Raw genomic sequence first — 72,089 nt, 5'->3', positions numbered from 1 at the left:
AACTGCGTTCAATATGCCCGAAGGCCATTTTGAATACCTTGTGATGCCGTTCGGGCTCACTAATGCTCCATCTGTTTTTCAATCTTTCATGCATGATATCTTCCGGACTTATATTGATAAATTCTTGATTGTATATTTGGACGATATTTTGTTTTTTTCTGATGATTGGGAGTCTCATGTGGAACAGGTCAGGATGGTATTTCAGATCCTTCGTGACAATGCTTTGTTTGTGAAGGGGTCTAAGTGTCTCTTTGGGGTGCAGAAGGTTTCTTTTTTGGGTTTTATTTTTTCTCCTTCATCTATTGAGATGGATCCGGTTAAGGTTCAGGCCATTCATGATTGGATTCAACCCACGTCCATAAAGAGCCTTCAGAAATTTTTGGGTTTTGCAAATTTTTATCGCCGTTTCATTGCTAACTTTTCCAGCGTGGTTAAACCCTTGACCGATTTGACGAAAAAAGGCGCTGATGTGGCGAACTGGTCCTCTGCGGCTGTTTCTGCCTTTCAGGAGCTTAAATGTCGATTTACTTCTGCTCCGGTATTGCGCCAACCGGATGTTTCCCTTCCGTTTCAGGTTGAGACTGACGCTTCTGAGATTGGCACAGGGGCCGTTTTGTCCCAGAGGGATCATGTTGGTTCCTTGACGAAACCGTGTGCATTCTTTTCCCATAAATTTTCGCCTGCTGAACGCAATTATGATGTTGGCAATCGGGAGTTGTTGGCTATGAAGTGGGCATTTGAGGAGTGGCAACATTGGCTTGAGGGAGCTAAGCATCGTATTGTGGTCTTGACCGATCATAAGAATTTGATTTACCTCGAGTCTGCCAAGCGGCTGAATCCTAGACAGGCTCGATGGTCCTTGTTTTTTTCCTGTTTTGATTTTGTGGTCTCGTATCTTCCGGGTTCCAAGAATATTAAGGCTGATGCCCTTTTTAGGAGTTTTTTGCCTGATTCTCCTGAGGTCCTTGAACCGGTCGGCATTTTGAAAGAAGGGGTGGTTCTTTCTGCTATTTCCCCTGATTTACGACGGGTTCTTCAGGAATTTCAGGCTGACAGACGACCTGATCGTTGTCCAGTGGGGAAACTGTTTGTTCCTGACAGATGGACTAGTAGAGTGATTTCTGAGGTTCACTGTTCTGTGTTGGCTGGTCATCCTGGTATTTTTGATACCAGAGACTTGGTTGGTAGGTCCTTTTGGTGGCCTTCTTTATCACGTGATGTGCGTTCTTTTGTGCAGTCCTGTGGGACTTGTGCGCGGGCCAAGCCTTGTTGTTCCCGTGCTAGTGGGTTGCTTTTGCCATTGCCGGTCCCTGAGAGGCCCTGGACGCATATTTCTATGGATTTTATTTCTGATCTTCCGGTTTCCCAGAGGATGTCGGTTATCTGGGTTGTTTGTGACCGGTTTTCTAAGATGGTTCATTTGGTGCCTTTGACTACATTGCCTTCCTCTTCAGATTTAGTTTAGTTGTTTTTTCAGCATGTGGTTCGTTTGCATGGTATTCCGGAGAATATTGTGTCTGACAGAGGTTCCCAGTTTGTTTCTAGGTTTTGGCGGGCCTTTTGTGCTAGGCTGGGCATTGATTTATCTTTTTCCTCTGCATTTCATCCTCAGACAAATGGCCAAACCGAGCGAACTAACCAGACCTTGAAGACTTATTTGAGATGCTTTGCGTCTGCTGATCAGGATGATTGGGTGGCCTTTTTGCCATTGGCCGAGTTTGCCCTTAATAATCGGGCTAGTTCGGCTACTTTGGTTTCGCCTTTTTTTTGTAATTTTGGTCTGCATCCTCGTTTTTCTTCTGGGCAGGTTGAGCCTTCTGACTGTCCTGGTGTGGATTCGGTGGTTGACAGGTTGCAGCAGATTTGGGCTCATGTGGTGGACAATTTGGTGTTGTCTCAGGAGGAGGCTCAACGTTTTGCTAACCGTCGTCGGTGTGTTGGTCTTCAGGTTGGGGATCTGGTCTGGTTGTCTTCCCGTCATGTTCCTATGAAGGTTTCTTCTCCTAAGTTTAAGCCTCGGTTTATTGGTCCTTATAGGATTTCTGGGATTATTAATCCGGTGTCTTTTCGATTGGCACTTCCGGCCTCTTTTGCTATCCATAATGTCTTCCATAGATCTTTATTGCGGAAATATCTGGTACCGGTTGTTCCCTCTGTTGATCCTAACGAGATTAGTCTAGCAATGTGGGCGTTCAAACCCTGTGTACGCGGATGCGAGGATGAGTACTTCCTTTTTCTAACGAGAGTCTCATGTAGGGTGAGCTGGACTGGAGAGCTGCATACGGTGGAACTAGCGGGGGTGCCGGTGGACATGGGTGACTGAGAGAGGGTTGGGTATTCTTGCTGTTGCCCTACATAGTTTTTCCTACCACGAACCTGGTGATTCCCTGACTGCTTTGGCGTTGCGACGAAACCGCCACATTACCTGCAGGTGGTGTGGTAAACGGTGGGCTTACAGTGAGGGAAGGGATGTCGCGTTGCTGACTAGCTTCATTGTGAGAGGGTGCTACAACGTTAAGGGACGTTTGGTAGTTTGTCCAGGCTTGCAAGTGCATGGTGGTTAAATGTCTACGCATGCAACTTGTATTTAGATTTTTAACATTCTGACCTCTGCTGAAGGTCCTTGAGCATTTCTTACAGATGACTTTGCACTGATCATTGGGATCTTGGTTAAAAAAATTCCAGACTGCACTCTTCCTACTATCGGATACCTTTTCAGGTATTGCACACTGAGCTACTTTAACCGGATGGCCACGCTGTCCTACAACTGGTTTTGCCACACGTTTTGGGCCAGATACGGGCCTGCCAGATGGAACCTGTTGTGATGTTGATGCCTGCTGCGGCTCCTCCTCCTCCGCTTCAGAGCTACTGCCGCCTGCACCCTGTTCCCCCAATGGCTGCCAATCGGGGTCAACAACTGGGTCATCTCTGACCTCCTCTTCTATGTCCTGTGCACCTTCCTCTGGGTCACCGTGTAAGCCGGTGCTATAGCGTTCGTGGCGGGGCTTCATAGTCTCATCGGGGTCAGATTCTGGATCAGTACACTGCGAGGGCAATGTTCTGATCTGAGTGAAAGGAACAGCATAATAATCTGGCTGTGGCTGTGCATCTGTGCACTCCATGTCCGATTCATCTTGTAATGGGCATGGCTTGTTAACAATTTCCCTTTCTAACCCAGGCACGGTATGTGTAAAGAGCTCCATGGAGTAACCTGTTGTGTCGCCTGACGCATCCTTCACTGTTGTTCTGGGTGAAGGACACAAGGAAGCGACTTGTTCCTGAACGGGAGCATCCACTGACGACGCACTGCTCTGACATTTGGCACTTTCCGAGGAGGAGGCGAAAGAGCTAGAGGCAGAGTCAGCAATGAAAGCCAATACTTGTTCCTGCTGCTCCAGCTTCAAAAGCAGTTTTCCTACTCCCAGAAAACGAAGCCTTCGAGGCCTTGTGTAGCCAGACGATGACGCTGGCTCAACAACTCGAGACTTAGGGGCTATATTGCTTTTCCCACGACCACCTGATGCTCCACGACCACCACCACTACCATCATTACCAGCTGGCAATGACCGCCCACGGCCACGACCTCTTCCACCAGACTTCCTCATTCTTGGAAAAATGTAACCAAACTAACAACCGTTATGTGGTCCTGTAAAACCAGGTAGAAGGTGTACGTGAACTTGTTGTGAATTTAAATCTCACTTTTTTATGTGTGGGAGAATGCAAGAAAAAATCAGGCCCACTGTATTACACTACACAGTTTGATTGGCAGAAAGAGGCTGGCAGATATGACACTAACAGGACTGACGCAGATGCACACACTGGCAATAGAAATGTCCCTCTTTATGTGTGGGAGAATGCAGGAAAAAATCAGGCACACTGTATTACACTACACTGTTTGATTGGCAGAAAGAGGCTGGCAGATATGACACTAACAGGACAGACGCAGATGCACACAATAAATCAGGCCCACTGTATTACACTACACTGTTTGATTGGCAGAAAGAGGCTGGCAGATATGACACTAACAGGACAGACGCAGATGCACACACTAAATCAGGCCCACTGTATTACACTACACTGTTTGATTGGCAGAAAGAGGCTGGCAGATATGGCACTAACAGGACTGACGCAGATGCACACACTGGCAATAGAAATGTCCCTCTTTATGTGTGGGAGAATGCAGGGAAAAATCAGGCCCACTGTATTACACTACACTGTTTGATTGGCAGAAAGAGGCTGGCAGATATGGCACTAACAGGACTGACGCAGATGCACACACTGGCAATAGAAATGTCCCTCTTTATGTGTGGGAGAATGCAGGGAAAAATCAGGCCCACTGTATTACACTACACAGTTTGATTGGCAGAAAGAGGCTGGCAGATATGGCACTAACAGGACTGACGCAGATGCACACACTGGCAATAGAAATGTCCCTCTTTATGTGTGGGAGAATGCAGGGAAAAATCAGGCCCACTGTATTACACTACACAGTTTGATTGGCAGAAAGAGGCTGGCAGATATGGCACTAACAGGACTGACGCAGATGCACACACTGGCAATAGAAATGTGTTATGGACTGGTGATTTAGGAAAGACATGCGACTAGCTCTGAGCAGGTGGTAACTATACGGACTGCAGTTCCTGATCTTAACACAACATTAGAAGTAGCCGTGGGATGTTCCTGTCACTCCCTGGACACCTCGTCACAGCCGGAGAACTAGCTACCCCTAAAGGTAGAAACAGGAAAGCTATCTTGCCTCAGAGAGAATCCCCAAAGGATAGACAGCCCCCCCACAAATAATGACTGAGTGGAGAAGGAAATGACATACATAGAATGAAACAAGATTTAGCAAAGGAGGCCACTTCTAGCTAGATAGATAGTACAGGATAGAACACTGTGCGGTCAGTAATAAAAACTAGAAAAAGTCCACCGCAGAGAAATGCAAAAATCTCCACACCTGACTAAAGGTGTGGAGGGCAAAATCTGCTGCCCAGAACTTCCAGCTTAGCTGAATAGATCCATACTGATAAGCTGGACAAATGAGCAAAACATAGAATGTGCTGAACAATAAAGTCCACAACAAGAGGACTGCAAAAGGACAAGCAAGGACTTATCTTTGCTGAACAGGTCAGAGTGTCAGGGAAATCCAAAAGAGCCGTGACTCCAAGCAGGAACAATTGACAATTGGCATTGATTGAGGGATAAGGCCAGACTAAAATAGCCGAGCCAGAAAGACGATCAGTGGAAGCAGCTGCTGATGCTAAATCCAAGAAGCAGCCATACCACTCAAAACCACCGGAGGGAGCCCAAGAGCAGAACTCACAAAAGTGCTACTTACAACCACCGGAGGGAGCCCAAGAGCGGAATTCACAACAGTACCCCCCCTTGAGGAGGGGTCACCGAACCCTCACCAGAGCCCCCAGGCCGATCAGGACAAGCCAAGTGAAAAGCACGAACCAAATCAGCGGCATGACCATCGGAGGCAACCACCCAAGAATTATCCTCCTGGCCATAACCCTTCCACTTGACAAGATACTGAAGCCTCCGCCTCGAAAAATGAGAATCCAATATTTTCTCAACCACATATTCCAACTCCCCCTCAACCAACACCGGGGCAGGATGATCAACAGAGGGAACAACGGGTACCACATATCTCCGCAACAAAGATCTATGGAAAACATTGTGGATGGCAAAAGAGGCTGGAAGGGCCAAACGAAAAGACACTGGATTGATAATCTCAGAAATCTTATAAGGACCAATAAACCGAGGCTTGAACTTAGGGGAAGAAACCTTCATAGGAACATGACGAGAAGATAACCAAACTAAATCCCCCACCCGAAGCCGAGGACCAACACACCGACGGCGGTTAGCAAAACGCTGAGCCTTTTCCTGAGACAACGTCAAATTGTCTACCACATGAGTCCAAATCTGCTGTAACCTGTCCATCACAGAATCTACACCAGGACAATCAGAAGGCTCAACCTGCCCTGAAGAAAAACGAGGATGCAAACCAAAATTACAAAAAAAAGGCGAAACCAAAGTAGCCGAACTGGCCCGATTATTAAGGGCAAACTCGGCCAACGGCAAGAAAGCCACCCAATCATCCTGATCAGCAGACACAAAGCATCTCAAATAGGTTTCCAAGGTTTGATTAGTTCGCTCAGTTTGGCCATTTGTCTGAGGATGGAACACCGAAGAAAAAGACAAATTAATGCCCATCCTAGCACAAAAGGCCCGCCAAAACCTGGAAACAAACTGGGAACCTCTGTCAGACACAATATTTTCCGGAATGCCATGCAAACGAACCACATGCTGAAAGAACAATGGAACCAAATCAGAGGAGGAAGGCAATTTAGGCAAAGGTACCAAATGGAGCATTTTAGAGAACCGGTCACAAACCACCCAGATAACAGACATCCTCTGGGACACAGGAAGATCCGAAATAAAATGCGTCCAGGGCCTCTCAGGGACAGGCAAAAGCAACCCACTAGCGCAGGAACAGCAAGGCTTAGCCCGGGCACAAGTCCCACAGGACTGCACAAAAGAACGCACATCCCGCGACAAGGAAGGCCACCAAAAGGACCTAGCAACCAAATCTCTGGTACCAAAAATCCCAGGATGACCGGCCAACACCGAACAATGGACCTCAGAAATTACCTTACTTGTCCATCTATCAGGAACAAACAGCTTCCCCATAGGACAGCGGTCAGGTTTATCAGCCTGAAATTTCTGAAGCACCCACCGTAAATCAGGGGAGATGACAGAAAGAACCACCCCTTCCCTAAGAATGCCAACCGGCTCAAGAACTCCAGGAGAATCAGGCAAAAAACTCCTAGACAGGGCATCCGCCTTAACATTCTTAGATCCTGGAAGATATGAGACCACAAAATCAAAACGGGAGAAAAACAGGGACCATCGAGCCTGTCTAGGGTTCAGCCGCTTGGCCGACTCGAGGTAAATCAGATTCTTATGATTGGTCAAGACCACAACGCGGTGCCTGGCTCCCTCAAGCCAATGTCGCCACTCCTCAAATGCCCACTTCATAGCCAGCAACTCCCAATTACCGACATCATAATTGCGTTCCGCAGGCGAAAACTTTCGGGAAAACAAGGCACATGGTTTCATCAAGGAACCATCAGAATTCCTCTGTGACAAAACGACCCCTGCCCCAATCTCAGAAGCGTCAACCTCAACCTGAAAAGGAAGAGAAACATCCGGCTGACGCAACACAGGGGCAGAAGTAAATCGGCGTTTAAGCTCCTGAAAGGCCTCAACAGCCGCAGAGGACCAATTCGTCACCTCAGCGCCTTTCTTCGTCACATCAGTCAGGGGTTTAACCACACTGGAGAAGTTGGCAATGAAACGGCGATAAAAATTAGCAAAGCCCAGAAATTTCTGAAGGCTCTTCACAGATGTGGGCTGAATCCAGTCATGAATGGCTTGGACCTTAACAGGATCCATTTCTATAGACGAAGGAGAAAAAATAAACCCCAAAAAAGAGACCTTCTGAACTCCAAATAGGCACTTAGACCCCTTCACAAATAGGGCATTATCACGAAGGATCTGGAATACCATCCTGACCTGCTTCACATGAGACTCCCAATCATCAGAAAAAATCAAAATATCATCCAAATACACAATCAAGAATTTATCAAGATAATTGCGGAAAATATCATGCATGAAGGACTGAAATACAGAAGGAGCATTAGAAAGCCCGAAAGGCATCACAAGGTATTCAAAATGGCCTTCGGGCGTATTAAATGCAGTTTTCCATTCGTCACCCTGTTTAATACGAACAAGATTATATGCCCCTCGAAGGTCAATCTTGGTAAACCAACTAGCCCCCTTAATCCGAGCAAACAAATCTGAAAGCAAAGGTAAAGGGTATTGGAATTTGACCGTGATCTTATTAAGAAGGCGATAATCAATACAGGGTCTCAAGGAGCCATCCTGCTTGGCAACAAAAAAGAATCCCGCTCCCAATGGTGACGAAGACGGACGAATATGCCCCTTCTCCAAAGACTCCTTCACATAGCTCCGCATGGCAGCATGCTCTGGCACAGATAGATTGAAAAGTCGGCCCTTAGGGAACTTACAGCCAGGAATCAATTCAATAGCACAATCACAGTCCCTATGTGGAGGAAGGGAACTGGACTTGGGCTCATCGAATACATCCTGGAAATCTGACAAAAATTCAGGAACATCAGAAGAGGGGGAAGAGGAAATTGACATCAAAGGAACGTCACTATGTACCCCTTGACAACCCCAACTAGTCACAGACATAGATTTCCAATCCAGCACTGGATTGTGTACTTGTAACCATGGAAAACCCAATACAACAACATCATGTAAATTATGCAACACCAGAAAACGGCAATCTTCCTGATGTGCTGGAGCCATGCACATAGTCAGCAGAGTCCAATACTGAGGTTTATTCTTGGCCAACGGTGTAGCATCAATACCCCTCAAAGAAATGGGGCTCTGCAAAGGCTGATATACAAAAGCAGAACAAAGACTGTAGGGTGTATCAAATTCAGATACCCCAAAGAATCCTCTGATAGATATTATCAAAATAGCCAAGAGAATCTCCTATATACAATATAAAACATAACCTTTAATGGTAATAATATAAAACCGTTTTATGGACGATAAACGTGATAAAGTGCAAACAGTGCTCAAAATACCAGTGCTGAATAAAAAAATGGTTTTATCTCACCAAATTAGTCGCTTTTCCGTAGCAGGAGCTTTCTATGGCATGAAGGGGGAGGGGGGAGAAATGGTTACTATCCTACCCCAGTCGTGCCCCTGTGTTGCTCCTGCCCTGACAAGGGCAGTCCCCAAGTCAGGCTAAATAATTGTACCCACCACAAAATAGGTAAACTTCCCTACGCGTTTCCTCTCCCATAAGGGAGACTCCTCAGGGGAACATATAGATATAAATTGTGGGATATTCTAATCTAGAAAAAGAACCCCTCCGTCGGGAGGTGGCTCCTATGTGTCCAGGGCACCTGATTTTGGGTATGGACTATGGTAAGGTGAGATGACGAACGGAAATAAACCCCCTTAAATAGTTTCCTACTCTTTCGATTTAATTGTACAGCGTCCTACCTCATTTCCGTTAGACACATGTTCTGTGTGCATACCGGCGCCATTATTTGGCATCATAGATTACATACCGCCATTCTCCCTGCGTGTATGCTTCCGGTTTCCAGATCACCCATCTGCTGCGCATGCCCAATCCAGCGCAAACACAAGAGGCCGCCGGAACATGCTTCTGCTTCAGGCCACCTCTGTTGCCCGCTACTGCGCATGCGGTGCTTCAGGAGCCGGTATACGCCTACCCGCTGGTGGCGTAACTGTATCTCTAGTAGCCGCCAGGCTTTCAGAGCTGAATGTTACTGCGCACGCGTCATTTAGGAGCCGGTATACACCTACCAACTGGTGGTATCACTGTATCTCTGATAACCACCAGGCTTTCGAGACTTCATGTTACTGCGCACGCGTCATTTAGATAAGCACGCCGGTTAGTTAGCTTATCCTATCATCTGCAACCTAAATCAAATTCATACGTATTCCCAGAATCGATGTCAATTATTTCTGCGGATACATCATATTTGGATAACGAGAGTAGGAAACCATATTATGCGACCCCAATCAAAAACAGTTAAATCCTTCATGAGGGATATTAGAAATGCTATGAGGGGAATAAAAAGACCGTCCGAACATAAACATCCACAAAACAAAATTCTCAGTTTTAAGCCTCATATGTCGGGGCCCGAGATCCGGATAAATAAAATACAGCAATGGCTAATACTCTATTCTTGAATCATAATAGATAATGTAAACTCCGTCTTGTTGACTCAGTATTCCTAGGGGGCGGACCCTAAACTACAACATATCAAATATACAGCAGTAGAACCTCCCATATCTTTAGGTTCATTTAACTTTAAATCACAAAAAGCAACTATAACTTAATTGTTCATTCAGGCCAAACGGATGACAGGTGTTAAGGCGAAATATCCACCTCGATTCTCTTTGGAGCAAGACCTTATCAAAATCCCCACCTCTTCTCGGTGGTTTAACTTTCTCAATACCCATAAACTGTATGGTCTTGAGATCCCCGTTGTGTAGTCCATTTACATGTCTAGCTACAGATGTATCTCTCTTGTTACGGATGTCACCTAGATGTTCACCTATCCTCCTTCTAAACTCTCTCACGGTTTTACCTATATAAGACTTGCCACATCTGCAAATAATACAGTAGACTATGCCCTTGGTTTTGCAATTAATAAAGTCTCTAATTTCAAAGGACTCACTGGTGCCATCGAATTTTTTTCCCACACATATGTGCTCACAGGCTATACATTCACCACAACGGTAACATCCCTTGATTTTAGGTGGTAACCAGGTTTCTTTAGCCGCCGGTGTGACAAAGTGGCTGTGGACCAGACGGTTTCCTATTGTCCGGCTTCTTCTGTAGGTGATGTGTGGTCTTTCACCTACAAAGTCTTTTATGTCCTCATCCATCTGGAGAATACCCCAGTGTTTTTGAATTACTTCCCTCACCATCTGAGCTCCATTGTCAAAGGTACAAATTAGTCGAGCTTTCCCCTCCGGGTTCTCGGTTTTCCTTCTGGGTACCATAAGTCCCCTCCTGTCTTGTTCGTTTGCATGTCTAAATGCCTCCCTGAGTATAGAGTCGGGGTAACCCTTATGTTGTGAATTCTGTTCTCGAGCTCCCTCCTGTGGTTATGAATGGTACTTCGGCGAGTTCTGTTCATGGACTCCCTCTGGTGGCTGTGAGTGGAGCTGCTGGTTCTGAGATTCATTCTCCAGCTGATCTCGTTGAGGCCTTGGTTGGCTGCTCTATTTAACTCCACTCAGATCGTTACTTGATGCCAGCTGCCAATGTCCTAGTACTGGTTCAGTTCTCTTGGATCTTTCAGATGACCTGTCTACTTCAGCAAAAAGCTAAGTTTCTGCTAGCTTATTTGTTATCATTGTTTTTTTGTCCAGCTTGCTATCATGATTTTGTTCTGTTAGCTGGAAGCTCTGGGATGCAGAGTGGCACCACCGCGCCGTGAGTCGGTGCGGTGGTTTCTTTTGCACACTCTGCGTGGTTTTTTGTTAGTGTTTTTTGCTGACCGCAAAGATACCTTTTCTATCCTCAGTCTGTTTAGTTAAGCCTGGCCTCCTATGCTGAAACCTGTTTCATTTCTGTGTTTGTGACTTCCATCTTAACTCACAGTCAATATATGTGGGGGCTGCCTATTTCTTTGGGGGATTTCTCTGAGGCAAGGTAGGCTGTATTTTCTATCTTTAGGGGTAGTTAGCTCTTAGGCTGTGAAGAGGCGTCTAGGCAGAGTCAGGAACGCTCCACGGCTATTTCTAGTTGTTGTGATAGGATTAGGGCTTGCGGTCAGCAGAGCTCCCACTTCCCAGAGCTCGTCCTGTATTACTAGTTTGCTCATCTGGTCATTTCTAGTGCTCCTAACCACCAGTTCAATCATAACACCCTTAATAAGGAATCTTTGGCGCAAATCATCCGCCTTGCTTTTGAAATCTTTTGCATTCGAGCAATTCCTTTTTAACCTCAAATACTGACCCTTAGGTATACCTTTTTTTAAGGAATAGGGGTGGTGACTCTCCCACTTCAATAAAGAGTTAGTGGAGGTGGGTTTGCGGAAGATAGTAGTTTCTAAAGCGTCCCCGTTTTTTTATTTTGTGATTAGGACGTCGAGGAAGGCCAGCCTTCTAGGGTCACTCATATGTGAACCTCAGACCCATCTCGTTGTGGTTCAGTGAGTCAATAAATTCCTAAAACTCAGCCACAGTACCCCGCCATAAAATGAAAACATCATCTATGAACCTGACCCAGAGGTCAACTTTACTAGTCAGGTGCATAGACTTCTCAGGGAACACGATGGTGTCCTCCCACCAGCCCAGGAACAGGTTGGCATAGCTTGGCGCACAGGGATTGCCCATGGCCGTGCCCCTGAGCTGATGGAGGACCTTACCATCAAAAGTAAAAAAGTTATTATGCAAAACGAACTCGAGGAGGGAGATTACCAGCTCGTTGTGAGGGACACACTGACGGCCCCTTGTAGCCAAAAAATGTTTGACACCTCCAATCCCAAAATTGTGTGGGATAGATGAATAAAGTGCCTCAATGTCAATGCTAGCTAGGAGTGTTTCTGGTTCCACATTAATATTATCAAGCTTACTTAAAAGGTCGGCTGTGTCCCTGACATACGATGGCAAGGAACTCACAAAGGGTCTCAATATCTCATCAAGGTATGTACCCACATTGTGGCTTATACTACCGATGCCTGATACGATAGGTCTGCCCTTGAGGGGACAAACCCCCTTATGTAATTTCGGGAGTGCATAAAACGTCGCCACCACCGGATGTTTGAGGAGGAGATAATCATATTCCTCCTGGCTAATTAGTTCCTTACCCTTAGCTCCATCAAGGATAGTTTTCAATTCATTTTTTGTCCTTTCTACCGGGTTATTTGAGACTCGGCCATAAGTTGTTGGATCATTCAACAATGAAAGGCACATCTCTCTGTATCCATCTACATTCATTATAACTATATTTCCCCCTTTATCAGAGGGTTTTACCACTATAGACGTGTCCCTTTCCAAACTATGGAGTGCTTCCATCTGTTCCTTTGTCAGGTTATATCTAATATGTGTCCCCTCCTTTTGTTTGATCTCATCGGTTGTTAGATTAAGGAACACATCTATAGCAGAAACATCGCCACCAGCTGGCGGCATTTTAGTACTTGTTTTTTTCAGAAATGTAAATGGGCATACACGCAGGGAGAATGGCGGTATGTAATCTATGATGCCAAATAATGGCGCCGGTATGCACACAGAACATGTGTCTAACGGAAATGAGGTAGGACGCTGTACAATTACATCGAAAGAGTAGGAAACTATTTAAGGGGGTTTATTTCCGTTCGTCATCTCACCTTACCATAGTCCATACCCAAAATCAGGTGCACTGGACACATAGGAGCCACCATTCTTGTTCTAGAATAGAATATCCCACAATTTATATCTATATGTTCCCCTGATGAGTCTCCCTTATGGGAGAGAAAACGCGTAGGGAAGTTTACCTACTTTGTGGTGGGTACAATTATTTAGCCTGACTTGGGGACTGCCCTTATCAGGGCAGGAGCAACACAGGGGCACGACTGGGGTAGGATAGTAACCATTTCTCCCCCCTCCCCCTTCATGCAATAGAAAGCTCCTGCTACGGAAAAGCGACTAATTTGGTGAGATAAAACCATTTTTTTATTCAGCACTGGTATTTTGAGCACTGTTTGCACTTTATCACGTTTATCGTCCATAAAACGGTTTTATATTATTACCATTAAAGGTTATGTTTTATATTGTATATAGGAGATTCTCTTGGCTATTTTGATACTCTGCAAAGGCTGCAAAGAAAAACTACAGCGCCTGGTGAATTCTAAGTCCATTAACCCCTTTCTGACATCGGACGTACTATCCCGTCGAGGTGGGGTGGGCCCGTAAGACCACCGACGGGATAGTACGTCCAGCGCGATCGGCGGCGCTCACGGGGGGAGCGCGGCCGATCGCGGCCGGGTGTCAGCTGCCTATCGCAGCTGACATCCGGCACTATGTGCCAGGAGCGGTCACGGACCGCTCCCGGCACATTAACCCCCGGCACACCGCGATCAAACATGATCGCGATGTGCCGGCGGTGCAGGGAAGCATCGCGCAGGGAGGGGGCTCCCTGCGGGCTTCCCTGAGCCCCCCGCAGCAACGCGATGTGATCGCGTTGCTGCGAGGGTCTTACCTCCCTCCCTGCCTGCTCCAGACCCGGATCCAAGATGGCCACGGATCCGGGTCCTGCAGGGAGGGAGGTGGCTTCACAGAAGCCTGCTCAGAGCAGGCACTGTGAAGCAGCCTGCACTTCTCTCAGATCGGTGATCTGTCAGAGTGCTATGCAAACTGGCAGATCACCGATCTGTATTGTCCCCCCCGGGGCAAAGTAAAAAAGTAAAAAAAATTTTTTCCAAATGTTTAAAAAAAAATAAAAAAAAATATTCCAAAATAATGGAAAAAAAAAATATTATTCCCATAAATACATTTCTTTATCTAAATAATAAAAAAAAAACAATAAAAGTACACATATTTAGTATCGCCGCGTCCGTAACGACCCGACCTATAAAACTGGCCCACTAGTTAACCCCTTCAGTAAACACCGTAAGAAAAAAAAAAAACGAGGCAAAAAACAACGCTTTATTATCATACCGCCGAACAAAAAGTGGAATAACACGCGATCAAAAAGACAGATATAAATAACCATGGTACCGCTGAAAGCGTCATCTTGTCCCGCAAATAACGAGCCGCCATACAGCATGATCAGCAAAAAAATAAAAAAGTTATAGTCCTGAGAATAAAGCGATGCAAAAATAATTATTTTTTCCATAAAATAGTTTTTATCGTATAAAAGCGCCAAAACATAAAAAAATAATATAAATGAGGTATCGCTGTAATCGTACTGACCCGAAGAATAAAACTGCTTTATCAATTTTACCAAACGCGGAACGGTATAAACGCCTCTCCCAAAAGAAATTCATGAATAGCTGGTTTTTGGTCACTCTGCCTCACAAAAATCGGAATAAAAAGCGATCAAAAAATGTGACGTGCCCAAAAAGTTAACAATAAAAACGTCAACTCGTCCCGCAAAAAACAAGACCTCACATGACTCTGTGGACCAAAATATGGAAAATTTATAGCTCTCAAAATGTGGTAACGCAAAAAATATTTTTTGCAATAAAAAGCGTCTTTCAGTGTGTGACGGCTGCCAATCATAAAAATCCGCTAAAAAACTCGCTATAAAAGTAAATCAAACCCCCCTTCATCACCCCCTTAGTTAGGGAAAAATAAAAAAAATGTATTTATTTCCATTTTCCCATTAGGGTTAGGGTTAGGGCTAGGGTTGGGGCTAGGGTTAAGGCTACAGTTAGGGTTGGGGCTAAAGTTAGGGTTAGGGTTGGGGCTAAAGTTACGGTTAGGGTTTAGATTACATTTACGGTTGGGAATAGGGTTGGGATTAGGGGTGTGTCAGGGTTAGAGGTGTGGTTAGGGTTACTGTTGGGATTAGGGTTAGGGGTGTGTTTGGATTAGGGTTTCAGTTATAATTGGGGGGTTTCCACTGTTTCGGCACATCAGGGGCTCTCCAAACGCGACATGGCGTCCGATCTCAATTCCAGCCAATTCTGCGTTGAAAAAGTAAAACAGTGCTCCTTCCCTTCCGAGCTCTCCCGTGTGCCCAAACAGGGGTTTACCCCAACATATGGGGTATCAGCGTACTCAGGACAAATAGGACAACAACCTTTGGGGTCCAATTTCTCCTGTTACCCCTGGGAAAATACAAAACTGGGGGCTAAAAAATAATTTTTGTGGGAAAAAAAAAGATTTTTTATTTTCACGGCTCTGCGTTATAAACTGTAGTGAAACACTTGGGGGTTCAAAGTTCTTACAACACATCTAGATAAGTTCCTTGGGGGGTCTAGTTTCCAAAATGGGGTCACTTGTGCGGGGCTTCTACTGTTTAGGTACATTAGGGGCTCTGCAAACGCAATGTGACGCCTGCAGACCATTCCATCTAAGTCTGCATTCCAAATGGCGCTCCTTCCCTTCCGAGCCCTCCCATGCATCCAAACGGTGGTTCCCCCCACATATGGGGTATCAGCACACTCAGGACAAATTGGACAACAACTTTTGGGGTCCAATTTCTCCTGTTACCCTCGGGAAAATACAAAACTGGGGGCTGAAAAATAATTTTTGTGGGAAAAAATTTTTGTTTTATTTTTACGGCTCTGCATTATAAACTTCTGTGAAGCCCTTGGTGGGTCAAAGCACTCACCACACATCTAAATAAGTTCCTTAGGGGGTCTACTTTCCAACATGGTGTCACTTGTGGGGGGTTTCTACTGTTTAGGTACATTAGGGGCTCTGCAAACGCAATGTGATGCCTGCAGACCATTCCATCTAAGTCTGCATTCCAAATGGCGCTCCTTCACTTCCGAGCCCTTCCATGCGTCCAAACGGTGGTTCCCCCCCACATATGGGGTATCAGCGCACTCAGGACAAATTGGACAACAAATTTTGGGGTCCAATTTCTCCTGCTACCCTCGGGAAAATACAAAACTGGGGGCTAAAAAAATAATTTTTGTGAGAAAAAATTTTTGTTTTATTTTTACGGCTCTGCATTATTAACTTGTTGTGAATTAGACTTTTTTGGCTCCCTCTAGTGGTTACTAGTGATATGACTCTGGGATTTCCTTCCCTCTGTTTGCACCCAGCTGGGTCGTTACTTCAGGGGTGTTGCTATATAAACCTCCTGGAACCTTAGTCCAGTGCCTGGCATCGGTGTTATCAGACACATTCTGTTTGCTCCTGTTTGCTGGTCCTGGTTCGTGCTAAATTAAGCTAAGTCTTGCTTCTTTGTTTTTTGGGTTATTTGTTTGCTATCATTTTTGTCCAGCTTGTACTAAATGTGATTCCTGACCTTGCTGGAAGCTCTAGGGGGCTGGTGTTCTCCCCCCGGGCCGTTAGACGGTTCGGGGGTTCTTGAATTTCCAGTGTGGATATTTTTTATAGGATTTTTTGCTGACCATATAAGTTATCTTTCTATATTCTGCTATTAGCTAGTGGGCCTCTCTTTGCTAAATTCCTAGCTCATTCTTATGTTTGTCTTTTCCTCTTACCTCACCGTTATTATTTGTGGGGGGCTTCTATCCAACTTTTTGGGGTATTTCCTCTGGAGGCAAGAAAGGTCTTTCTTTTCCCTTCTAGGGGTAGTTAGCTCTCCGGCTGGCGCGAGACGTCTAGGATCAACGTAGGAACGTTCCCCGGCTGCTGGTATTTGTGGTGCTAGGATTAGTTATATGGTCAGCCCAGTTACCACTGCCCTATGAGCTGGTTTTCTGTATTTACTGACTTAGCATTATTCCTGAGACCCTCTGCCATTGGGGTCATAACAGTATGCCAGGCCAATATTGAATGTTTAAAGCATTGCAGAAGTGGGATAATAAGAAAGGAAATTCTGAGGTTTTTTTTTTTTTCCTTCCTTCTCTTCCTCCCCTTTACCTTTGAGTGGCGTGTGCTTGCTGCAGACATGAATGTGCAGACCTTGATTACAAGTGTTGACCAGCTGGCAGCTCGTGTGCAGGGTATACAAGATTTTGTTACCAGTAGTCCTATGTCTGAACCTAAAATACCTATTCCGGAATTGTTTTCTGGAGATCGATTTAGGTTTAGGAATTTCAAGAATAATTGTAAATTGTTTCTTTCTCTGAGACCCCGTTCATCTGGAGATTCTGCTCAGCAAGTTAAAATTGTTATTTCTTTTTTGCGGGGCGACCCTCAGGATTGGGCTTTCTCGCTAGCGCCAGGAGATCCGGCATTGGCGAATATTGATGCGTTTTTTCTGGCGCTCGGATTGCTTTACGAGGAACCCAATCTTGAAATTCAGGCAGAAAAAGCCTTGCTGGCTATTTCTCAGGGTCAGGATGAAGCTGAAGTGTATTGCCAAAAATTTCGGAAATGGTCCGTGCTTACTCAGTGGAATGAGTGTGCTCTGGCCGCAAATTTCAGAAATGGCCTTTCTGAAGCCATTAAGAATGTGATGCTGGGTTTCCCCATTCCTACAAGTCTGAATGATTCTATGGCGCTTGCTATTCAAATTGACCGGTGTTTGCGGGAGCGCAAAACCGCTAATCCTCTGGTGGTGTTGTCTGAACAAACACCTGATTTAATGCAATGTGATAGAATTCAGACTAAAAATGAACGGAAAAATCATAGACGTCAGAATGGGTTGTGTTTTTACTGTGGTGATTCTACACATGTTATATCAGCATGCTCTAAACGCCTAACAAGGGTTGTTAGTCCTGTCGCCATTGGTAATTTGCAACCTAAATTTATTTTGTCTGTGACTTTAATTTGCTCTTTGTCTTCTTACCCTGTTATGGCGTTTGTGGATTCAGGTGCCGCCCTGAGTCTTATGGATCTGTCATTTGCCAAGCGCTGTAGTTTTGTTCTTGAACCGTTAGTAAATCCTATTCCTCTTAGAGGTATTGATGCTACGCCATTGGCGGAAAATAAACCGCAGTTTTGGACGCAGGTGACCATGTGCATGACTCCTGAACATCGGGAGGTGATTCGTTTTCTTGTTCTGCATAAAATGCATGATTTGGTCGTTTTGGGTCTGCCATGGTTACAGACCCACAATCCAGTCCTGGATTGGAAGGCAATGTCTGTGTCAAGTTGGGGCTGTCAGGGAATTCATGCTGATTCCCCGCCGGTGTCTATTGCTTCCTCTACTCCTTCGGAAGTTCCTGAGTATTTGTCTGATTATCAGGATGTATTCAGTGAGTCCAGATCCAGTGCTCTGCCTCCTCATAGGGACTGTGACTGCGCCATAGATTTGATTCCAGGTAGTAAATTTCCTAAGGGAAGATTATTTAATCTGTCAGTACCTGAGCATGCCGCAATGCGTTCATATATCAAGGAGTCTCTGGAGAAGGGGCATATCCGTCCATCCTCTTCCCCTCTTGGTGCGGGATTCTTTTTTGTGGCTAAGAAGGACGGATCTTTGAGACCTTGTATTGACTATCGGCTACTGAATAAAATCACTGTTAACTTTCAGTATCCTTTGCCTCTCTTGTCGGACTTGTTTGCCCGGATTAAGGGTGCCAAGTGGTTCACCAAGATAGATCTTCGTGGTGCATACAACCATGTGCGCATTAAGCAAGGTGATGAATGGAAGACTGCATTTAATACGCCCGTAGGTCATTTTGAGTACTTGGTGATGCCTTTTGGGCTTTCTAATGCTCCCTCAGTATTTCAGTCCTTTATGCATGATATTTTCCGGAAGTATCTGGATAAATTTATGATTGTTTATCTGGACGATATTCTGGTTTTCTCTGAAGATTGGGACTCACATGTGGAGCAGGTCAGGATGGTGTTTCAGGTTTTGCGTGAGAATGCCTTGTTTGTTAAAGGCTCAAAGTGTCTCTTTAGAGTACAGAAAGTTCCCTTTTTGGGGTTTATTTTTTCCCCTTCTGCTGTGGAGATGGACCCAGTCAAGGTCCGAGCTATTCATGAGTGGAATCAACCCACGTCAGTTAAGAGTCTTCAGAAGTTCTTGGGTTTTGCTAACTTCTACCGTCGTTTTATCGCTAATTTTTCTAGCGTTGTTAAACCTTTGACGGATATGACCAAGAAAGGTTCTGATGTTGCTAACTGGGCTCCTGCAGCCGTGGAGGCGTTCCAGGAGTTGAAGCGCCGGTTTACTTCGGCGCCTGTTTTGTGCCAGCCTGATGTCTCACTTCCCTTTCAGGTCGAGGTGGATGCTTCTGAGATTGGGGCAGGGGCCGTTTTGTCACAGAGAGGCCCTGGTTGCTCGGTAATGAGACCATGTGCTTTCTTCTATAGGAAGTTTTCGCCTGCTGAGCGGAATTATGATGTGGGCAATCGGGAATTACTGGCCATGAAGTGGGCATTTGAGGAGTGGCGTCATTGGCTCGAGGGTGCTAAGCATCGTGTGGTGGTCTTGACTGATCACAAAAATTTGATGTATCTCGAGTCTGCTAAACGCTTGAATCCTAGACAGGCCCGCTGGTCATTGTTTTTCTCCCGTTTTGACTTTGTGGTCTCGTATTTACCAGGTTCAAAGAATGTGAAAGCTGATGCTCTTTCAAGGAGCTTTGTGCCTGACACTCCTGGAGTCACAGAACCTGTTGGTATTCTTAAAGAAGGAGTTATTTTGTCAGCCATTTCTCCTGATTTGCGACGTGTGTTGCAGAGATTTCAAGCTGGTAGACCTGACTCTTGTCCACCTGACAGACTGTTTGTTCCTGATAAGTGGACCAGCAGAGTCATTTCCGAGGTTCATTCCTCGGTGTTGGCAGGTCATCCGGGAACTTTTGGCACCAGAGATCTGGTGGCTAGGTCATTTTGGTGGCCTTCCTTGTCACGGGATGTACGGTCATTTGTGCAGTCCTGTGGGACTTGTGCTCGAGCTAAGCCTTGCTGTTCCCGTGCCAGCGGGTTGCTCTTGCCCTTGCCTGTCCCGAAGAGGCTTTGGACACATATTTCCATGGATTTCATTTCTGATCTCCCGGTGTCTCGGGGTATGTCTGTCATCTGGGTGGTATGTGATCGCTTTTCAAAAATGGTCCATTTGGTGCCTTTGCCTAAGCTGCCTTCCTCTTCCGATCTGGTTCCTGTGTTCCTTCAGAATGTGGTTCGTTTACACGGCATTCCTGAGAATATTGTGTCTGACAGAGGATCCCAGTTTGTTTCCAGGTTCTGGCGATCCTTTTGTGCTAGGATGGGCATTGATTTATCGTTCTCGTCTGCCTTTCATCCTCAGACTAATGGACAAACTGAGCGAACTAATCAGACTCTGGAAGCTTACTTGAGGTGTTTTGTTTCGGCAGATCAGGATGATTGGGTGACCTTCTTGCCGTTGGCTGAGTTTGCCCTAAATAATCGGGCTAGTTCCGCTACTTTGGTTTCGCCATTTTTCTGCAACTCTGGTTTCCATCCTCGTTTTTCCTCGGGACATGTGGAGCCTTCTGACTGTCCTGGAGTAGATTCTGTGGTGGATAGGTTGCAGCAGATCTGGAATCATGTGGTGGACAACTTGAAGTTGTCACAGGAGAAGGCTCAGCGTTTTGCCAACCGCCGCCGCGGTGTGGGTCCCCGACTTCGTGTTGGGGATTTGGTGTGGCTGTCTTCTCGATTTGTTCCTATGAAGGTCTCCTCTCCTAAATTTAAGCCTCGCTTCATCGGACCTTACAAGATATTGGAAATCCTTAATCCTGTGTCCTTTCGCTTGGATCTTCCGGTTTCGTTTGCCATTCACGTGTTCCATAGGTCTTTGTTACGACGCTACGTTGTGCCTGTGGTTCCTTCTGCTGAGCCTCCTGCTCCAGTGTTGGTTGAGGGCGAGTTGGAGTACGTGGTGGAGAAGATCTTGGATTCTCGTCTCTCCAGGCGGAGGCTTCAGTATTTGGTCAAGTGGAAGGGTTATGGTCAGGAGGATAATTCCTGGGTGGTTGCCTCTGATGTGCATGCGGCCGATTTGGTTCGTGCCTTTCACGCTGCTCATCCTGATCGCCCTGGTGGTCTTGGTGAGGGTTCAGTGACCCCTCCTTAAGGGGGGGTACTGTTGTGAATTAGACTTTTTTGGCTCCCTCTAGTGGTTACTAGTGATATGACTCTGGGATTTCCTTCCCTCTGTTTGCACCCAGCTGGGTCGTTACTTCAGGGGTGTTGCTATATAAACCTCCTGGAACCTTAGTCCAGTGCCTGGCATCGGTGTTATCAGACACATTCTGTTTGCTCCTGTTTGCTGGTCCTGGTTCGTGCTAAATTAAGCTAAGTCTTGCTTCTTTGTTTTTTGGGTTATTTGTTTGCTATCATTTTTGTCCAGCTTGTACTAAATGTGATTCCTGACCTTGCTGGAAGCTCTAGGGGGCTGGTGTTCTCCCCCCGGGCCGTTAGACGGTTCGGGGGTTCTTGAATTTCCAGTGTGGATATTTTTTATAGGATTTTTTGCTGACCATATAAGTTATCTTTCTATATTCTGCTATTAGCTAGTGGGCCTCTCTTTGCTAAATTCCTAGCTCATTCTTATGTTTGTCTTTTCCTCTTACCTCACCGTTATTATTTGTGGGGGGCTTCTATCCAACTTTTTGGGGTATTTCCTCTGGAGGCAAGAAAGGTCTTTCTTTTCCCTTCTAGGGGTAGTTAGCTCTCCGGCTGGCGCGAGACGTCTAGGATCAACGTAGGAACGTTCCCCGGCTGCTGGTATTTGTGGTGCTAGGATTAGTTATATGGTCAGCCCAGTTACCACTGCCCTATGAGCTGGTTTTCTGTATTTACTGACTTAGCATTATTCCTGAGACCCTCTGCCATTGGGGTCATAACATAACTTCTGTGAAGCCCTTGGTGGGTCAAAGCGCTCAAAACACATCTAGATAAGTTCCTTAGGGGGTCTACTTTCCAATATGGTGTCACTTGTGGGGGGTTTCAATGTTTAGGCACATCAGTGGCTCTCCAAACGCAACATGGCGTCCCATCTCAATTCCTGTCAATTTTGCATTGAAAAGTCAAACGGTGCTACTTCCCTTCCGAGCTCTCCCATGCGCCCAAACAGTGGTTTACCCCCACATATGGGGTATCAGCGTACTCAGGACAAATTGTACAACAACTTTTGGGGTCCAATTTCTTCTCTTACCCTTGGAAAAATATAAAATTGGGGGTGAAAAGATAATTTTTGTGAAAAAATATGATTTTTTATTTTTACGGTTCTGCATTATAAACTTCTGTGAAGCACTTGGTGGGTCAAAGTGCTCACCACACCTCTAGATAAGTTCCTTAGGGGGTCTACTTTCCAAAATGGTGTCACTTGTGGGGGGTTTCAATGTTTAGGCACATCAGGGGCTCCCCAAACGCAACATGGCGTCCCATCTCAATTCCAGTCAATTTTGCATTGAAAAGTCAAATGGCGCTCCTTCGCTTCCGAGCTCTGTCATGCGCCCAAACAGTGGTTTACCCCCACATATGGGGTATCGGCGTACTCAGGACAAATTGTACAACAACTTTTGGGGTCCATTTTCTCCTGTTACCCTTGGTAAAATAAAACAAATTGGAGCTGAAGTAAATTTTTTGTGAAAAAAAGTTAAATGTTCATTTTTATTTAAACATTCCAAAAATTCCTGTGAAGCACCAGAAGGGTTAATAAACTTCTTGAATATGGTTTTGAGCACCTTGAGTGGTGCAGTTTTTAGAATGGTGTCACACTTGGGTATTTTCTATCATATAGACCCCTCAAAATGACTTCAAATGAGATGTGGTCCCTAAAAAAATATGGTGTTGTAAAAATGAGAAATTTCTGGTCAACTTTTAACCCTTATAACTCGCTAACAAAAAAAAATTTTGGTTCCAAAATTGTGCTGATGTAAAGTAGACATGTGGGAAATGTTACTTATTAAGTATTTTGTGTGACATATCTCTGTGATTTAAGGGCATAAAAATTCAAAGTTGGAAAATTGCAAAATTTTCAAAATTTTCGCCAAATTTCCTTTTTTTTGCAAATAAACGCAGGTAATATCAAAGAAATTTTACCACTATCATGAAGTACAATATGTCACGAGAAAACAATGTCAGAATCGCCAAGATCCATTGAAGCGTTCCAGAGTTATAACCTCATAAAGGGACAGTGGTCAGAATTGTAAAAATTGGCCCGGTCATTAACGTGCAAACCACCCTTGGGGGTGAAGGGGTTAAGTTCAGGGCAGCACCTGAATCCACAAATGCCATGACAGAAAAGGATGACAATGAGCAAATCAGGGTCACAGACAGGAGAAATTTAGGCTGTACAGTACTGATGGTAACAGATCTAGCTACCCTCTTAATACGCTTAGGGCAAACAGAAATAGCATGAGCAGAATCACCAGAGTAAAAACACAGCCCATTCTGACGTCTGTATCCCCTCTGTTCTGCTCTAGTCAAAATCCTATCACATTGCATAGGCTCAGGACTCTGTTCAGAGGACGCTGCCATATGGTGCACCACTTTGCGCTCGCGCAGGCGCCGATCAATCTGAATGGCTAGAGACATAGATTCGCTCAAACCAACCGGCGTGGGGAACCCCACCATAACATCTTTAAGGGCTTCAGAAAGACCCTTTCTGAAAATTGCTGCCAGAGCATCCTCATTCCATTTAGTGAGCACAGACCATTTTCTAAATTTCTGGCAGTATAATTCTGCCGCTTCCTGACCCTGACACAGGGCCAACAAGGTTTTTTCCGCATGATCCACAGAGTTAGGTTCGTCATACAATAATCCGAGCGATTTAAAAAATGCATCTACATTAAGCAATGCCGGATCCCCTGACTCAAGGGAGAATGCCCAGTCCTGAGGGTCACCACGCAGCAAAGAAATAACTATTTTAACTTGCTGAATGGGGTCACCAGAGGAACGGTGTTTCAGAGCAAAAAACAATTTGCAGTTATTTTTAAAGTTCAAAAACTTGGATCTATCCCCATAAAACAAATCTGGAGTAGGAATTCTAGGCTCTAAAACCGGAGTCTGAACAACATAATCTTGGATACTCTGTACTCTTGCAGCAAGCTGATCCACACGAGAAAACAAACCCTGAACATCCATGCCCGCGCCCAAATCCTGAACCACCCAGAGATTAAAAGGAAGGAAAAAGACAAAACAGACTAAAGAAAAAAAAATGGCTCAGAACTCTTTTTCTTCTTTTGAGATGCATTCAACTCATTTTTGGCCAGTTGTACTGTTATGGACTGGTGATTTAGGAACGACATGCGACTAGCTCTGAGCAGGTGGTAACTATACGGACCGCAGTTCCTGATCTTAACACAACACTAGAAGTAGCCGTGGGATGTTCCTGTCACTCCCTGGACACCTCGTCACAGCCGGAGAACTAGCTACCCCTAAAGGTAGAAACAGGAAAGCTATCTTGCCTCAGAGAGAATCCCCAAAGGATAGACAGCCCCCCCACAAATAATGACTGTGAGTGGAGAAGGAAATGACATACATAGAATGAAACAAGATTTAGCAAAGGAGGCCACTTCTAGCTAGATAGATAGTACAGGATAGAACACTGTGCGGCCAGTAATAAAAACTAGAAAAAGTCCACTGCAGAGAAATGCAAAAATCTCCACACCTGACTAAAGGTGTGGAGGGCAAAATCTGCTGCCCAGAGCTTCCAGCTTAGCTGAATAGATCCATACCTTTGCGCCCACTTATGCAAATCTTTTCTTGGGGCTGTGGGAGAGGGACCTCTTGATGTCTGAGCTTGGATCATCAATGGACCGCATCCCAATGTGGGTGCGGTTCATTGATGATATATTCCTGATTTGGCAGGGCTCGGTGGAATCTCTTCATGAGTTTATGGTGAGGTTAAATCAGAATTCTTTGAATTTGAAGATAACCTACAAGTATGATCGGGATGTGATGGAATTTTTAGATGTAAGCGTGCAGAGGACTAAAGATAATTGTCTACAAACTAAAGTCTTTAGAAAAACTACAGCAGTTAATTCACTGCTGCACGCCACATCATCACACCCCCAGACCATGATAAACTCAATCCCGACAGGCCAGTTCTTGAGGTTACGAAGGATATGTTCGGAAGACGCTATATTTGAAGAACAGGCCCTTGAACTCAGGAAGAGATTTCTTGAAAGGGGATATAGCCGTAGATCGGTAAAGAAAGGATATAACCGGGCCAAAAATATCTCCAGGCACCAAGCACTTTATGGGAACAAGCCAGACAAGACAAATCAAATTGTCCGATATATAACGCAATATCACGGACAAAGTGAGATGGTAAGGCTCCAACTTAACAAATTTTGGGGTATTTTAAAAACTGATCCTGTACTGTCCAAGTACATAGGTGAGAGACCGAGTATAACTTACAGAAGGTCCAAAAACCTGAGGGATCACTTGGTAGAAAGTCATTATAAGCATAATCCGGTTCTTCCCTCTTTCTTGGATAGATGTAAACCCACCTTGGGTTGCCGTCCGTGTGGTAAATGTGTGGCATGCCCAAATATAATGAGGGGGTACAAATTTTGCACGTCAAATGGTACTAAGAGTTTTGAGATTAAGAGTAACATAACGTGCACAACAAAGGCAGTAGTATACTAGGGGTACGCAGACACAGGACACAGCCACTCATAGGTAAATCTCTGACAAACCCTCTCGTTATATATAACCTTTTTACACCTAGTGTGATATTGATATCGGCTATTGCCGTAGCACTTTGCACTTTTATAGTGCACTTTTATAGGTCACTTTGCACATAAATTCCATTGCACACTTGCACTTTTAGCGTTTTATCGCTGAAATATTGGGGCATGAAATAGGGTCTCATATTATCAACCTTTATTGTGTTTTCTGCTATTTATAATTTTTATCACGTTTGCACTTTTTGTTCTTTGGAGTGTTTCATATAGAAATCTTGAGGTGTAGGGATCCCTTATGTAATTGTGGCTGGCATATGTTATGCGATATGTAATTATCTTCTTGTCCTGTGTTTTATACATATTTTCAAAGTATTTTTAATTGATTTTAATAAGTACTGAGTTATTTTTTCATAAATTAAATAAAGTATCAAACTTTTATATACTCTCTTGTCTTGGTACTCTCTGGTGATCCATTTTAAGGTGTCTGGGTTTTTAGTCTTTAACAAGAGGACTGCAAAAGGACAAGCAAGGACTTATCTTTGCTGAACAGGTCAGAGTGTCAGGGAAATCCAAAAGAGCCGTGACTCCAAGCAGGAACAATTGACAATTGGCATTGATTGAGGGATAAGGCCAGACTAAAATAGCCGAGCCAGAAAGACGATCAGTGGAAGCAGCTGCTGATGCTAAATCCAAGAAGCAGCCATACCACTCAAAACCACCGGATGGAGCCCAAGAGCAGAACTCACAAAAGTGCTACTTACAACCACCGGAGGGAGCCCAAGAGCGGAATTCACAACAGAAATGTCCCTCTTTATGTGTGGTAGAATGCAGGGAAAAATCAGGTCCACTGTATTACACTACACAGTTTGATTGGCAGAAAGAGGCTGCCAGATATGGCACTAACAGGACTGACGCAGATGCACACACTGGCAATAGAAATGTCCCTCTTTATGTGTGGGAGAATGCAGGGAAAATCAGGCTCACTGTATTACACTACACTGTTTGATTGGCAGAAAGATGCTGGCAGATATGACACTAACAGGACTGACGCAGATGCACACACTGGCAATAGAAATGTCCCTCTTTTTTTCATATGGGAGACAAGGGATTTAATCAGGCCCACTATATCACAGTATAGTTCCTGTGGCACAAAATGACTGACAGATACCACAGACAGCACTGGCACAGATGCACAGATTTGGCAAGATTATTCTCCCTTTATTTTAATTTTTTTTTTGGATATGGGAGACAAGTGATTTAATCAGGCCCACTGTTATACAGTAGGTTTTCTGTGGCAGAAAATGAAAGACAGATGCCACACACAGGACTGGCACTGATGCAGATTTGCCAATCTTAATCTCCCACTTGTTTTATTTTTTCTGGGAGAATTGTGAAGAAATCAGGCCCACTGTTATACTGTAGGTTTTCTGTGGCAGAAAAAGAAAGACAGATGCCACACACAGGACTGGCACTGATGCAGATTTGCCAAACTTAAATCTCCCACTTGTTTTATTTTTTTGGGGAGAATTGTGAAGAAATCAGGCCCACTGTTATACAGGTTTTCTGTGGCAGAAAAAGAAAGACAGATGCCACACACAGGACTGGCACTGATGCAGATTTGCCAATCTTAATCTCCCACTTGTTTTTTTTTCTGGGAGAATTGTGAAGAAATCAGGCCCACTGTTATACAGGTTTTGTGTGGCAGAAAAAGAAAGACAGATGCAACACACAGGACTGGCACTGATGCAGATTTGCCAATCTTAATCTCCCACTTGTTTTTTTTTCTGGGAGAATTGTGAAGAAATCAGGCCCACTGTTATACAGTAGGTTTTCTGTGGCAGAAAATGAAAGACAGATGCCACACACAGGACTGGCACTGATGCAGATTTGCCAATCTTAATCTCCCACTTGTTTTATTTTTTCTGGGAGAATTGTGAAGAAATCAGGCCTACTGTTATACAGTAGGTTTTCTGTGGCAGAAAAAGAAAGACAGATGCCACACACAGGACTGGCACTGATGCAGATTTGCCAATCTTAATCTCCCACTTGTTTTTTTTTTTCTGGGAGAATTGTGAAGAAATCAGGCCCACTGTTATACAGTAGGTTTTCTGTGGCAGAAAAAGAAAGATGCCACACAGAGGACTGGCACCGATGCAGATTTGCCAATCTTAATCTCCCACTTGTTTTATTTTTTCTGGGAGAATTGTGAAGAAATCAGGCCTACTGTTATACAGTAGGTTTTCTGTGGCAGAAAAAGAAAGACAGATGCCACACACAGGACTGGCACTGATGCAGATTTGCCAATCTTAATCTCCCACTTGTTTTTTTTTTTCTGGGAGAATTGTGAAGAAATCAGGCCCACTGTTATACAGTAGGTTTTCTGTGGCAGAAAAAGAAAGATGCCACACAGAGGACTGGCACCGATGCAGATTTGCCAATCTTAATCTCCCACTTGTTTTATTTTTTCTGGGAGAATTGTGAAGAAATCAGGCCTACTGTTATACAGTAGGTTTTCTGTGGCAGAAAAAGAAAGACAGATGCCACACACAGGACTGGCACTGATGCAGATTTGCCAATCTTAATCTCCCACTTGTTTTTTTTTTTCTGGGAGAATTGTGAAGAAATCAGGCCCACTGTTATACAGTAGGTTTTCTGTGGCAGAAAAAGAAAGACAGGTGCCACACACAGGACTGGCACTGATGCAGATTTGCCAATCTTAATCTCCCACTTGTTTTTTTTTCTGGGAGAATTGTGAAGAAATCAGGCCCACTGTTATACAGGTTTTCTGTGGCAGAAAAAGAAAGACAGATGCCACACACAGGACTGGCACTGATGCAGATTTGCCAATCTTAATCTCCCACTTGTTTTATTTTTTATGGGAGAATTGTGAAGAAATCAGGCCCACTGTTATACAGTAGGTTTTCTGTGGCAGAAAATGAAAGACAGATGCCACACACAGGACTGGCACTGATGCAGATTTGCCAATCTTAATCTCCCACTTGTTTTATTTTTTATGGGAGAATTGTGAGGAAATCAGGCCCACTGTTATACAGTAGGTTTTCTGTGGCAGAAAATGAAAGACAGATGCCACACACAGGACTGGCACTGATGCAGATTTGCCAATCTTAATCTCCCACTTGTTTTATTTTTTCTGGGAGAATTGTGAAGAAATCAGGCCCACTGTTATACAGTAGGTTTTCTGTGGCAGAAAAAGAAAGACAGATGCCACACACAGGACTGGCACTGATGCAGATTTGCCAATCTTAATCTCCCACTTGTTTTTTTTTTTCTGGGAGAATTGTGAAGAAATCAGGCCCACTGTTATACAGTATGTTTTCTGTGGCAGAAAAACAAAGACAGATGCCACACACAGGACTGGCAGTGATGCAGATTTGCCAATCTTAATCTCCCACTTGTTTTATTTTTTATGGGAGAATTGTGAAGAAATCAGGCCCACTGTTATACAGTAGGTTTTCTGTGGCAGAAAAACAAAGACAGATGCCACACACAGGACTGGCACTGATGCAGATTTGCCAATCTTAATCTCCCACTTGTTTTTTTTTTCTGGGAGAATTGTGAAGAAATCAGGCCCACTGTTATACAGTAGGTTTTCTGTGGCAGAAAAAGAAAGACAGATGCCACACACAGGACTGGCACTGATGCAGATTTGCCAATCTTAATCTCCCACTTGTTTTTTTTTTCTGGGAGAATTGTGAAGAAATCAGGCCCACTGTTATACAGTAGGTTTTCTGTGGCAGAAAAACAAAGACAGATGCCACACACAGGACTGGCACTGATGCAGATTTGCCAATCTTAATCTCCCACTTGTTTTATTTTTTCTGGGAGAATTGTGAAGAAATCAGGCCTACTGTTATACAGTAGGTTTTCTGTGGCAGAAAAAGAAAGACAGATGCCACACACAGGAGTGGCACTGATACAGATTTGCCAATCTTAATCTCCCACTTGTTTTTTTTTCTGGGAGAATTGTGAAGAAATCAGGCCCACTGTTATACAGGTTTTCTGTGGCAGAAAAAGAAAGACAGATGCCACACACAGGACTGGCACTGATGCAGATTTGCCAATCTTAATCTCCCACTTGTTTTATTTTTTATGGGAGAATTGTGAAGAAATCAGGCCCACTGTTATACAGTAGGTTTTCTGTGGCAGAAAATGAAAGACAGATGCCACACACAGGACTGGCACTGATGCAGATTTGCCAATCTTAATCTCCCACTTGTTTTATTTTTTCTGGGAGAATTGTGAAGAAATCAGGCCCACTGTTAAACAGCAGGTTTTCTGTGGCAGAAAAAGAAAGACAGATGCCACACACAGGACTGGCACTGATGCAGATTTGCCAATCTTAATCTCCCACTTGTTTTTTTTTTCTGGGAGAATTGTGAAGAAATCAGGCCCACTGTTATACGGTAGGTTTTCTGTGGCAGAAAATGAAAGACAGATGCCACACACAGGACTGGCACTGATGCAGATTTGCCAATCTTAATCTCCCACTTGTTTTATTTTTTATGGGAGAATTGTGAAGAAATCAGGCCCACTGTTATACAGTAGGTTTTCTGTGGCAGAAAATGAAAGACAGATGCCACACACAGGACTGGCACTGATGCAGATTTGCCAATCTTAATCTCCCACTTGTTTTATTTTTTCTGGGAGAATTGTGAAGAAATCAGGCCCACTGTTAAACAGCAGGTTTTCTGTGGCAGAAAAAGAAAGACAGATGCCACACACAGGACTGGCACTGATGCAGATTTGCCAATCTTAATCTCCCACTTGTTTTTTTTTTCTGGGAGAATTGTGAAGAAATCAGGCCCACTGTTATACGGTATGTTTTCTGTGGCAGAAAAACAAAGACAGATGCCACACACAGGACTGGCACTGATGCAGATTTGCCAATCTTAATCTCCCACTTGTTTTATTTTTTATGGGAGAATTGTGAAGAAATCAGGCCCACTGTTATACAGTAGGTTTTCTGTGGCAGAAAAACAAAGACAGATGCCACACACAGGATTGGCACTGATGCAGATTTGCCAATCTTAATCTCCCACTTGTTTTTTTTTCTGGGAGAATTGTGAAGAAATCAGGCCCACTGTTATACAGTAGGTTTTCTGTGGCAGAAAAAGAAAGACAGATGCCACACACAGGACTGGCACTGATGCAGATTTGCCAATCTTAATCTCCCACTTGTTTTTTTTTCCTGGGAGAATTGTGAACAAATCAGGCCCACTGTTATACAATAATTACTGCAGTGATGTATTTATTTTATTTTTTGAGTACACTGTTTTAAATGGAGGGTGTTATGACCCCAATGGCAGAGGGTCTCAGAGGTTATTACCAAGTCTGCACACACAAAAAACCAGCTCATAGGGCAGTGGTAACTAGGCTGACCGTATAACTGATCCTAACACAACAAATAGCAGTAGCCGGGGAACGTACCTACGTTGGTTCTAGACGTCTCGCGCCAGCCGGAGAACTAACTAACCCTAAAGGGAAACAATAGACCTTTCTTGCCTCCAGAGAAAAGACCCCAAAAGTTGGATAAAAGCCCCCAACAAATAATAACGGTGAGGTAAGAAGACAAACGTAAGAATGAACTAGGTTTTAGCAAAGAGAGGCCCACTGACTAATAGCAGAATATAGGAAGATGACTTATACGGTCAGCAAAAACCCTATCAAAATTTCCACGCCGAACATTCAAGAACCCCCGAACCGCCCAACGGCACGGGGGGAGAACATCAGCCCCCCAGAGCTTCCAGCAACATCAGGAATCACATCCAGCACAAGCTGGACAAAAATAAGAGCAATGCAAACAACCAAAAAATAAGGAAGCAGGACTTAGCTTATTTTGCAAAGAACCAGGACCAGCAGACAGGAGCAAACAGAAAGGAACTGATTACAACGATGCCAGGCACCAGACTGAGAATCCAGGGAGTTTAAATAGCAACACCCCTGGACTAACGAACCAGGTGGGTACCAAGCTGGGGAAAGAAAATCAAAGTGTCATGTCGCCAGTGACCACAAGAGGGAGCCAAAAAGTCCAATTCACAACAGGAGGGGCGGTCCTATTACTGTGTAGAGTGATACTATGTCGCCTTCTTAATGTGGTGTAATGTAGAAGTTGGGAAAATTAAGTAATGTGTTCTGCAAGTGGAACTCGAGATAACGGTGTTATTTCCTGCAGAGACGAGTCCTGGCTGGATGAAGTGATGGCGGTCTGTGCGGGATGAAAGATGAAGGACTTCACCTAGAGACGTCACTGGTGAGTCAGTGTGTTACCTATACACTGACACTATACACTGTAATACTATATACAGAGGTCCTGTGTATAATGTCACCGGTGATCACTGGATTACCTATACACTATATACAGAGCTCCTGTGTATAATGTCACTGGTGATCACTGTATTACCTGTACACAGACACTGCATACTAAGTACAGATCTCCTGTGTATAATGGCACTTATGGTGATAGTATTGTGGGTTTTTTTTTTATTATTGATCAGTATTGTAGTATTCAGTCACTATGTGGTGGTAATATGTCATCTGGTCATGGTGTGGCGGTATTTGTGCCTTGTAGATAGTATTATAGATCACTGTGGTGGTAATATGGTGTCTAGTCATGGTGCTGTGGTATTTGCTCCTAGTATGTGGTATTATGGGTCATATTATTATTATTATTATTATTATTTATTGTTATAAATAAATAATATTTTAAAATTTTTAAAATAAATTTTAAAAATTGAAAAATAAATAAAAATATACCTAAATTGTATTGCATATTTTAACACATATTTAATAGGTTACAGCAGAGTAGGGCCTGGCCAAAAGTGTCTACCTTGTCATTTTGGTTGCTTAAAAAATCTTTTGGCCAAAACAAAAGCTGCCGGCTTTATGTGTGATCTGGTGAGAAGTGGAGATTTTCCAAGAGAGAGCGGTGGGACTGTGGACAGTTTGAGGGGTGGAGCGTGGAGGCGGGGCTGGGGTGGAGCCTGGGCAGAGTCTCAAGGGGGCCCCGGAAATTTTGCCAGTATGGGGCCCCGAAATTTCTAGTGGCAGCCCTGGAATTGACTGAAGGGGATGTTACAGTTACACTTAGGGTAATGAGCACTATAAAAATCCAGATATCTTTTCGTATCCACCGGATTAAAGTGGGTTTTACTGATAACGGTGCGATTATTTTTTGATAGCTCTAAATCCAGAAACACTATCTTTTCCTTCGAGATATCCAAAATAAAGGAGAGTGCTCAAATATTTAGGTTTAGTTCTTGTACAAATCAGACTGCCTCTTGCATATTGCCGCTCCATATGATTAACAGGTTATCTATGTAGCAGCGATAATGGAAATGGCTATTAAATTTTGGAGATGTCAAGGGAGACTGGGACTCGAATCGACCCATGAATAAATTTGCAAAACTTGGGGTGACCCGAGTCCCCAACGCAGTGCCAAACTGCTGTATATAAGGATCCTCCTAACAGGAAAATAGATTGTGCTCTAATATGGATTTCACACCCCTCAGGTGCCTTCTGTCTTCTCACCGAAACACAGTTTTACCCTAAATGATTTCAATTAGCGAATACGGCCTCCTGGCTGAACCCCAATATTGGGCCGAACGATTTTTATGATGCAGTGTGGCCTTCTGATTCCTCACTGCAACAGTTATAGCCCAAATGATTTGGATTCGCAAATACGGCTTTTTGGCTGAACAGATATATTAGGCCTAATGATTTTTCACGGCAACAGTTTTTTAACCCAAACGATTCTCATTAGCTAATACGGCCTGCTGGCTGAACCCCTAGATTAGGCCTAACGATTCTTAAAAGGAAATGTTTCCTCCTGATTCCTCACTGCAGCAGTTTTATACTGAACAATTTGTATTAATTAGTACGGCCTTCTGACTGAACCCCTCTATTAGGCCTAACGATTTTTGAGAGGAAATGGGGCCTCCTGGCTGCAACACTGTTTTAGCACTATCTAGCTAGATGCTGGAAGATCGATGTCACACAGAACAGCCTCCTATCTCGCTGACAGGCTCACTTTCTGCAGCAGGAGGAGAGCAGCCTCCCTGAGTCCCTGTACTGCTGCACTGACAAAATTGTGGCACCACAAGAAAACAAGCTGTCAAGTGCTAGATGGACAGGGACATGTGACTTCCGCAGCCAATCACAGAAGACCTTGCATCACTATGTCGTAGGTGGTTTCTGAGCACTGATTGGCTGCTGGAAAAAAAATGACACGGAGCAGCTCCTCTGACACACCCACTCGCCCTCATTAAGCACGCACCACCCCCTCTTATTAAACACGCCCCCTTCCCTGCCCCTCATTAAACACGCACCACCCCCTCTGCGTATTAAACACGCCCCCTCCGCCACCAACAACCCCCCCCCCCTCATTAAACACGCCCCCTCAACCCCCCGCCCCTCATTGAACACGCCCCCTGCTCATTATAATCAGGAAAAAAGCTGAATCTTGCGCTGTCGCTTCCCCATTCGGCTGTCTACACTGCAGCTGCTGGAAGGCGTCTCACAGGAGCCTCCAATCTAGACGCACCGTAACTGGTAATGCGGGGCCAGGCTGACAGCTCTCCCCTCCGCTATAGGCCGCAGTGCCGCGGTTGCCTGGTAACAGGCAGCACCGGAAGTGAGTGCGGCAGGGACTTCCGGACACGTTTTGTTGATGGTTGCATCAGAATCTGAGCAGAGCTCCGGATGGCGGCGGCAGTCGGTGATCAGGGTGAGTGTGTGTGTGCGCTGTCACCCGGGTATACGGAGGATGCGGGGCGCTGTCACCCGGGTATACGGAGGATGCGGGCGCTGTCACCCGGGTATACGGAGGATGCGGGGCGCTGTCACCCGGGTATACGGAGGATGTGTGGGGCGCTGTCACCCGGGTATACGGAGGATGCGCGTGCGCTGTCACCCGGGTATACGGAGGGTGCGGGGCGCTGTCACCCGGGTATACGGAGGGTGTGTGGGGCGCTGTCACCCGGGTATACGGAGGATGCGGGGCGCTGTCACCCGGGTATACGGAGGATGCGGGGCGCTGTCACCCGGGTATACGGAGGATGCGTGTGCGCTGTCACCCGGGTATACGGAGGATGTGTGGGGCGCTGTCACCCGGGTATACGGAGGATGCGTGTGCGCTGTCACCCGGGTATACGGAGGATGCGTGTGCGCTGTCACCCGGGTATACGGAGGATGTGTGGGGCGCTGTCACCCGGGTATACGGAGGATGCGCGTGCGCTGTCACCCGGGTATACGGAGGATGCGGGTGCGCTGTCACCCGGGTATACGGAGGATGCGTGTGCGCTGTCACCCGGGTATACGGAGGATGCGTGTGCGCTGTCACCCGGGTATACGGAGGATGCGTGTGCGCTGTCACCCGGGTATACGGAGGATGCGTGTGCGCTGTCACCCGGGTATACGGAGGATGCGTGTGCGCTGTCACCCGGGTATACGGAGGATGCGTGTGCGCTGTCACCCGGGTATACGGAGGATGCGTGTGCGCTGTCACCCGGGTATACGGAGGATGCGTGTGCGCTGTCACCCGGGTATACGGAGGATGCGTGTGCGCTGTCACCCGGGTATACGGAGGATGCGTGTGCGCTGTCACCCGGGTATACGGAGGATGCGTGTGCGCTGTCACCCGGGTATACGGAGGATGCGTGTGCGCTGTCACCCGGGTATACGGAGGATGCGTGTGCGCTGTCACCCGGGTATACGGAGGATGCGTGTGCGCTGTCACCCGGGTATACGGAGGATGCGTGTGCGCTGTCACCCGGGTATACGGAGGATGCGTGTGCGCTGTCACCCGGGTATACGGAGGATGCGTGTGCGCTGTCACCCGGGTATACGGAGGATGCGTGTGCGCTGTCACCCGGGTATACGGAGGATGCGTGTGCGCTGTCACCCGGGTATACGGAGGATGCGTGTGCGCTGTCACCCGGGTATACGGAGGATGCGTGTGCGCTGTCACCCGGGTATACGGAGGATGCGTGTGCGCTGTCACCCGGGTATACGGAGGATGCGTGTGCGCTGTCACCCGGGTATACGGAGGATGCGTGTGCGCTGTCACCCGGGTATACGGAGGATGCGTGTGCGCTGTCACCCGGGTATACGGAGGATGCGTGTGCGCTGTCACCCGGGTATACGGAGGATGCGTGTGCGCTGTCACCCGGGTATACGGAGGATGCGTGTGCGCTGTCACCCGGGTATACGGAGGATGCGTGTGCGCTGTCACCCGGGTATACGGAGGATGCGTGTGCGCTGTCACCCGGGTATACGGAGGATGCGTGTGCGCTGTCACCCGGGTATACGGAGGATGCGTGTGCGCTGTCACCCGGGTATACGGAGGATGCGTGTGCGCTGTCACCCGGGTATACGGAGGATGCGTGTGCGCTGTCACCCGGGTATACGGAGGATGCGTGTGCGCTGTCACCCGGGTATACGGAGGATGCGTGTGCGCTGTCACCCGGGTATACGGAGGATGCGTGTGCGCTGTCACCCGGGTATACGGAGGATGCGTGTGCGCTGTCACCCGGGTATACGGAGGATGCGTGTGCGCTGTCACCCGGGTATACGGAGGATGCGTGTGCGCTGTCACCCGGGTATACGGAGGATGCGTGTGCGCTGTCACCCGGGTATACGGAGGATGCGTGTGCGCTGTCACCCGGGTATACGGAGGATGCGTGTGCGCTGTCACCCGGGTATACGGAGGATGCGTGTGCGCTGTCACCCGGGTATACGGAGGATGCGTGTGCGCTGTCACCCGGGTATACGGAGGATGCGTGTGCGCTGTCACCCGGGTATACGGAGGATGCGTGTGCGCTGTCACCCGGGTATACGGAGGATGCGTGTGCGCTGTCACCCGGGTATACGGAGGATGCGTGTGCGCTGTCACCCGGGTATACGGAGGATGCGTGTGCGCTGTCACCCGGGTATACGGAGGATGCGTGTGCGCTGTCACCCGGGTATACGGAGGATGCGTGTGCGCTGTCACCCGGGTATACGGAGGATGCGTGTGCGCTGTCACCCGGGTATACGGAGGATGCGTGTGCGCTGTCACCCGGGTATACGGAGGATGCGTGTGCGCTGTCACCCGGGTATACGGAGGATGCGTGTGCGCTGTCACCCGGGTATACGGAGGATGCGTGTGCGCTGTCACCCGGGTATACGGAGGATGCGTGTGCGCTGTCACCCGGGTATACGGAGGATGCGTGTGCGCTGTCACCCGGGTATACGGAGGATGCGTGTGCGCTGTCACCCGGGTATACGGAGGATGCGTGTGCGCTGTCACCCGGGTATACGGAGGATGCGTGTGCGCTGTCACCCGGGTATACGGAGGATGCGTGTGCGCTGTCACCCGGGTATACGGAGGATGCGTGTGCGCTGTCACCCGGGTATACGGAGGATGCGTGTGCGCTGTCACCCGGGTATACGGAGGATGCGTGTGCGCTGTCACCCGGGTATACGGAGGATGCGTGTGCGCTGTCACCCGGGTATACGGAGGATGCGTGTGCGCTGTCACCCGGGTATACGGAGGATGCGTGTGCGCTGTCACCCGGGTATACGGAGGATGCGTGTGCGCTGTCACCCGGGTATACGGAGGATGCGTGTGCGCTGTCACCCGGGTATACGGAGGATGCGTGTGCGCTGTCACCCGGGTATACGGAGGATGCGTGTGCGCTGTCACCCGGGTATACGGAGGATGCGTGTGCGCTGTCACCCGGGTATACGGAGGATGCGTGTGCGCTGTCACCCGGGTATACGGAGGATGCGTGTGCGCTGTCACCCGGGTATACGGAGGATGCGTGTGCGCTGTCACCCGGGTATACGGAGGATGCGTGTGCGCTGTCACCCGGGTATACGGAGGATGCGTGTGCGCTGTCACCCGGGTATACGGAGGATGCGTGTGCGCTGTCACCCGGGTATACGGAGGATGCGTGTGCGCTGTCACCCGGGTATACGGAGGATGCGTGTGCGCTGTCACCCGGGTATACGGAGGATGCGTGTGCGCTGTCACCCGGGTATACGGAGGATGCGTGTGCGCTGTCACCCGGGTATACGGAGGATGCGTGTGCGCTGTCACCCGGGTATACGGAGGATGCGTGTGCGCTGTCACCCGGGTATACGGAGGATGCGTGTGCGCTGTCACCCGGGTATACGGAGGATGCGTGTGCGCTGTCACCCGGGTATACGGAGGATGCGTGTGCGCTGTCACCCGGGTATACGGAGGATGCGTGTGCGCTGTCACCCGGGTATACGGAGGATGCGTGTGCGCTGTCACCCGGGTATACGGAGGATGCGTGTGCGCTGTCACCCGGGTATACGGAGGATGCGTGTGCGCTGTCACCCGGGTATACGGAGGATGCGTGTGCGCTGTCACCCGGGTATACGGAGGATGCGTGTGCGCTGTCACCCGGGTATACGGAGGATGCGTGTGCGCTGTCACCCGGGTATACGGAGGATGCGTGTGCGCTGTCACCCGGGTATACGGAGGATGCGCGTGCGCTGTCACCCGGGTATACGGAGGATGCGCGTGCGCTGTCACCCGGGTATACGGAGGATGCGCGTGCGCTGTCACTCGGGTATACGGAGGGTGGGTGAGCGCTCCTGTGTATAATGGCGTATATACTTGTCTGCAGTATGTGACAGCTCATCTGCACGCCCATACACTGCTCTGTGCTGCCTGTAGGGGGCGCCACTAGCACTCACAGGCTGTATACAGTATAGTTCTTCACTGCTCTGGTACTTCTCCATGCTTTACCTACCATCTGCTCTCACTGTCACTATTAGGACCTGCTGGAACAGCAGCCATAATGCTAATGTGTTAGCGCCTTATTGTCTGTTATAGGGGGGCTCCACCCCAGATATCAGGGATATGTTATTATCTGCCACAAGCTGCTGATTGATGGGGGTCTGGCTGCTCCTGCTGCCTAGAAGCAGGTGTAAGGTGGGAGACAGAGTCCCAGTGGGTCGCTATTGTTTTGTTTTTTTATTCCTCCCTCCCAGCAGTCTACAAGCCTTGGGGAACTATAACTCCCAGCAGGCCAGGATATGTTTCAGGCTGCCAGGCAGCAATGTGAGCAGCGGTTACTTTCATTTTCCTTTTTAGTATTTCAGATTGTTAAAAGATTGTAGCTTCCTGGGCAAATCCTGTGCCAAACGACAGAGCAGGGAAGACGTAGTACCTACAGTCCGGGCTGATTATCCCACAGAGCGTTGTAGGGGATGAATACACCATCAGTGCAGGGATACCCCGCAGTCCGGGCTGATTATCCCACAGAGCGTTGTAGGGGATGAATACACTATCAGTGCAGGGTTACCCCGCAGTCCGGGCTGATTATCCCACAGGGCGTTGTAGGGGATGAATACACTATCAGTGCAGGGATACTCCGCAGTCCGGGCTGATTATCCCACAGAGTGTTGTAGGGGGTGAATACATTATCAGTGCAGGGTTACCCCGCAGTCCGGGCTGATTATCCCACAGAGCGTTGTAGGGGGTGAATACACTACCAGTGCAGGGATACCGCACAGTCCGGGCTGATTGTCCCACAGAGCGATGTAGGGGGTGAATACACTATCAGTGCAGGGTTACCCCGCAGTCTGGGCTGATTATCCCACAGAGCGTTGTAGGGGATGAATACACTATCAGTGCAGGGATACTCCGCAGTCCGGGCTGATTATCCCACAGGATCCCTTTAAGTGCATATAGATTTTTTCCTCTTTTATATTGTGTCCATTTGCTGACAGCAGGCAAGGATTTGGAAAAAGATTATGACCTGGAGGCCACGTTCACATACTCAGTATTTGGTCAGTATTTCACATCAGTATTTGTAAGCAAAAACCAGGAGTGGGTGATAAATGCAGAAGTGGTGCATATGTTTCTATTATACTTTTCCTCTATTTGTTCCATTCCTGGATTCAACTTAGAAATACCAATGTAAAATACTGACCAAATAATGAATGAACGAGGCCTTCCACATGCTATACTATACCAAAACTTTTTAGATCGTACATTACAAGTGGTTGACTATTAAAAAAAGCAAAATGGCCTGTGCTCTTCCCGGTGCCAGTGGTCTTCCAGTGGCATCAGTTTCGTATAAAGTATTAAACCCCAGAATTCACTGGACATCAATGGCCGCTGGTCTCCGTGTAGACATATCACAGGTGATTGGCACAGAGCGGCATTGCTGCCAGCTGATAATGTATGGATTGGTTTATGGCGTGGCTTCTCTGACTGCCTCTTCCAAGGACTCCGGGGATTCCTTGCTTGCAGCGTAACACCTTGAGCATATTGCACCATCCCCGTGCCTTGTCTGTTATCTTATAGTGATAATAATATGGGTGGAGATTATGGCACGCAGAAGATATTCTTGTAAAACTGAAACGTACGTTACAGTATTAGGCCGGTGTCACGCGTCCTGATATTTCCTGTACCGGAGATATTAGTGTTCTTGTATGTAATACTTGTGGAACACGTGTGGCAACTGTGCCCCGCATCAGTACCATACGCACCAGGGAAGCAGCAGTACAGTTAGCACTGTTCCCCGGCGCCGGGTGCTGGAGACGGCTGTCACCATTCTCCCCTGCTCTGCCAGCGATCAGCGTGAGCAGGGAAGAATGATAAGAGTTGTATTCAAGTGATAACAATGACAGCTGGCAGTGGCTGATGGGACTATTACTCCCATCAGCCTACACGTGCTGCCGCTAGTAACAGTGAGAGCAGGAGCGACTGATGGGAATACTGATGACCCGCCGCCTGCGTTATAAATAAATAAAAAATCCGGCATGGGTTCCCCTGTATTTTCTATAACCAGCCAGGCAAAACTGACAGCTGGGGGCTGCAACCCTCAGCTGTCAGCGTTAGCAAGGCTGTTTATCAAGAACTAGATGGTGGCCCGATTCGAACGCATCGGGTATTCTAGAATATGTATGTATATAGCAGCCACATAGTATATAGCACAGGCCACGTAGTATATAGGAGCCATGTAGTATATAGCAGACAAATACTACGTAGCCTGTGCTATATACTATGTGGCGGCTGATACATACATACATACATACATGCATACATACATACATACATACATACATACATACATACATACATACATACATACATACATACATACATACATACATATTGTAGAATACCCGATGCGTTAATACAGGCCACGCAGTATATAACAGTGGCCACGCAGTTTATAACACAGGTCAAACAGTATATAACACAGCCCACGCAGTATATAGCAGCCACGTAGTATATAACACAGGCGACGTAGTATATAGCACAGCCCAAGCAGTATATGGCAGCCATGTAGTATATAGCACAGGCCACGCAGTATATAACACTGCCCATGTAGTATATAGCAGCCACGCGGTATATAACACAGCCCACGTAGTATACAGCAGTGTGGGCACCATATCCCTGTTAAAAAAAAATTAAAATTAATATATAATTTTATACTCACCTGCCGGGATCCAGCGAAGCTCTGTCTCGAGAGACCGCTAAGTCTTCTGGGTAATTTCGCAATGCATCTCTGGGAACGGAAGAATGCGGCAGGCGCGAGCACATCGTCGAACGACGGTAGGTGAGAATAGCAGGTTTTTTTTTTATTATTATTTTTAACATTAGATCTTTTTACTATTGATGCTGCATAGGCAGCATCGATAGTAAAAAGTTGGGGACACAGAGGGTTAATAGCAGTGGTAACGGAGTGCCTTACCCGCGGCATAACGCGGTCCGTTACCACTGGCATTAACCCTGTGTGAGCGGTGACCGGAGGGGAGTATGGAGCGGGCGCCGGGCACTGACTGCAGGGGAGTAGGGAGGGACTAATCGGACTGTGCATGTCGCTGACTGGTCGCGGCAGCCATGACAGGCAGCTGGCGAGACCAATCAGCGACGCGGGATTTCCGTGACAGAAGTTGCCGACAGAAAGACTGAAGTACCCCTTAGACAATTATATATATAGATAGATAGAGTGGTCCCCATGCTGTTTTTTTAATTATTTAAATAATTAAAAAAAATGCATGGGGTCCTCCCACTTTTGACAGCCAGCTTTGCTAAAGCAGACAGCTGGGGGCTGGTATTCTCAGACTGGTAAGGGGCCACGGTTATTGACCCCTTCTGCCTAAAAAATAGCATCCGCCCAGAAAAGGCACATATATTAGATGCTCCAATTCTGGCGCTTCCCTCTTGTCCTGTAGTGGTGACAAGGGTTTTTATTTATTTGTAGCGCAGGTGGCGAGTGATGAATACTCCCATCAGCTGCTCCTGCTCTCACTGTTATTAGCATCAGCAGGTGTAGGCTGATGGGAGTAATAGTCCCATCAGCCGCTGCCTGCTCTCATTGTTATCACTTGAATATAAGTCGTCATTCTCCCCTGCTCACGCTGATCACCAGAAGAGCAGGAGGAAATGATGAGCCGTCTTCAGCACCCGGTGCCGGGGAACAGCGCTTACTGTACCGCTGCTTCTCAGACTCTGGAACGCGTCACACGGATGACATCTATGTGTGTTCTCCAGTGCACGTATGCGGGATGTTTTGCGGCCTGTGCTGCTGGTAAAAAACGGACATGCCAGCTTGTTTTGCCCACTGACACGCGGTCGATGGAAACACTCTGATGTACTGACTTAGTGGAGGACAGATCAGATGTTAGATACAATGTGACCTGCCCCCGAACCACGCCATGAGTCAATAGGAAGAATGACTGCAAAGTAGAGAAAGGGCTCTTCTTAATGCGCTGCTGGCTTTAGGGTTAGTGTCCCTTTAAAGTGACATTTGTTCTTCTCCCTGTATGGCATGGACGGTGTATACGTGGGCCACTAATAACCTTGCTGTGCTGCAATGTCTTCCGCACCATAAGGCCGGGATTTTTGCAGGACTTTATGGCTCTCGGTTGGTTAGGCATCTTGGGAAAGAGCATTGGTGTGGGAGGCAGTGAATTAACTGCCATGGATACCGCCCCGGGAGCCGCGCTATTGACTGATCGCTGTTTGCAGATAATAGGAATTCCCTAAGAGAACATATTCCGTCAGAGCGACCCAAATAATCCAGAAAGTCTGAGCTGCCACTGATATACTGGAATAAGCAGTCCCATGCGAGCTAAGAGAACTCACGTGAAAATTCTTCTGAAGTTTACATGCACTTTTTCTATGATAATCCGGCTGCTCCTGTCGTTTCCCTCAGTGCTGGCCGGGAGAATTTTCCGTGCAGCTTTGGATGTGACTGGAGGGCAATACATTATTTAACTTAAAGAGAAGCCATCATCAGAAAATGTGTAAATCAAGTTTTTGTGTTGTGACACGTGTATATATGCAATATTTTTTTTTATTATTATTTTGCAGGTTTTTTTTTATTTCATATCACAATCTTTCTTAACATAAATTGGTAATCCTGCCGTTTTCACACTGGCCACTAGGGTTTTTTTTTTATATTACTTCCTGTCCTTTCATGTGGAGAGGAGGAAGGAAGCAGCAGCCAAACCTTGGATTTAATTCTATGCTTCTCGGAGGTTGTACCGCACACAACCCACCCAGATGAGCGACTAATTGCCAGTCTATCCTCACCCTGTGCTAGCGGTATCACACAGTGAGCACCTCTTTCCTGTCCTTTCAGGAAGAGTTTTCAGCAGTCTCCTTATCATCAGGCAGGATAACAATGATGGGTAACACTGCTATATACATCTGATCACACATGATCCACCAATCAGAATAGGTGATGTCACAGCTCACCCGCTCCCCCTCCCTTCAGAGTGACTGTTGCACACACTCATTAGATGCAGTCTGTTGCTGCTAATGTACATGTGAATCTCCTGAAACTACAGGAAAGTAGAGTCTAAAAAGGTGTCAGTGGCTGGTGAGATAATTGCAAGATTTCTGACTTCTATTTTTAATAAATATTGTTCTACAAAAAAATTAGCAAAATTGAAAGAAAATTGGTTTAAACAATAGGTTGTTTCCTAATTTCCTTAAAGATACAATAAAGATTCTGTAACCGGATTATTTTTGCCTTCTCCCTTGGTGTGTCTGACATCAGTCTGACCCCGTTGGTGGATTCTGATCGTCTGCTCCCTGTTTCCCGCTGTTGCATGTCGCCCGGTGCACGCCGGCTCCTCGCCCGCCTGAACCCTGTGTATGATCCTCTCTTGCAGCGGTGAGCTACCAGTCTGTCCTGAGCGTTAGCGATGAGAAGGCCCGGCTGTCCGCCTTACATGACTTCCTCAGCTCTCGGAGTTACATCCAGGGCTACGCTTTTTCTCAGGCCGACGTAGAGGTGTACAGGCAGCTGTCGGCGCCCCCTCCTGATCATTACTTCCATGTGGTGCGGTGGTATCGGCACATTACGGCAATCTCATCAGACCCTGCAATGCAAAGCCACTCACATATCGCCCAGCCATGTGAGTAGTCGTCCTGTGAGCATGCCTGGAAATGCTGCAGTTATTTATTTTTTTTTGCATGATCTGCATTCGTTGTTTAATGCACAGGTGACCTCATCCACATTACGGCTTGTGTTATACACCAGAGCTGCATTCGCATTCATGCAAGCTTCAGAGCTGAACGCTCCCTGCTTGTTCATCATCTGTACTTCACTTTCTCTGGGAATTCCTATTGAGAAGTGAAGTCTTTACTCCCCTTATTGTAGAGCATGGCCCAACAACCTTTCTCTCCTGGCACGGGTGACTGTGCCATCACATTGCCCTGGGTGCACTATTCATCTGGGCGTAGTAACCTTATATTGGGCTTCTTCATTTAACATCTGTGAAGTGGGGCCCGTCCAATCACAGAGGAAACCATGATCGGTGTCATCATGGAGGGTCCTCTGTGATGTCAAACGTAAGCCCCCCTCATTAAAGGGATATTTATCGTGTAAAACCTATGGCAAAGATATTACTGATTGGTGAAACCCCCGCACATCCTAAGAATAAAGGGGATTGTTACTGGGATCCTTACCAATCATGAGAATGAAGAGGTTGCAGCATGAATTCAGCTCTGCAGCTCCCCTACAATCAGGTGATTCGGGGGGGGCTGCTGTACAGGGAAAGTCTTAGGGGTCCCGCTTCACTGGAGGGCTGCTGTATCGGTAAAGACTTAGGGGTCCCGCTTCACTCTACAGTAGGGACCTGTTTCAGTGGTCCGTAGTCACTGGATGTGAGCCCTACGAATTGCCTCCTATCAACAGGCGTCACTTCTGATTTGTCGGCTTGACATGTTCCTTCTGTAATTAATGTAATTTCCCGATCTTCTAACTATTAACAACCTGCTTTATGTAATTACCAGGTAAGGGGAAACGCACGCAACCTCCATGGAGACCCCCAGAAGCAACAGAACAACCCCAACTGCGGCTATACAACAGTCTGACGCGCAACAAGGTGACGGCAAAAGAAATGTGGTAACGAAGCAAATTCCCCTGTCCCCCTGATTATGTTCTTCTCTCCCGTCATCTTACCTGGCTGTAACGTGCTATCTCTGCTCTCTCCATCTGTCCCATACAGAATGAGTACATGATACCTCTCCATTCAAAATAGCTACACATCTGATTGCTGGGGGTCTCGGTGTTTTGACCCCCACTAAACTAGTAGTTATCCCCTCTCCTGTGTATAACTTATTCTTACCTAAACACTCCTTTATATGTGTCGGAGGTTCGATAAATATTCTGAACTCTGATATTCGTCGTGGTTACATTCTTTACCATTTGTAAGACCTCTGCTTGCTGTCAGTGGATGGATGGTGGATGACTATAGTCATATTAGAGCTGCTTTTTGCAGGACGAGTTGTACTTTTTAATGACACCATTGATTTTACCATATACTGTACTGGAAAATGGTTAAAAAAAAATTCTAAGTGCAATGAAATTGCCAAAAATAGTGCAATTCCACAATATACGGTATTTTGTTGGCTTTTTTTATTTACCATGTTTACTATACGGTGAAACTGACCTGAAAATATATTTATAGAGGTCAGTAGGAGTTCGCTGATACCAAACATCTATAGTTTATTTTTTTTACTTAAGTGGTGAAGAAAAAAATGTCGAAATTTGTATGGTAAAAAGTTTTTGCATTTGTCACCACTTTCCGAGACCCTTAGCTGTTTAATTTTTCTGGGGTCGGGTGCAGGCTTATTTTTTGCGCCCTGAGCTGTCCTTTCTGTTGATACTATTTTGGAGTAGAACCAAAAAATGTTTTCATCACCTGTTGTTGCATTTTATTGAAATGTTTTGGTGGCGACCCCCAAAAAATGTAATTCTGGTGTTTAGATTTTTTTTTCTCATTATGCTGTTTACCGATCCGATTAATTTATTTTATATTTTGATCTGATATTTCTGTACACAGCGATGCCAAATATGTGTATTTATTTATTTTTATTTTCAATGGGGCAGAAGGATGATTTGAAATTTTATATTGTTTTTTTTTTTTTTAACTTTATTAGTCCTCTTAGGAGACTTTAAGCCGCGATCGCCTGTGCTATACATAGAAGTAATCATGAACCCCTATGAATGCTATGATTTTTTTCATTTCTCTATACCTAAAAAATTAACTTTGTTTTTCTCTTTTTTTTTTTTTTTTTTTTTAGGAAGTGTTTGTACCGCAGAAAGGTAAGAAAGTCACGTGGTATTGCTGTGGACCAACTGTGTATGATGCATCGCACATGGGACATGCCAGGTGACTATGGGGCAGGGATCGGCACATACTGGTCATTTTTCGCAGAGCTCGCCAAAGTTCAGTTAAAAGCCATTTTTTTTCCCATGTCTGTGTTGCAGGGCTCACCTTATCCTTTCCTTTATTTCTTTTCAGGTCATATATATCCTTTGATATCCTCAGACGAGTCTTAAGGGACTACTTTAATTATGACGTCTTTTACTGCATAAACATCACAGATATTGATGACAAGGTGCGCGGCCGCTGCTTTGTTACTCTTCTGTATTTTCTGTTCCTGCTACAGATAAGTCAGCGTTGTTTTCTTATCTTCTCTCTAGATCATAAAGCGGGCCAGACAGAACTATTTGTTTCAGCAATACAAAGCGAGCCAACCTGAGGCCGCCGCTGTACTCAACGATGTGAAGACTGCACTAACGGTATGTCCAGCACCGGTGACTGGGTGTTACATGGGTGTACACAGACCTATTATGCTCCAGAGCTGCACTCACTATTCTGCTGGTGCTGTCACTGTGTACATACATTACATTACATTACTGATCCTGAGTTACAGCCTGTATTATACCCCAGAGCTGCACTCACTATTCTGCTGGTGCAGTCGCCGTGTACATACATTATATTACTTTTCCTGCACTGATCCTGACTTGCAGAGCTGGATTCACAATTCTGCAGACCTCAGAGTGACAATCTCCTAGCTTCCCCTTCATATTTGCCATCACCGAAGCTATCAGGTGATTTCTCACTGACATTACACCAGGAGTTGTGCTGTCATCTGATCTGATGAATAAAGCCCTGACTGCCCCTCTGTATTATAGGAGCTGGCCTAAACGGCCATGCACTCTCTTCTACCCTGGTAATGTTGTATCTCCTAAATGCTACATCACTGAGTGTCTTTTTTTTTTTTTTTTCATATTTCCAGCCATTTTTAATCAAGGTCAGCGAGACGACGGATTCAGATAAGAAGCAGATGCTTGAAAAAATCCAATCCGCTGTAACAGCCGCCATCCAGCCTCTTGAAGAAGCGATCAATAAATCTGCAGATGCTGAGGACGTTCTGAGGCTCTCACAGGTAGGAGAGTCACGTACAGGTTGGAGATGATTGCCTTCCATTATATATCGGGGCACAGCGATGATATAAGATCTTTCCTGTGTCTAGACGTTACTGCAAGAATCTGCAGATCTGCTCTCAGACTGGCTGGATGCAAAGAAGGGGGCAAAGGTGACGGACAACTCCATCTTCTCACAGCTCCCCAAATACTGGGAAGGAGAGTATCACAAAGACATGGAAGCCCTGAATGTAAGTCATCGTGTTCTCCTTTATAGCAGGCCTTTACCACGGGTCTGTACTGAGACTATGAGCTGACGTGTAATGGCACAGACGGGTAACAGGACCGTGCATGTAGTTACTGCACCCAAAATGAAAATTTTAAGGCAGAGATTGCAGTGCACTTACTGATCTGATCATGTCAGAAGGAATCACATGGACGAGTTACGGTGCGACCTTCGGTCATCCTGGAGTAGTGCCCAATAGAAGCTTTGCAGTGCCAAAGCTTTTATTGGATCCGGTGATCGCACAGGGGGTGTGCCCAACATAAGGGGGTCTGCCCATAAGCTCTTCCTGTGACCCATGTCACTGTCCTGGGCTGTTTTTTTGCCTTGGAGTGGGGCTGCTACAGACGAACCAATTGCAATGGAAACAATGCACAATAATTAGAAAAAAATATGTTCCGAATATATATATATATATATATATATATATATATATATATATATATATATATATATTTTTTTTTTTTTTCTCTTAGGGGCAAATTATATAAATCAATAAATATCGACATCAGGAAAAGTAGCAAAAAAGTTTTCCAATCGCTAAGAATAAATAATGAACTTAGAAATTGGATGGTTGTTAAGGTCCTTTCAGATCTGGTTATTAAACCCCTGTCCACCGGGTATAGTTTGTTTAAAAAAACAAATTGCTTTATTTGTCCTGTGTCTTTTATTGTCTGCAGCGCTGATGTCATCTTGCCAGCGCTGCAGCCGATCAGGGAGCTCGGTGGCTCGTGTCTTCAACTTGTGCAGAGCCGCTGAGCTCAGTTTTTGGCTGCAGCTTTGTCGACATGACATATCAGGAGCAAAGGTGGAGACTAAGCTCTGCACCAGGGGAGGGTGAGTAAAGCAAAGTTGTTTGTTTTTTTTCAACAAATTGCAGCCGGGGAACAGGGTTTTTCTAAAACTGATAAAACCCTTTAAGTGGTTAATGGTGCACTTCAGACATAAATTGCCTGGGACTGAGCATTGGACCATGATACGGGGATTCTCTAACTTACTTTCTTTGTATACCGCTCCCCACCGCATAGTGAAGTATTACTGCTCCTTCTGTCACGGGCCACATAGAAATGTCATTATCGGCCACATCTCACATAGATCATAGTGATTGTGATTAGTGTGTACTTCTCGCCGGCAGGTTCTACCTCCTGATGTCCTCACGCGGGTCAGTGAGTACGTGCCAGAAATCGTGGCCTTTGTGCAGAGGATTGTGGATAATGGCTACGGGTGAGTCTTTGTGCTGATTTTGGTTGCTGGCAGCAGCGGTCGACCCTCCGTCATCAGAATGACATGGCAATGGTTTTTGTTTTCTCTGCAGATATGTTTCCAATGGGTCAGTTTACTTCAGCACAGCAAAGTTTCATTCCAGTGATAAACATTACTATGCCAAGCTCGTGCCAGAAGCCGTAGGAGATCAAAAAGCTCTTCAGGAAGGAGAAGGTGAGCGGTGCCCGTCCTCGCGAACCAGAGGTCCCCAAACTACAACTCCTAGTGCCTGACGGGGGCCTGTTGGGAGTTGTAACTGTTGATGCAGTTTGGAGCTGTGTGATACTCGGGCATTATTGTCCTGTTCCCCGAGAGGCTTTTATATATCGACCCCTTCTATACAGGTGACCTGAGCATCTCTGCAGATCGGTTAAGTGAAAAGCAGTCACCCAATGACTTTGCCCTATGGAAGGCATCGAAGCCTGGCGAACCATCATGGGACTCTCCCTGGGGAAAGGTAAGTCCATGCTCTTTTAAAGGGGTTGATCACTTCCTGGCCTAACTTCTAAAGTGACCTAAACTGTTCTGTACAGACTTAAGCAAATCCTTTTCCTGCTTACAAAACTAAATCAGTGCAAACATTGAATGGCGGCAGTCGCAGTTTGCATGGCGTCTAAGACGGTGGTTGCAGGGGTGATTGCATGACCTTCCTCCCTGTCCCCAGCCTCTTCTCTGCAGATGCTACAATTAATCAGCGCATGTCCTGTATCTATGCATTAGATGTGTTGAGGACCAACTATTTAAGTGCCCGTCTACCTGCCTAGAATGGTGGGGAGTACAGTTTTACTCTGACCCCTAATATATAATACAATCTAATCATAGCTGTGACTTAATATAGCAGTAAATATTTAGATTTGCAAAGTCGCTCATTGTTCACTACATGTCATCTGTTTACGTAGATTGTATAATTTTGCTGTTTTCAGGGTCGCCCCGGATGGCACATCGAGTGTTCAGCGATGGCGGGCTCCATCCTGGGAGAATCCATGGACATTCACGGAGGTGGATTTGATCTGCGGTTTCCCCATCATGACAATGAACTGGCTCAGTCTGAGGTAGGGGAACCATGTCTTTGCTCCATCCTTAAATCTTCTTGTATCGAACCTGCAGAATTGTGAGCTCTCCTTCCATATTTTAGGCTTACTATGACAATGACCACTGGGTGCGCTATTTTCTCCACACCGGTCACCTGACCATCGCCGGCTGCAAGATGTCCAAATCCCTGAAGAACTTTATCACCATTAAAGACGCACTGGAGAGAAATACAGGTACGTGAGCCAACCGGGCTGTGATCACACAAGGATTTGTGAATGGACAGATTTGTAATGTCTTCCTGTTCTTAATGACTGAATTCCTCCCCGTTCCATGAACTCTGCTTGCTGTCAGTGACTATAAAGCTGCGTTTGGGCTACTGAGTCGCACCAAATCCTCATTTATGAGAAGTGCTAGGCGTATTCACCTTTTCTCTTACCCCCATGACGGCACCACGGAGAGAGGGATCCGCCCTCGGGGACAGGAAACCTACAGGTGAAATTGGCGGTACCTCTCTCCCACATCAGTTCGGTTTCCTGTCCCTGACGGGGAACCTGCAGCGTGGACGTCGTCGGATACCGGGGGTCCATCGATTCAGCTATTGGCAGCGGGGGGTCCTGCTTCGAATACGGTGGCTAATCCTACCCCGAATGCCACGTTCTCAGGGTCGGCGGGCCCGTGCGTGAGCGGGGGAGAAGCAGTGAAGAAAGACCCAGTCTGCTTCTCCCCCATGAAAGAATAGATACAGCCGGTAATAGGTGGCGGCGGTCACCTGGTGCCTTACCGCCGGTTCTCCCTCCGGATAGCGCGCTCGTCCGAGGGTCCTTCTGTTGGCGCCGGCGGGCGCTTGGTGTCCTGGGGCTGGAGCGGGCGCTTCCTCCGGTGTGGTCGGCAGGCGGACAGGCTCCCTGCAGGAAAAGATGGCGGCGTCAGAATGCGCGGGCCGGGCGCAGAGCATTCTGGTACTCCCAGAATGCTCGGCACAGGGGTCACTTCCGGGGCGGCGCACAGCATCTCTGGGTAATAGCCCAGCGGTGCGCCGCCCCACTTACATATAAAAAAGATCAGAAAACGAATGGCCGGTGCTCAGAAAGGTCTCACTATGAGTGAGGTAGAGCAACCGGCAGAAGAAACTCTGCAGACCCCGCCGAAAAAGCGTCAGCCCCAACAGCAGCAGCACCATCACCAGCAGTGGCGACAGCACGATGCTTCTTCCCAGCGTCGCAGCTCCAGATCTCAACGTAGCAGAGGCTCGGGCGGATCCAGCAGGCCAGTAACGGTTCAAGTCGAGGAAGCTACTCCTACGCCAGAACCGGTATCCCCCTTAAATTAGGAGGGGAAGTGATCTTCGTGAATGCTCAGGTTCTAAAAGGGGTTTTATTGTATTTTTCTTAGGGGAAGAAATGTACAGCGAAAACCAGGCACAGAGTTTGCCCGATCTGCTCCGTAGAACTACCCATTACATGAGTAAAGAAACTCTGTGCCATATGCGCAGAAAACACCATTTCTGAGGAGTCCCCAAGATTCGCATCCGATTTAAAACAATTAATTAAATCGCAAGTAGAGGATGCGTTAAAAAGTGCCAAAGGATTGAAAAAGAAGCGTAGATCTAAACATAGGTCCCCGGAGCCAAGCTCTAGTGAAGAAGATAGAGAGGAAAGCGTACTATCATCCTCTTCTTCCTCGGAGGGGGGTCGCAATTGTTTTCCCATTGAAGAGACTGACGCTTTGGTAAAAGCGGTAAGAACTATCATGGGGCTGGTAGAGACTAAATCCAAAAAAAACGCACAAGACTTTGTTTAGCGGTCTGGAGCAAAGGAAACGTAGGGCGTTTCCAATAAATTATAAAATACATGCCCTAATAAGAAAATAGTGGAAAAGACCAGACAAAAAATGTCCTCTTAACCCCGAAAAGGAAATATCCTTTTGATGATCCAGCCTGTTCTTCCTGGAGTAAAGCACCAAAACTGGACGTCGCAATAGCAAAAGCGTCAAGAAAATTTGCTTTACCTTTTGAAGATATGGGGACCCTATGGATAAGAAGGCTGAGGTATTTCTAAAAGGTGCCTGGGAAGCTGCGGGGGCGGGGGGGGGGGGACTAAAACCGGCTATAGCCTCCACATGTACTGCCAGAGCATTAATGGTGTGGTTGGACCATCTACAGTTACAACTAAAGGATAGATCCCCGAGAGAATCAGTATTAGATTCAATCTCGATAATGAAAGGAGCAGCGGCGTTCCTAGCGGACGCATCTATAGACTCTGCAAGAGTAACGGCAAGAGCTGCTTCTTTCTCAAACGCAGCTAGAAGGGCTTTATGGCTCAAATGCTGATCGGGGGACCTGCAAACTAAGTCCAAATTATGTTCCATACCCTGTGAGGGGGAATTTCTATTCGGCCCTACCTTAGATGATATTCTGGAGAAAGTGGGGGATAAGAAAAAAGCCTTCCCGGGGTTCCCTAACCAATTATACAAACGGTCCTTTCGGAACAGGAAATTCATGCGTAGAATGCCTCCAAAAAATCAGAAAGCAGGATGGGACGATAAAAAATTTAAAGGAAAAGGCTACTTGTTCAACAAGCCTGACACCAAGAAGCAACCCCAATGAAGGTGGTCCCCAGGTGGGAGGAAGACTGGCATGCTTTCTTCCAGCCTGGGAAAAAATATCAGGGAGCCTATGGACCCTAAATATAATAAAAACGGGGCTGAAACTAATTTTTCATTCAAGACCGTCTCGTCACTTTATCATAACACCTCAGAGGAAAGCAGAAGCCGAACAGCTCAGCCTTCAAAAGGAGATACAAATGCTTCTAGCAAAGAATGTCCTACAGGAGGTCCCAAACCACGAGAGAGGCATGGGATTCTACTCTCCTCTGTTTCTCCTGGGACTTACAGGACAATAATAAAGTAAAAAAAATTGAATCAGTACCTAGTGACGGAGAGTTTCAAGATGGAAACAATAAAGACATGTGTGAGAACGCTTCATCCGTCTTGTTTTATGACTGTCATCGATCTAAAGGACGCATACTACCATGTGCCTATACACCCAGACTACCAAAGATTTCTCAGAGTGGCGGTATTAATACAGGGGGAGCTAAAGCACTACCAATACAGGGCCCTTCCCTTCGGTCTAGCCATAGCCCCAAGGGTATTTACGAAATTGATGGCAGAGGTCATGGCTCACATAAGAGAGCAAAACATTCTCATAGTTCCTTATTTGGACGACCTCCTGGTAGTTGGCAAAACTCCCCTCCACTGCACTCAACAATTAAACAAAGTAATGACATCCCTAACGAATCTAGGGTGGTTGCTAAACCTAATAAAATCAATAATCATTCCAACCCAAGTACAACAATACTTGGGGTTAATAATAGACTCAAACCGGCAAGAATGCCGTCTTCCAGGAGAGAAAGTTTCAAATATGATCCAACTGATAGAACAACTCAGGAAATCTCCAGTAATAACTCTACGCAAAGCAATGTCCATATTGGGATCAATGACAGCCTGTCTACCAGCGGTCCAATGGGCCCAGAGTCACACCAGAGACCTCCAGTGGGAGATCTTAGAAGCAGATTCTGTGTTAAAAGGGGATTTGGAAAAGCACTTGAAAATCTCCTTGCTAACAATACATTCCCTAGCTTGGTGGGTAGATCCACACAACCTAACCAGGGGCGTTCCATGGGTATGGCCAACATCTATAACCTTAACCACCGATGCGAGTCCTTGGGGTTGGGGGGCTCATGTGGACAGCCAGGTGGCTCAAGGGCCATGGTCGGAAGAGGAAAAAACAGGGTTCTTCCAACATGAAAGAACTTCTAGCGGTAAAATATGCACTCACCCACTTCATACACTCCCTCCATTCCCATCACGTCAGGATATTATCGGACAACAAGGTAGTGGTGGCCTACATAAATCACCAGGGGGGCACGAGATCTCATACACTGATGGAAATAACAGAATCCATCCTATTAGCAGAAGCCAATCTGTTATCACTGACAGCCCTTCACATGAAAGGGACGGAGAACCAAACAGCAGATTTTCTAAGCCGAACACAACTCAAACTGGGAGAATGGGAGTTGAATCAGACAGTCTTCAACCACGTAGTACAATTGTGGGGTCTTCCAGAAATAGATTTGCGAACTACCAGAATTGGAAGACTCAGGCTTTTTGTTCAATAGACCCACGCGGGAACCCAGTAGCCCTAGATGCATTTTCAATTCCATGGAATTTTCGGCTAGCCTATGTGTTTCCCCCAATAGCGCTAATTCCCTTAGTGTTGAAAAAAATCAGAGAGGACAGAGCGAGAGTCATCATGGTAGCTCCTTTCTGGCCAAAGAGGGCATGGTTTCCATGGCTAAGGATAATGTCCATAACAGATCCCTGGGTCCTTCCAGAAATTCCGAACCTGCTGTATCGGGCTGGTAAATCACCCGCAAGTAAAGAACTTGCATACGACGGCTTGGAATTTGAAAGGAGCTTTCTAATCAAGAGAGGGTTCTCTTCAAACCTAGTCTCCACTCTCCTAAGTAGAAAGCCAGTGACTACTAGAGCATATGGGAAGGTTTGACGAAGATTTTTATCAGCATCAGGTGCCAATTTATCTGAAGAAATCCCAATTAAAAAAAGTACTAGAATTTCTTCAGAAGGGGCTAGAAAAAGGCTTGGCAACGAGCACACTTAAATTCCAGGTAGCAGCTTTGGGCGCCCTTTACAACTGTGATTTAGCGGGGAATCGCTGGGTAAAAAGATTCATTAAGGCCTCGACTAGATCTAGACCAGTGGTACACCATACTACACCTCCCTGGGATTTAAATTTAGTCCTCTCTGCACTGACTAAAACACCTTTTGAGCCACTGTCACAAGCCTCTTTAAAAATAGTATCGCTCAAAACCTCCCTTCTGGTGGCGCTAACGTTGGCACGGAGGATTAGTGACATGCAGGCCCTATCAGCGTATCCACCTCATACACGCATACTAGACGACAGAGTAATCCTTAAAATCGATCCATCCTACCTTCCTAAAGTGGCATCACATTTTCATAGATCTCAGGAGATCTCGCTACCCTCCTTCTGTCCAAACCCCAGAAATGAGAGAGGAACATCTACACACACTAGACGTTAAAAGATGTTTAGTCCAATACCTAGCGGCCACAAGAGACTATAGGAAGGATAGGGCTCTGTTTGTGTGTTTCCAGGGTCCAAATAAAGGGCTTAAAGCATCAAAGGCCACTCTTGCGAGATGGATAAGGGACGCCATCATCCTTGCGTATTCATCAAGTAATGAGGACATTCCAGAGGAAGTCAGAGCTCATTTAACCAGATCGGTGGCGACCTCCTGGGCAGAGAGAGCAGGAGCATCAATCGAACAGATATGTAGGGCTGCCACTTGGCCGTCTCCTTCCACATTTTTAGGCACTACCAATTGGACTTGACCCCCTCTTCAGACCTCACTTTCGGCAGAAGGGTTCTAGAGGCAGTGGTCCCTCCCTAATGTACATCTATGAAATTCTCTCCGTGGTGCCGTCATGGGGGTAAGAGAATATCGTAGTTACTTACCGATAACGGTATTTCTCTGATCCCATGACGGCACCCGTACATTCCCTCCCTTCACGTGTGAGTGTGAACACTAGTTAGTCTTAATACTTAGTCACGCGGTGCCTCTGATAAGTTAAAATTAAAATTTTTTGTTTGATAACGTTTAAGTTACATCTGAAGTTCTGTTAAGGCTCTGTAAACCAACTGATGTGGGAGAGAGTTACCGCCTTTTTCACCTGTAGGTTTCCTGTCCCTGAGGGCGGATCCCTCTCTCCGTGGTGCCGTCATGGGATCAGAGAAATACCGTTATCGGTAAGTAACTACGATATTCAGCCTCTGGTTATATGAAGGCTCCCAGTTCGCTGACAGCAAGCAGAGGACATGGAAAATAGTGGATAATTGAAACCCAGTGTAATGTTAGGAAGTTTGTAGAACTTTTCAGTACATTGTTTTCAGTGATGATTCTCTTTCCTTCAGCTCGGCAGCTGCGTCTGGCGTTCCTCATGCACTCCTGGAAGGACACCCTGGATTATTCTAACAACACCATGGAGTCGGCCGTCCAATACGAAAAGTTCATGAATGTGAGCGGTCTGTACATTGTCATGGATGGATAGTGTTGTTAATGGCTGGAGCTGTCATTGCTATGCGTCCTACAAAATCTAACGTGCGTTTGTCATCATCAGGATGTAGTTCCTGCAGGACACGATACATGTTTGTCATTCCTGATTGCAGGAATATAGCAATGATTTGACACAATCCTACCCCAATGGCCAGGATCGGAAAAAACTCTGATCCTCGTCATTTAATCCTCAGTTAATACCAAACTCCGTGTGCGCAAAAGGAGTACGTCCTCTATTCTGTACCTGTCAGCACTGGCAAAGTGATCGCAGGGGCCGACTGGGTAATCGTTCTGGCCCTGGGCCTGATAAAGTCTCCCATGGCTCTCCAGTAAGAGTATGTATGTATATGTATATGTGTGTGTATATATAATATATACATATTATACAGGTCCTTCTCAAAAAATTAGCATATAGTGTTAAATTTCATTATTTACCATAATGTAATGATTACAATTAAACTTTCATATACTATAGATTCATTATCCACCAACTGAAATTTGTCAGGTCTTTTATTGTTTTAATACTGATGATTTTGGCATACAACTCCTGATAACCCAAAAAACCTGTCTCAATAAATTAGCATATTTCACCCGACCAATCAAATAAAAGTGTTTTTTAATACCAAACAAAAAAACCGTCAAATAATAATGTTCAGTTATGCACTCAATACTTGGTCGGGAATCCTTTGGCAGAAATGACTGCTTCAATGCGGCGTGGCATGGAGGCAATCAGCCTGTGACACTGCTGAGATGTTATGGAGGCCCAGGATGCTTCAATAGCGGCCTTAAGCTCATCCAGAGTGTTGGGTCTTGCGTCTCTCAACTTTCTCTTCACAATATCCCACAGATTCTCTATGGGGTTCAGGTCAGGAGAGTTGGCAGGCCAATTGAGCACAGTAATACCATGGTCAGTAAACCATTTACCAGTGGTTTTGGCACTGTGAGCAGGTGCCAGGTCGTGCTGAAAAATGAAATCTTCATCTCCATAAAGCATTTCAGCCGATGGAAGCATGAAGCATGAAGTGCTCCAAAATCTCCTGATAGCTAGCTGCATTGACCCTGCCCTTGATGAAACACAGTGGACCAACACCAGCAGCTGACATGGCACCCCACACCATCACTGACTGTGGGTACTTGACACTGGACTTCAGGCATTTTGGCATTTCCTTCTCCCCAGTCTTCCTCCAGACTCTGGCACCTTGATTTCCGAATGACATGCAAAATTTGCTTTCATCAGAAAAAAGTACTTGGGACCACTTAGCAACAGTCCAGTGCTGCTTCTCTGTAGCCCAGGTCAGGCGCTTCTGCCGCTGTTTATGGTTCAAAAGTGGCTTTACCTGGGGAATGCGGCACCTGTAGTCCATTTCCTGCACACGCCTGTGCACGGTGGCTCTGGATGTTTCCACACCAGACTCAGTCCACTGCTTCCTCAGGTTCCCCAAGGTCTGGAATCGGTCCTTCTCCACTGCTTCCTCAGGGTCCGGTCACCTCTTCTCGTTGTACAGCGTTTTCTGCCACATTGTTTCCTTCCAACAGACTTACCATTGAGGTGCCTTGATACAGCACTCTGGGAACAGCCTATTTGTTGAGAAATGTCTTTCTGGGTCTTACCCTCTTGCTTGAGGGTGTCAATGATGGCCTTCTTGACATCTGTCAGGTCGCTAGTCTTACCCATGATGGGGGTTTTGAGTAATGAACCAGGCAGGGAGTTTTTAAAAGCCTCAGGTATCTTTTGCATGTGTTTAGAGTTAATTAGTTGATTCAGAAGATTAGGGTAATAGGTCATTTAGAGAACCTTTTCTTGATATGCTAATTTATTGAGACAGGTTTTTTGGGTTATCAGGAGTTGTATGCCAAAATCATCAGTATTAAAACAATAAAAGACCTGACAAATTTCAGTTGGTGGATAATGAATCTATAGTATATGAAAGTTTAATTGTAATCATTACATTATGGTAAATAATGAAATTTAACACTATATGCTAATTTTTTGAGAAGGACCTGTATATATATATATATATATATATATATATATATATATATATATATATATATATATATATATATATATATATATATATATATATATATATATATATATATATATATAATTGATTGCTACTATATATTTACCCCAAAATGCCTGGTCTAATATAAAACAAGGTCTCAATTTACCGTATATACTCGAGTATAAGCCGACCCGGGTATAAGCCGAGACCCCTGATTTTGCCTCAAAAAACTGGGAAAACTTAATGACTCGAGTATAAGCCTAGGGTGGGAAACGCAGCAGCTACCGGTAAACTTCAAAAATAAAAATAGATACCAATAAAAGTAAAATTGATTGAGACATCAGTAGGTTAAGTGTTTTTGAATATCCATATTGAATCAGGAGCCCCATATAATGCTCCATACAGTTCATAATGAGCCCCATAAGATGCTCCATACAAAATACCCCATAGAAACATGTACCCCATACAATGCTGCATAAAGGTTAATAATGGCCCCATAAGATGCTCCATAGATTATGCCCCATAAGATGCTCCATAGATTATGCCCCATAAGATGCTCCATAGGTTATGCCCCATAAAATGCTCCTGCGGTTAAAAAAAAAATAAAAAAAATCACATACTCGCCTCTCTTCGCTCAGGCCCCCGGCACTTGCGATATTCACCTCTCCCCGTTCCACCGCTGCGCGCCGCTCCGTCTTCCGGCTCTCTGACTGTTCAGGCAGAGGGCGCACACTAAACACGTCATCGCGCCCTGCGATCTGAACGTCACAACCAGAGGACGGAGCAGCACCCGGCGGTGGAAGGGGAGAAGTGAATATTGTGCAATGCTCACCCCCGTTATACTCACCTGCTCCCGGCGCGGTACCTGCTTCTCACTGACAGATGGTCTCCAGCTCCGGCAGCTTGTTACGGTGTTCAGTGGTCATATCTTACCGCTCATTAAAGTAATGAATATGCATCCATATTCATTACTTTAATGAGCGGTACCACGTGACCGCTGAGCACAGGAAGAGCTGCGGCCGTCGGAGAAGCAGGGACATGCAGAGACGTGCCGGGAACAGGTAAGTATGATTTGACAGCTGCCCCTCCGCCGACCCCCTGGGACAACGACTTGAGTATAAGCCGGGAGGGGCACTTTCAGCCTAAAAAAATGGACTGAAAATCTTGGCTTATACTCGGTATTTTTTTTCTGTCTTCCAGGAATTCTTTCTAAATGTGAAGGATATTCTGAGGGCTCCCACCGACATCACTGGTCAGTACGTGAAATGGGAATCTCCGGAGATTGAACTCAACAACAGGTGAACCCTCGGATTGGTCTTTTTTTTTTTGCTTTCTGGGACCCTTGTTAGCTTTGTCTTAATGATTTCTCCTCTCCAGTTTCTACAACAAGAAGTCCGCTGTCCACGCCGCCCTGTGCGATAACATTGACACCCGGACCGTCATGGAGGAAATGAGGGCGCTGGTCAGTCAATGCAACTCGTACATTGCAGGGAAGAAGGCCGCTAAGCAGACCCCCAACAGGATGTTACTGGAGAGTATCGGCACCTACCTGACCAGCATACTCCGTGTAAGCCGCTCCGCTTGCCTGTGTAACCATTTCATTAAAGGGATTGTCCACTACTGGAAAACCTTGGCCTAATCCATTCAGGACCACAGTGTGAATAAAAACAATGTACACTCCCCTCCTGCAGTGGCCCCATTCCTGCGATGTTCACGTAGAGTGACTTAACTTGTATAATGTGCCGGCTGAAGCCAGTGAACGGCTGCTCATCAGCTACTGCCTTTAAATCAGAGTGGTCGTCTGCCCTGACAAAATATTAATAAGCTGCAGCCGACATGTGACACAACAAGTCTTGCCACTCTCCGGGAACAGCAGCAATGACATCGTTGGAACAACACCACTGCAGGAGGGGAGTATACACTATTACTATTTTTATTGTGGTTCTCAATCAAACCCCTTTATTTTGTGTTGTATTACGATTGTGTGCACATCACATCAGCTCACAAGCTTAAAGGGGTTGTCCAGTCGTCTGATGAAAGTCTGGAGTCACTCTATGGGCCGTTTTGTGTCTGGTTGTTTCCGTACTTTTGTCCACACTCCAACTAAATGTTTCTGTGGTGGGCGCTCATAGCAATGCTATAATTCAGGTACATAGGAGCAAACTGAGCATCGCTCCTATGTAGCAGAGCCGATCAGGCTATGCCAGCTTCTAGCCTCCCAGGCTATTGAAGCATGGCAAAAGTAAAAAAAAAAAAAAAGTTTTAAAAAGTGTGAAAAAAAAAAATATAAAAGTTCAATCACCCCCCTTTCTCCCCATTCAAAATAAAAACTATAAAAAAAAAAAAATCAAACATACACACATCTGGTATCGCCGAGTTCAGAATCACCCGATCTATCAATAAAAAAAGGATTAACCTGATCACTAAACAGGGTAGCGAGAAAAAAAAATTAAAAACGCCAGAATTACGTTTTTTTTTGGTCACGGTGACATTGCATTAAAATGCAATAACGGGCGATCAAAAGAACGTATCTGCACCAAAATGGTATCATTAAAAACCCCTGACACCAGATCACGAAAAATGCGCTTTTTTTTTTTTTTTTTTTTTTTAAAGCAAAGTTTGGAATTTTTTTTTTACCACTTAGATAAAAAAAAGAACCTAGACATATTTGGTGTCTATGAACTCGTAATGACCTGGAGAATCATAATGGCAGGACAGTTTTAGCAGTTAGTGAACCTAGCAAAAAAACAAACAAAAACTAGTGTGTGACTGCACTTTTTTTGCAACTTCACCGTACTTGGAACTTTTTTCCCATTTTCTAGTACACGACATGGTAAAACCCAATGGTGTTGTTTAAAAGTACAACTCGTCCCACAAAAAAAAAAAACGCAAAACGCCCTCACATGGCCATATTGATGGAAAAATAAAAAAGTTATGGCTCTGGGAAGGAGGGGAGCGAAAAACAAAAATGCAAAACTGAAAAAAACTCCGGGGGTTAAGGGGTTAATGGAGAGGAAGCTTATGCCTGGAAGGTAGTTCTCCTTTTCTGCATTAACAAATCTCAGACTTTCTCTACTGTAATTACCTGCCCAATGCAAGCCGGCTGCTACTTCAATGGAGATGATGTGTCTGATCTTCTCCCTCATTGTTATAATTAGTTTATTTTTCTTCCCTAGCTATATTTAGTTCCACATGTTCAATGTGTAGTCCTACTTCAAAGGAGGTTGAAGTGTCAGCTCTTCTCTATTCTGGAGATGTCTTTTGGATTTTAAGTTTTCTCTGATGACACTGATATATTTAATTTGGGATACCAATCATGACCTTGAGTAAAACTGCTGCCACTGGAAGGTGACACTAAGCTTAGAGAGTGTTATCTCGTCCTACCAGCTATACCACTGCTGATACGCAGCTACATATATAATTGGAGTTAATTGATGAAGAACTCAATGGATGTTCCAGAAGTAGTTGATGGAATTAACACAATGTTTTCCTTTCCTTCCTAGATATTTGGGGCCATAGAAGGCGAGGAACCTATTGGATTCCCTGTTGGAGGAAACGGACAGCATCTTAATGTAAACCTCCCTCCTGCCTCTACTGAAGCTCTGATTTTATATATACATATATTATTATGAGCAAAAAGATTTATGGTACCTGGTTCCAACTACCTGGACGTTCTGACTGCACCTGGATTACACTTCTGCAGCTGGTATCCTCAGCCCGGCATCTCCTTGGCGCCTATGTATTTCTCTTAGGCCCCATGGCATAATGTGCTACCTCGCCACGTGACATCATGGCGTCCATTGCGGTGCCGCTCTGCAATATCATGGTGCTTAGGGGACAACAGGGGCGCCCAGGATATACCAGGCTGATGATGCCGGCTGCAACAGAGGACTGGACCAGAAGTCCTAACTGGTTAATACAAACCTTTTAGCTCATTTCTAATACTCTACCATTAAGGTTGTACTTCATTTGCATCCCTAATGATTGTCCTCAATCATCCTCTTTCTGTTATAAAAAAAAAAATAATAATAATCTGCCCCTATTTTGTTAATTGGAATGCACCTGGTTTATTCTTGCAGTTGGAGTCCACAGTGATGCCTTATCTTCAGGTCCTCTCCCAGTTCAGGGAAGGAGTGCGACAGATCGCCCGAGAGAACAAAGGTAAGATGAGCGAGGATGTCCTGAGACTTGGTGAGTTGCGGTTATACCATACAAACCTAGAACTATAACACTCTAACCCTACAAACCCTGCCCGGCCATATTATAGCGCCACATTATTTGGACTGATGATTTTCACCCCGTGTGCGTATAGATTGATGTTTCTTATATTAATGGGCTATCCTACAATTGACATTACTTTTCTGATTGCTGAGACCCCTAACCAGTTTTGAAAATCAAATATAATATGGGGATGTAGAAAACTCTTTAAGTTATAGTCCCTGTGTTTGCTCCTGCACAGTATTGGGAGTTTTGCAGCTGTGTGACTCTCTGCGGGACGATGTACTTCCAGAGCTCGGCGTCCGACTGGAAGACCATGAAGGTAACAGGCTAGTCTGGTAAATGTTGAGTGTCTATGGTAATAATAAATTAAAACACAAGAGGTCATGGACTTCACATTTTTCTCTTTAATCAAGTTTGATCTAATTAGCGTTTTGCTGTAGAATTTTATCAAAATGTTTAGATTGGCTTCTGCAGCCTCTATATAGAACAGTGCATATTTCTTTATCGCTTCATTGGGGGACACAGGACAACCATGGGTGTATGCTGCTGCTGCTGCTGCTAGGAGGCTGACACTATGCAAAAAAGGAAAAAAGGCGTGGCTCCTCCCTGGCAGTATACACCCACCGACAGGCACCAAGGACCTCAGTTTGTGCTTAGTGTCTGTAGGAGGCGGACCTGGATCTTCAGATCCGTTGCTAACCTTGATTCCTTTACAGGTTTTTGTTGTTTTTATTAATGTTTTGGCTTTTCTTTTTCAGATCACAGCATTCAGGGTTTCGGGGTGCAATCTGCCTCCCCAGGAGGGCGGCTGAGCGAGCAGTGTGGTGTCGCCCGCATTGCAACTCTCAGACCGCCGGCAGGACATTATCCCCTGTCACCCTCCCAGGTGCTCCAGGGTTTTTATGGTGGCGGTCCTTGCCAAACAGTCCCCCTCACCCCTCTCCTCGAAGACGGCTGAGAGGAAGACGGTGGTCACCAGCAGTGACCCTCCCCCTTGTCTTTGGGGTCGAGGCAGTCTTCTGGACGAAGGATTCCGTTTCCAGCGACCCCTCTCTCATCGGGCCCCTGGACGATCCTTTCTCCCTCTACTTGTGGAACCGGAACATGCAGGTACCAGCGCTTCAGCAGCCGCTCCCCCGCAGCAGTATTTCCCTGTCTAAATGTGCAGTGCTTTCACACAAGAGTCACGGCCGTTTTTACTTTCACTTTCACCGCTGCAGCCGGCCACGCCCCCTCCTCGGGCGCGCTTTTTCGGCGCTCTTTTCCTCCTCCACTCAGGAGAGCTCTTACATCTCGGGCACGCCCTTCCCTTTCGGTGCGGCTCTATCAGGAGCCTTGGCTTATTCCTCACAGCACAGCTCCGCCCCTTCTTCACCGCTGCCACTTCCTGCCTCAGCAGCTCCGTGCAGAAGAGACATCGTGCATTGGGGGACACAGATCTCTGCTCTGCGGTGCGGTAGGATTGCAACGCTTTTTTGGCCCCTCCCTCAGTATTATCCATACCACTGTAGGCCCCTTAGTCTTTTCTGTAGTATAGTGCTGCAGAATATCCTTATGTCCAACTCTTCTGGAGCTTTCCTTACCAAACCTACCATAACTCACTACGCCTGTGCTCGTTGTAAGATAAAGTGGTCAGTAGGCCAATCGTCGCCTCTCTGCCAGTCCTGCAGTCCTCCTGCCATGTCTGCCCCGCAGGAAGCTTCTGACTCAAGGGATGGGGGCGCTCTCCCTCCCCCTGAGTGGGCCGTTGCTATCTCGCAGTCGGTCTCTGATTTGACTAAGGTGTCTCAGTCCCTGGTCCAGGCGCTTGAACGTCTTCCACAGCTTCCTTCAGCCACCAGTGCTCCGACCGTCTCCCATGGCGAGTCGGCCGCACCTGACCCTGAACCACAGGGAGACAAATCAGCCAGCCGCTCTAGAAAGAGGACTCTGTCTGGCACTTCGTCTGGTTCTCCGGGTCCCTCCGCAGTGCTCAAATTGCTCTCCTCCTCCCAATTCCCCTCCTCGGAGGAGGACATTGGGTCTGATGTGGATTCCCAGTCCGGTTCTGACTCCGATTCAGACCAGACTTCTTGCATGCAGGCTGTCGTAGATAGTCTTATTTCGGCTATCTCGCAAACCCTCAAACTAAAACAAGATGAGGTTTCCTCCCAGGATTCCTCTGTCTCCTTTAAGCGGGTGAAACGTCCCTCTCGCTCCTTTCCTACCCATGATGAGTTTGAGTCTACCCTGTCTAAACACTGGGAACATCCTGAAAAACGTTTTTCGGGTAGAAAACATCTGGACGTGCTATATCCCTTTAGCGCCGATCTTCTCTCCAAGTGGGCTGAGTCTCCCAACGTCGATCCGCCGATCTCCCGTCTTTCCTCCAAGACGGTTCTCTCCTTACCGGACGGCGCGTCGCTTAAGGACGCATCGGACAGACAAATTGAGGCTCTGGCCAAGTCAGCTTTCGAAGCAACGGGTGCTTCCCTCTGCCCCAGTTTTGCTTCCACCTGGGTGGCTAAGGCCATCTCTGCCTGGGCCAAGATCCTCCATCGGGGCATTTTGGCTTCAGCCTCCCCTACCGAGCTGGCTGACCTCGCAGACCAGATTAACCACGCAGGGAAATACCTTCTCACTGCCTCTCTAGATGCAGCAGCCTGTTCAGCCAGAGCAAGCAGCAACATTGTCGCTCTTCGACGCTTTCTTTGGCTCAAAGCATGGAATGCAGATGCTATTTCCAAAAAGTCTCTCACTAACTTGGCGTTTCAAGGTTCCAGGCTTTTTGGTGCCCGTCTGGATCAAATTATCTCTGACGCGACTGGTGGCAAGAGTACCTCTCTCCCCCAGTCCAAGCTAAAACGCTTCTTTAACCCAAAAAGGTCCTCAAACATTTCGCCCCTTTCGTCCGTTTGCAGCCTTCCCAGGTCTTCCGGACCTCGTTCCAACAGATACCGTTCCAAGTGACGGGTCGCCCCCACCTGGGAGACTTTCCAGGGTGGGAGGCAGGCTTCTTCTCTTCAAAGACACCTGGCTGTCAATGATCAGCGATGCCTGGGTCAGAGAGATTATTACCTCCGGGTACAAGATCGAATTTTCTACCATCCCGTAAAATCGCTTCTTTCTCTCTCGTCCCCCAAAGCAACCGTCCCATTTACCCGGCTTGCTTCAAGCCGTAACGTCTCTGGTCGCCGCCGGAGTCGCAGTTCCCGTTCCTTCCGAAGAACGTTTTCCGGGTTCTACTCGAACCTTTTTGTAGTCCCAAAGAAGGACGGGTCTCTTCGCCCTATCCTAGATTTGAAGCTTCTCAACCGCCACGCCGCCTTGGAACCCGGGGAGTTCCTCTGCTCGGTCGACATCCAAGATGCGTACCTTCATGTCCCATCTGCGTACGGCATCAGTGATTCCTTTGGTTTGCTATCGGGGACAATCACTACCAATTCACGGATCTCCCCTTCGGTTTAGCGTCTGCCCCCAGGGTCTTCACCAAAATCATGGCTGCGGTCATGGCCCTCCTTCGTTCCAGGGGGATCCTCGTTATCCCCTACCTGGACGATCTGTTGATCAAAGGGTCCTCTCGTCTAGACTGTGCCCACAGTCTCCAGGTCTCCCTGGACACACTGACCCGTCTCGGCTGGATTATCAACAGGACCATGTCCTCTCTGATTCCCTCCCAACGACTGTCCTTCCTGGGCATGTTGTTCGACACGAACTTAGCTCGGGTCTTCCTCCCAGAGGACAAGTTCTCAGTACTCCTCAAGGCGGTCCGCCTTCTCAAACGCCAAGATCCTCAGTCACTTCGTTTCTGCATGGGAGTCCTGGGAAAGATGGTGGCCTCCATGGAGGCTGTTCCTTTCGCCCAGTTCCACACCCGCCCCCTCCAGCTATTCCTCCTATCCACCTGGAACAGGTCCTTGGACTCCCTGGACCGTCCCGTCCACCTTCCTCTCCAGGTCCGTCAGCCCCTAACCTGGTGGACGCTGTCCTCCTCTCTCCTGAGAGGAAGATCATTTCTTCCCCTTCAGTGGCAGGTCATCACCACCGATGCCAGCCTTCTCGGGTGGGGAGCAGTCTTCCGACAACACATGGCTCAGGGCCGTTGGACCACCCAGGAATCTCTCCTTCCCATCAACCTTCTGGAGATCAAGGCAATCTTCCTTGCGTTAATCCGCTGGCAGTCTCTTCTGTCGAATCTTCCCGTCCGCATCCAGTCGGACAACGCCACGGCCATGGCGTACTTAAATCACCAGGGCGGGAATCGCAGCGGCCAAGTAATGGCAGAAGTGGCAAAGATTCTTCGGTGGGCGGAACGCCACGTTCCGGCCATATCAGCCGTTCATATCCCCGGGGTCGAAAACTGGGCAGCCGACTTTCTCAGTCGCCAGGGCCTGGCAGCGGGCGAGTGGTCTCAATCAAATTTGCCTCCGCTGGGGTACACCAGACGTCGATCTTATGGCGTCCCGGATGAACCACAAGGTCCCTCAGTTTGTCGCCAGGTCCCGGGATCCTCTTGCCGTCAGCCACGACGCTCTGGTAATTCCATGGTCCCAGTTTCAGTTTCCCTACCTGTTCCCGCCCCTCCCCTTGATTCCAAGGGTGGTAAAGAAGATCAATTTGGAAGGGATTCCAGTCATACTGATAACGCCGGACTGGCCAAGGCGGCCGTGGTACGCCGAGCTCGTAAACATGCTCGCGGACACTCCTTGGAGACTTCCAGATCGGCCAGACCTCTTCTCGCAGGGACCTCTCTTCCACCAGAGTTCTCAGTCGCTGAGTTTAATGGCATGGCCGTTGAGGCCGCAGTCTTAAAAAACTCTGGTCTCTCTCCCCAGGTCATACAGACCATGATCAGAGCCAGAAAACCGGCTTCTTCCCGTATCTACCACAGATACTGGAAAGTTTTCTTCCGGTGGTGTGAAACTAATGAAGTTTTTCCAATGTCCTTTTCTCTTCCGGATCTTCTCGGTTTCCTCCAGTCTGGTCTCGATTCGGGTTTATGTCTCAGCACACTCAAGGGACAAGTGTCTGCTCTGTCGATCCTCTTCCAGAGTGACCTTTCCTCCATTCACCAGGTTCTGACTTTTCTACAGGGAGTTACGCATATCGCCCCTCCTTTCCGTCCTCCCTTGGAACCTTGGGACCTTAACCTGGTCCTTGGTGCTCTTCAGGCTGCTCCCTTTGAGCCTCTTCATGACGTGCCCTTTTCCCTTCTCTCTTGGAAGGTCGCCTTCCTCATTGCCATTACATCTATCAGGAGGGTCTCCGAGTTGGCAGCCCTGTCATGTCGTTCCCCCTTCCTGATTCTTCATCAGGATAAGGTGGTTCTTCGACCGGTTCCCGAATTCCTTCCCAAGGTGGTCTCGGCTTTCCACATCAACGAAGACATTGTCCTTCCATCATTTTTCCCTTCTCCGGCTCATCCTTTGGAGAAGTACCTTCACAAGCTTGACGTGGTCAGGGCCATTCGGGTCTATCTTTCTGGAACCGCTCCTTTCCGTCAATCCGATTCTCTCCTTGTTGTTTCCGAGGGTCGTCGGAAGGGCTTTCAAGCGTCTAAATCCACCATTTCGCGCTGGATTCGCTCGGCAATTTCAGAATCGTACCGTGTTCATGAGGCACGTTCTCCTCCGGGGGTGCGAGCTCACTTCACCAGAGCTGTCGGAGCTTCTTGGGCTGTTCGCCACCAGGCCTCCGCCTTACAAGTTTGCAAGGCCGCAACCTAGTCGTCTTTGCACACGTTTACGAGGTTCTATCGGGTTCATACCCAAGCCTCGTCCGATGCAGGTCTTGGTAGGAAGGTACTGCAGGCGGCAGTCGCACACCGGCCGACCTGAGACATTTTCTCATTTCCTTTCTACCCACCCTTTTCCGGGACTGCTTTTGGACGTCCCATGGTTGTCCTGTGTCCCCCAATGAAGCGATAAAGAAAGAGGGATTTTTGGTACTTACCGTAAAATCTCTTTCTTGGAGCCTTCATTGGGGGACACAGCACCCTCCCTACTTGTTTGTTCTGGTACCGTGTTTGGGGCCTGGAGGCCCTAGTTGAGTTGGTACTTTTACTAATATGAGTTCTGTCGCTTCTCCTACTGCTTTTTGCACTAACTGAGGTCCTTGGTGCCTGTCGGTGGGTGTATACTGCCAGGGAGGAGCCACGCCTTTTTTCCTTTTTTGCATAGTGTCAGCCTCCTAGCAGCAGCAGCTTACACCCATGGTTGTCCCTGTGTCCCCCAATGAAGGCTCCAAGAAAGAGATTTTACGGTAAGTACCAAAAATCCCTCTATTTCACTGGTAACTCACTCTGCAGTCTGCTATGAACATAGAGGCTGCAGAAGCCATCATCTTGGGCCCTGAAATTCAGATATTTCTTCTTGCCCTGGGTTCACCAGCTACTTTTGTGTGCTGCTATGTCGTCAGCACTGTATGTGACGGGGGCGCCTGAGTAACCCTCTTCTCTGTCCATGCACCCTAATATGCCGGCCAAGGTCACACAGAGATCTGATGATGTGCTGACCCATGAAGCCTTCCCTTGTGTCCAGCACATAGCAGCTGTATGGAATGGTTACTACTTTATGGATAGTGGTGTTCACCAGCAGTTGCTTCCTCTTGCATAGAACTACAAGACCCAGCAATCCCTTTCCAGCTGCTTAATGCAAAGTTAATAGGCGTTGTGGCTTATGCACCCACGACCTCTTTAACGAAGGGACAATATCCCACCATTCTTTTTCTAGGACTTCCCACCGTGGTGAAACTTGTGGATAGAGAAACACTGCTGAAAGAGAAGGAGGAAAAGAAAAAGGTAAATCCATCTGATTCATAATGGACATATGATGCCCTTAAAAAGGGGTCTGCCGCCCGAGCCCCACCTATATGAGCCAAAACCATGTGCTTGTATTACCTGGCCATTGTGTAATGCTGGTTGGTAACATCCACCCTGATGAACCCTCCACTAACCCCCGCTGAAAAAAAAACAAACAAAAAAAAATGGTGTAAGAAAAGGTTATCTCTTGTCTTGTGTGTTTCCAGGCTGAAGAAGAGAAGAGGAGGAAAAAAGAAGAAGCTGCTAGGAAAAAACAGGAGCAGGAGGTAAATCTGCCCGATCTCCCTGGGAAACTATTCATTGCTTCCAAAAGTTTTCCAGAATGATTAATGGACGATCATAGAACGAGGATTTTTGTATCTGAGCATGCATGATAGGAAGGAGTGGAGAAACTATGTATAATGCAGGTTACAACAGTATCAACCTGTCCACTTCAAATTGCAGTCGGTGCACAGTGACTGCACCAGCAGAATAGTGAGTGCAGCTCTGGCGTATAATACAGGATGTAACTCCGGATCAGTAATGTAATGTATGTACACAGTGACTGCACCAGCAGAATAGTGAGTGCAAATCTGGAGTATAATACAGGATGTAACTCAGGATCAGTAATGTAATGTATGTACACAGTGACTGCACCAGCAGAATAGTGAGTGCAGCTCTGGGGTATAATACAGGATGTAACTCAGGATCAGTACAGGATCAGTAATGTAATGTATGTACACAGTGACTGCACCAGCAGAATAGTGAGTGCAGCTCTGGAGTATAATACAGGATGTAACTCAGGATCAGTAACGTAATGTATGTACACAGTGACTGCACCAGCAGAATAGTGAGTGCAGCTCTGGGGTATAATACAGGATGTAACTCAGGATCAGTAATGTAATGTATGTACACCGTGACTGCACCAGCAGAATAGTGAGCACAGCTCTGGAGTATAATACAGGATGTAACTCAGGATCAGTAATGTAATGTATGTACATAGTGACTGCACCAGCAGAATAGTGAGTGCAGCTCTGGAGTATAATACAGGATGTAACTCAGGATTGGAATGATCTGATTATGTATGAAGAAATCTGTAACTCTCATTAGCAGGTTAGCACAATGGGAGGATGTCCTGTTTCCTTAATCTTCCGATTGTCACAGCCAGTAATCTTATAAATGTGAGGCTGCTTGAAGGCAATGCTATGCACCATAGGGCATACTCTGTATTAATGAGCTGCGGCTTCTACCCCAGAAAATAATGTATATAAGAAAGCTACAAAACTCTATTACTTCCCTTGAAAGTTTCCATTTAGTTTTACCTCCAGTTTTCTTTCTTTCTGATTTTCCTCGCAGGCAGCAAAACTTGGCAAAATGAAGATCTGTCCAAGTGAAATGTTCAAGACAGAAATTGACAAATACTCAAAGTTTGATGAAAATGTGAGCAGATGGCAGATTATGAAATGCCGGATGAAAGGAATTCTTCTGTACTTGTGCCATTTTTGTCGTCTTATTCATTTTTTTATATTTTCCCCCCCAGGGATTCCCAACACATGATACTGAAGGGAAGGAGCTGAGCAAAGGTCAAACCAAAAAACTCAGGAAATTATATGAAACCCAAGAGAAACTATACAAAGAATATCTGCAGATGGTTCAGAACAGCAACGTCTAACAGATAAACCAGCAACGAGAGTGTGTGAACAAACTGTATGATTTCCTGCGCGTTCCCCAGTGGTTCCCATCATGTAATGCCACCAGTAGGTGTCCATGGCCGATAAGTGCGTGGGTCACAGGGGGTCCTCGCTTTGTACCACTACCAACCTGCCTGATATCACTGTACAATCAGCAGCCGCTTGGACTCCATCACTAGTTATATGCAGCCAATTAAATTCTCTACTAAATGCACCTTGTCTTAATTTCTTTTTTTCCATTACGTCCCTCAGGACAGCACCATGGAGGACGTCCTTCCTTGACCTATAGCGGGACAGGATCACAGAGAGGTTAAAAGGACCCTCCCACCTCCACCCGCCAGTGTTTTTCCTGTCCTTACAGGGGACGGTTGTATGAGAGGTTGCTCCTAGAGCGAATATAGCCTTGGATTCTCTTCCCCCTGTCAAGTGGTCCGTGGCTGACACCTCACTGGGTGGAGGTCCCTCAGCTATCCGTGCTGTACCAGATGGACTCGGAGTTTGGGGGTCTCAAACTTCCCTTTTCCTGGTCAGTTGGACCGTGGCCGACTCCTCTTTGATAGGTTCCTCAGCCAACAGTCAGCCTGTGCAATGGGCTTAGGGGGATCGTGCGGCAGGTCCAATCCTTCCCCCTGTCAAGTAGCCCAGGGTGGAAATTCCCCGGTGGGGAGTCACTCAGCCCCAGAGACCAGTCAAGCGGATGGGCTCCTGGGTAGAGCCGCTTCCTCCTGGTGGGGGGCTCTCGGCTCGGACGCAGACCGGCAAAACACCACTAAGTCCGAAAGTCGTGCGGTGGAGAAGGCCGTTGTGCTTCCGGTGACGTCAGAGAGGAGCGCTGGCACATAGGATTGGCGTGCGTTCCACGATGGAACACAGAAGGGGGCACAGGTGAAGAAATCATTGACAGTAATGCGGCATTCCTGACGGGACGCCGCTTCCTTTCACGGTAGGCTCTCGGCGTTACCAGCTCCCCCTGTCTTCTAGCAGGTATGGAGCCAGCACAGGTGAGTGCATGGTTTAAATGTTGCATTGATGGCCTGGGCCTCTGGGCTGACTCTAGTCTCATGCCTTTGTGCCAAAGCTGTACCTTGAAACCATTTGCAGCTAGGCCTTGGACCTCTAGGCTATGGTAGGGCTATATGTCCAGGCTACATCTCATGACTGGACTTCAGTTAGTT

General features: G+C 46.6%; 1 protein-coding gene across 2 annotated transcripts; it reads left to right on the top strand.

Annotated features, from left to right (window-relative positions):
* The first annotated feature begins 34,228 nt into the window (after window positions 1-34,228).
* Window positions 34,229-71,128, top strand: CARS1 (cysteinyl-tRNA synthetase 1). Of its 2 annotated transcripts, XM_077287104.1 has the most exons (23): window positions 34,229-34,515; window positions 43,941-44,186; window positions 45,067-45,158; window positions 46,360-46,448; window positions 46,581-46,677; window positions 46,763-46,861; window positions 47,362-47,511; window positions 47,599-47,739; window positions 48,907-48,995; window positions 49,087-49,208; window positions 49,379-49,491; window positions 49,958-50,086; window positions 50,170-50,299; window positions 56,074-56,177; window positions 59,425-59,522; window positions 59,602-59,791; window positions 61,728-61,796; window positions 62,304-62,385; window positions 62,684-62,764; window positions 69,156-69,223; window positions 69,451-69,510; window positions 70,580-70,663; window positions 70,764-71,128. In XM_077287104.1, the coding sequence occupies exons 1-23, from the start codon at window positions 34,491-34,493 to the stop codon at window positions 70,893-70,895; spliced, it is 2,490 nt and encodes an 829-aa protein (XP_077143219.1). In that variant the 5' UTR covers window positions 34,229-34,490; the 3' UTR covers window positions 70,896-71,128. The 2 variants fall into 2 exon arrangements, with proteins under 2 accessions (XP_077143219.1, XP_077143220.1); XM_077287105.1 differs by lacking the exon at window positions 43,941-44,186 and having other exon boundaries at window positions 34,231-34,515.
* Window positions 71,129-72,089: the final 961 nt, after the last annotated feature.

This window comes from Ranitomeya variabilis, chromosome 2 (genome assembly GCF_051348905.1).
Source record: "Ranitomeya variabilis isolate aRanVar5 chromosome 2, aRanVar5.hap1, whole genome shotgun sequence".
Classification (NCBI taxonomy): Eukaryota; Metazoa; Chordata; class Amphibia; order Anura; family Dendrobatidae; genus Ranitomeya; species Ranitomeya variabilis.
The sequence above is the reverse complement of the archived record's forward strand: the minus strand, read 5'-3'. Positions and strand labels throughout refer to the sequence as shown.

Bases quoted from the DNA above. Each gene is read 5' to 3' on its own strand.
- CARS1 (XM_077287104.1), top strand. From the start codon at position 34,491: ATGGCGGCGGCAGTCGGTGATCAGG. The intron at 46,862-47,361 runs GTATGTCCAGCA...TCATATTTCCAG, and splicing joins ATGTGAAGACTGCACTAACG to CCATTTTTAATCAAGGTCAG. The intron at 61,797-62,303 runs GTAAACCTCCCT...TTATTCTTGCAG, and splicing joins GAAACGGACAGCATCTTAAT to TTGGAGTCCACAGTGATGCC.